Genomic DNA, 60,948 nt, shown 5'->3' with positions numbered 1-60,948 from the left:
TTTATAAATTTATTTATGTAAAAATTATTTGTGACGTAATATTTCACTTATTAATAAAATTGATAGGTTTATTTATTAAAAAATATTTTAATTACATAAAAATTTTATAAAAATAAGTTTATAAACAAATAATATGAAAAGTTGTAAAATTAATAAAGTTTAAAGAGTAATGTTAGAAAGAAATCATTATAATAATGTACACTTTACATTTACTGTGTGACTATTTCTAATTAATTATTTTTAACACTTATTTAGAGAGATATATAATTTAAATAATACTATATTATATATACAAAATAGATGCAACAGTAATTTCTATATATATTTATTCAAGTTTAAATTCCTACCTTCCGGTTTCCACCGCAAGTTTAAATTTTCGGCCGTATCAGCCTATCAGGATGTGTCTTCTTTCTGTCTGTAATATTTTTCACGTACGAGCACGCGAATCAAGTGTCGTGAAAGCAGAAGTGCAAAATCACCACGACCATGCATGAAGAGACTCGGGCAATCCATCAAAACCCTACTCACCAATGGTCTCTACTCACAAGCCCTAAAAGCCTCCACAGCTCCCATCCCCTACCTCATTGACCAAACCTACGCTCTCTTTATAAAGTCCGGCCATCCCCTGGATCCATACCTCTCCGCCACTCTCATCTCCCACTTCTCCAAACTCGGAGATTTCTCACGAGCTACTAATTTATTTTCCGACACCCAGAACCCCGACACAGTCTCCTTCAATGCTCTCATTTCCGGTTTCGCCAGGTTTCGCCTACCCAAATTAGTTTTCGAGCTATTTGGCACGTTGAGACATCTGGGTCTGAAACCTGACGTGTTTACTTTGAGCTCTTTGGTGAAAGCTTGTGAGAGGTTGGAGGAAAACGAAGCTGCCCATGGAGTTTGTTTGAGAATGGGGTTTGGCTCAGGCGCGTATTTGGTGAGTGGGTTTATTGAGAATTATGCAAGAGCTGGTGATGTTGAAAAGGCCGAGAAGTGTTTTGGGGAGTGTTTGGAAGTCGATAATGTGGTTTGGACGGCGATGGTCTGTGGGTATGTGTGGAATGGGGAGTTTGAAAAGGGTAAGGAGGTTTTTGTGGGGATGAGGGGTTTGGCTATGGAGCTGAATGAGTTTTGCTTGACTGGGGTGCTTGGCGCATTGTTTGATGTCAGAGAAGGGGAGCAAGTTCATGGGATTGCTGTTAAGATGGGTTTATTATTTGGCGCTTCGATACATTTGAACAACGCGATTATGAGCATGTATAGTAAACGTGGGAATAAGGTGGCTGCTGTTAGGGTGTTTGATGAAATTGCTGATCCAGATGTTGTATCTTGGACTGAGAGGATAGGAGCTGCTTGTGATGGTGTGGAAGCTTTGGAATTGTTTCAAGAATTGCACTCCGGAGATTTGGAGTTGAATGAGCATACAATGATCAATGTTTTGTCTGCCATTGCTGGCCCAAGGCTCTTAATTTTTGGTAGGCAAGTCCAAGCACTTTGCCACAAGGTGGGGTTTTTGCAGGTGATTTGTGTTAGCAACGCATTAGTATCCATGTATGGGAAGTGTGGTCAAACGAATGATGCTAGGCGCACTTTTGATGATATGCTTCTTCGGGATTCTGTATCTTGGAATTCTATTATTAATGTGTATTCTGAAAATGGATTCAGTGGTGAGGCTTTCGAGGTGCTTTCTCAGATGCGTGGTCTTTGGATACAACCAAATGAGTATACTCTGGCTAGCATTCTTGAAGTGGTTTCGAACTCAAATTCTGTAGAGGAGGCAATGCAAATCCATTCACATTTGATTAAATGTGGCTTCATGTCAGATGATTCCATGGTGTCTTGCTTGATAACAACATACGGTAAATGCAGTGGGATTTCTGAATCAAAAGAGGTGCTGTCTGAGATTGATGGTATTAATGTGGTACATCTCAAGGCAATGGCAGCTACCTATGTTTATGCTGGTTGTCATGCCGATGCTATAAAATTGTTCCACACCTCAAGAAGTTTGTACCTTAATGTGGACATCACAATCTTCAGTATTGTCCTTAAAGCTTGTGGTGCTATGACAGATTTGGTACAAGGAAAAGTGGTCCACTCTCTGTGTCTCAAATTTGGATTTGATCAGGACAGCTTCATTGAAAGCGCGGTTGTTGACATGTACTGTAAGTGTGGAAGCATAGGTGATGCAGAGAAGGCTTTTGGGATTACATATAAAGACAACTCGGCTGCTTGGAATGCCATGATGATGGGATATGCTCAACACGGCTGTTTTCATGAAGTTTCCAGGCTTTTTAATAAGATGTACGAATTTGGAATAGAACCGGATGAGATAACTTTTCTTGCAGTTCTTACTTCATGCTGTCATGCTGGGCTGGTGAGAGAAGCACATACGTACTTAAACTCTATGTTTCAACTTCATGGATTAATCCCACATTTAGAACACTATGCCTGTATGGTTGACCTGCTTGGTCGAGTTGGACTCCTGGAAGATGCAAAGAGGACAATCGATCAAATGCCCATTCACCCTGATGCTCAAATCTGGCAGATTCTTCTATCAGCTTGCAACATCCACGGCAATGTAGATCTAGGGAATGTTGCAGCCAGAAAACTTCTTGAGCTGCAGCCTGAGAATGAATCTGCCTATCTTCTTCTATCAAATCTATATGCTTCTGCTGGTATGTGGAATGCCGTTGGGCAGATGAGGAAAGAAATGAAAGAAAAACTAGTTCGCAAAGAACCTGGTTCTAGTTGGATTCAAGTTGGGGGATCTGTGCATTACCATTTTGCTGGTGACACGTCACATCCTGCGAGTAAAGAAATATATACGGTGCTAAGAAGGCTGTATCAGCACATACTAGCATTACCAAAACTAGAACAAAAAAATGCTTTTCTACTGGAAATATGAAGCATGCAATGAAGAATTCATATTTATTTTTGCAGCAAGAAACTACCTGGGGGGGGTTTGTGTGTTTCCCGAGCTCATCATGTTTGGTTTCAGTGTCATATCATCAGGTTCGTATATGAATATCTATTCAATCATATATATTATAGGGCTTCTTTAAGAAATGAATTTTTGCTGCGCTGCTTTGCATTCAAGTTAGCTGAAACAATCCTGATCTAGAATTCTCCATGAAAATTAAAACTAGCCAGAACTTATCGCTGTAAGCCGTGTGTTGCTTGCTAAAATCTTTAACCTACCATGGTACTCCATACTGGTTGCAGATGATAGGCTTAATCATTGGTTTCTTACTTTCATCCTGGATGCTGTTAACAAATATGAAGTTCATTTGACTGAAATCTACAAATGGGCCCATTATAAGAAAAAAGAGAGAGATTGAAATAGGAATACATCAGATTCTGTGCTACATTTGAAAAAACATTTCTATTACTTTTGTGACTTCTCAAGGTGAGATTTTACATTGGAATGTAAGTGCAAAAAAAAGTAGTAGAAAAGCGGAAATAGAAGATTGAGGTTGTATGCAGTTATCCTTGACTTTGTCTGCCCTCCTTTTGGCTATGGCATTCTGTCCCTGATATTTTTGCTGAATGCAGTATCAGGAACTTCACTGACCTCCCTTTTCATCTGTAAATCTTGGATAAAATCATCTTACTTTGAAGTTTCCTCAAACTTGTGGATATGGTAGATCACTTTGTTGTGTGAAGTTAAAAAAGAAAATTCATGCTTGACAGATAAGTTGGGAGTTGGGGTTCATGCAAGCCAATAGATAACTGTACTAGATTCCTTTCAGACCAACTTTGTGTAGAAACGTATCTCCATGAATTCTCCTCAAATAACTGCAGAGATCTCTCCCTCCGTGATTCACTCCCTGCATATTTTCAGCTTACTGTAAATAATAGATTTACGTTTGATTTCCTTTTATTTACTCTGTACAGACTGTATGACAACTGTCATGCTTCCCTGTAAAGTTATATAAGTCAATGCATCAGCCATACAAACACAAGCTGCTTTATTTTCTTACATGGTATCACAGCCACATGAGGTTCCTTCTTTCATGGCTTCTTCTTCAACCTCCTCGATCCCACTTGTGGCAGAATTTTCTTCCTTGGATCTATTCTCCACAAAAACCAACCTACCCGACATTTCCATTAAATTAGCCTCCACCAATTATCTTCTATGGAAAGCACAGGTTGTCCTTGTACTACGTGGTCATGGGTTGCTTGGGTACGTCAATGGTGAGCTTCCCTCTCCTCCAGCAATTATCCTAGGTGATAATGGCGATTCAACCTCCAACCCAGAAGCGCATAAGTGGCTGTGTATTGACCAACTGGTGCTTGGTTGGTTAAATAGTTCTCTGTCCGATGCTCCATTGTCTCAAGTAATCAATTGTGAAACCTCTCGGGATGCTTGGGAGGTTCTAGAGACTCTATATGGACGCCATACCCGTGATCGGGTTCAACAAGTGAAAGGAGAGCTTCAATCTCTCATCAAAGGTAACTCTTCAATGGACGATTATCTTCACAAAGCCAAGTCTTTGGCACTGGCGCTCAGAGGTGCGGGCAAACCTATGGATGAAGATGATTTTATCATATGTTTACTCAGGGGATTGGGTTTTGAGCTTGACATGATTGTGGCAGCCATAAACGCAAGGGATAGTTTTCCACCACTTGAAGCTGTCATCAGCAAACTAAGAGCATTGGTATTGGATTAGTCAAATGCCTTTTCATCTTTAAATTTAGCAAATATGATCCATATTTGCTCTACATTGAATTAGCTAAATTTTTTTCATCCAAAATATATGCTACAATAAATTCATTCTTCTTTTCAAATATGAAAAGAACTATAGCAAGTCTAAAAGTATTTTTTGAGATTATTATATTATAGATATGAGATTTTTATTTACATATAAGATTTTACTATCAATATACATATGAGATTATTATATTATAGATTGTTGGATTGTGAAAATGAAAATAAATATAATTGTTGGATATTATTGAAGATTATGAAAATAAAATAAACAAGTAATTAAAAAATAAAAATTAATTAAAAAAATATAAAAATATAAAATAAAAATATTTTATTATTATAGAGAGTGTGATGACTGATCTAATGTAGACTTCAAGTTTTGAATGATTAGCTAAAAGTAAAAAAACGACATATTAGTCAAAATTTGAAGAATATGATGGCCAATCTAATGCTAATGCTCTAAGGGACTATGAGATGCATATATCCCTTACATGTGACTCACTTGGCACGAGTTTTATACCAAATCACACACGGGGCAGTCCAAGAGCTGGACGTGGATGAGCCCCAATAACCAGCAGAGGTTCAAAGGCTCCCGTGATGGAGGTGGACGCTCTACAGGTCGCACACCAGCTGGATGTACACAGCAATCTTCTGCCCGTGGAGGTAGTAGGCCATATGTTCGTAATGGCCAACCGACCCGTATCACTTGTTTTAGATGTGGAGGTCCCAATCACAAAGCAGACACTTGTTGTGCCACAGATGAAGAGGCTGAACAATATCAAGCCTTCCTTGTTCAAACTGGAGATACCACAGACGAAACTTGGTTTCCCGACACAGGAGCAAATAATCACATGACTCCCACCACTACTGATGCTCAAGGTATTATTCCCCATACTGGACATGACTCCGTAATGGTTGGTAATGGATCTGGACTTCCAATTTCTGTTGTTGGTCAGTTTACAATCCCTCAAACTTCCCTCGTTCTTCACAAAACTCTGATTGTTCCTGATCTTAAAAAGAAACTTCTTTCCGTCTCTCAATTTACTGCTGACAATAATTGCTGTTTTTTGTTCTATCCATGGGGCTTTCTAATCAAGGACCTGAAGACGAAATATGTGTTGTTTAAAGGCCTTGTTGAAGATGGGCTATATCCATTACGTCTCAACTCCACTCATTTTCCTGTTACGTTTCCAGCAACTAAGGTCTCAGGCACTTTGTGGCATACTCACTTGGGTCATCCCAGCACAAGAATTCTAAAAATGTTATTTCCATCTTTACATGTTTTGAATAAAGATGTCACTTTTTGTGAGAGTTGCATTCTTGGAAAATCTACTAAATTGCTTTTCACATCTCGTACTCTTTATGCTCCATCTATTCTCCATACTCTTCATACTGATGTGTGGGGACCAGCTCCCATTTCTTCATTTGATGGTTTTCGTTTTTATTTAGTTATTGTTGATGAATATTCACGTTATATTTGGAAGTTTCCTTTGGCACAAAAATCTAATGCCCTTCGTATTTTCCCCAAATTTCTCACAATGATAGAGAATCAATTTCAAACTCACGTTAAAATTATTCAAAGTGACGGCGGCGGTGAGTTTGTAAATAATTCTCTCAAAAATTACTTTGCTTCCAAAGGAATTATTCACCACTTATCTTTCCCCGACACTCCTGAACAAAATGGTTTTATTGAACAACGTCATCGTCAAATTGTTGAAATTGGTCTCGCCTTAATGGCCCACTCTTCCATGTCCTCTCATTTTTGGTCTGCTGCTTTCACAACTATGGTTTTTCTCATAAACCGTCTACCTACTCCTGTTCTTCATGGCAAGTCTCCGTATGAACTCCTTTTTTACACCCCACCTTCATATTCTACTTTACGTGTGTTGGGTTGTGCTTGTTATCCATATCTCACCCCTTTTGGACGTTTAAAACTTGACTTCAAATCTACTCGATTTGTTTTTCTGGGATATTCTTCTCAACACAAGGGGTACCTCTTTTTGAACGTGATCACTGATTGTCTTTACATTTCAAGGCACGTTTTTTTTTTTTTTTTTTTTTTTTAAATATGAAACCCATTTTCCTTTCTCTACCACACATGCAGCCTCCTCTTCTAATTCTTTTCATTTATTTCATGTTCGACCCATCCCCACTCTTCTTCTTAAAAATTCTGCTCCAATTGCTCCCATTACCTCTAGACCCGTGTCTCAATTTACTTCACCTATATGTCCTGTCCAGTCCCAATTGGAGCCGCAGACAATTTCCTATACTGATTTTGTACAAAAGAAATCTACAAATTCCCAAGCTGTGTCAGTGTCTCCTAGTCCCGGCCTATCTCACACCCATCCAGTGGTTACCCGGTACCAAGATGGGACACGATGACCCAAGATATTTCTCTCCACCAGACATCCACTTCCAACTTGTTATCTTGCTGCACATGTTAACCAGCCCTCTAAGCCCAAAACATACAAACAAGCTCTCAAGGATCCTATTTGGAAAAAGGCCATGCAATATGAAATAGAGGCATTACATGCCAATAGAACTTGGACTCTAGTTCCTCCACCAACGGATGTCAACTTAGTCAGTAGTAAGTGGGTCTTTAAGATCAAGACACGAGCAGATGGTTCCATTGAAAGATACAAAGCTCGTCTTGTTGCACGAGGCTTTAATCTATATCGAAACCTTCAGTCCTATTGTTAAGCCTGCTACGATCCGATTGGTGCTCAACTTTGCTCTTTCTCAAAATTGGTTGTTACGTCAACTTGATGTTATTAATGCATTTTTGCATGGAGATTTACAAGAAAAAAGTCTATCTCACTCAACCACTCGGGTTTGAGGATTCAACTTATCCCCATTATGTTTGTCAGCTTCACAAGGCATTATATGGACTAAAGCAGGCTTCTCGTGCATGGTACATGAAGTTTAGTGCTTATATTCAACAAATGGGTTTCAACCGGTGTCCATATGATGCGTCCTTATTTTTTCGTCGTCAAGGCACGAAAATTATACTTTTTCTTATTTATGTGGACGATATCATCATTACCAGTTCTTCAGAGTCATCCATCAATGCTTTTCTTTCTCATATGTCAAAAGTATTTCATATGAAGGATCTTGAAGACTTGCATTATTCCTTGGGCTTCAAGTCTCACGTGACAATGATACTCTCACATTATGCCAGACCAAGTACTTACTCTCTCTTCTCAACAAATTTGGACTTGAAGGAGTCAAGCCCGTTCCAACACCTTTGACGTCTGGTAATTCACTTTCAGCCACTGATGGTCCTTTTCTGACGGAGCCAACTCTATTTCGGCAAATGATGGGGTCTCTAAAATACCTCACTTTAACACGATCGGACATAGCCTATGCCGTGCACTTTGTCTGCCAATTTATGCAAGCTCCCCATGCTTCACATCTAGTTGCAGTTAAAAGAATTTTTCGATATTTAAAGGGTACTGTAAATCTGGGCCTTCAGTTTATTAAAACACCCATGTCTCCTCTTGTTGGTTTCACTAATGCAGATTGGGCAAGGTCTAAGGATGACAGACGCTCAACTACAGGATTTGCTGTTTTTATGGGTCCAAATTTAGGCTTCGTTTGGTTACTAAACCCATCATAACTCATCATTAGAAATTTTTCAATTCCCAACACAAAATATAATAAACAATTCAATTTTTTCAAATCTCAAAATAATAATAATATTAAAAATAATATTCTAATAATATTTTATCATTTTAACTCAACTCTACTCAACTCAGTTCAGCATCCAAACGCAGCCTTACTGTTATGGGGTGCTAAGAAGCAAGCAATTGTATCTAGATCGACTGCCGAAGCTGAATACCGAGTTTGGCATCTACTACTGCAGAATTAATGTGGTTTATGAATTTACTTCACAGCTTGGGCTACGTACTTCCAGCTCCTATGTTACACTGTGATAATATAAGTGCCCTGAATATTGCTAAAAATCCAGTGTTCCACCACCGCATGAAACATATTGAAATTGATGTTCATTTTGTGCAAGAACGGGTAGCTCGTGGTGTGATTACTCTTGCTCACATTCCGGGCCATGCTCAGGTCGCAGATATATTTACAAAAGCTCTGTCCAGTTCCAAGTTCACTCCAAATCGCAGCAAGCTCTGCGTTCGACCAGTCCCACCTTGAGCTTGAGGGGGAATGTAGAAACGTATCTTCATGAATTATGCTTCTCCTCGAATAACTGCAGAGATCTCTCCCTCCGTGATTCACTCCCTGCATATTTTCAGCTTACTGTAAATAATAGATTAACGTTTTTCCTTTTATTTACTCTGTACAGACTGTATGACAATTGTAAGGCTCCTCTGTAAAGTTATATAAGTCAATGCATCAGCCATACAAAGTATTACAAACACAGGCTGCTTTATTTTCTTACACTTTGGTACTCATTGAATTAATAGAATGACTTATCATTCACTTGATAAATGATTCATAATTAAATATGCAATGGTTGTGAATCATTCTGATCCTTTACACGTCAAGTCATTCACTTGATAAATGATTCATAATTAAATATGCAATGATTGTGAATCATTCTGATCCTTTACACGTGTGGGTTGAGGTCCTGAGGATAATATTGAAGATCAAGTTAACATTATATGGGACAAGGGATCTCTGATTGATGAGAAAAAACAATATACAAGTTACAAAGAACAACGATTAGATTTAGTAATGCATATTCTTAGCTTTGTTTCATTACATGGTATGGAGTAAACGTAGATCATGGAGGCTGCTTGACCCTGAGTGGCCTTCAGTCCTGGTGAGAACAAGCATGGCTTGCGACACCTTGCTACACATATGACTCTTAAGCATTGAAATTTTGGTTGATAGGTCAGTGATGGGTGGCATTCATCCAATCTTACAGAACAGTCAAACTTGACGAAAAGCTGGATGTAATCTCTTGGCTTTTGTAAGGTAGAGGTAATATCAAGTGAACTGATGCCTAAATGCAGAAAACTACATGGCATATGAGTTTTATGACCCAGTCTTTCCTATAAATTCCATCTCCCGTTGTTTCTGGCCTATGTGTTTATGTTTCATGCTAGGCTTCAATTATATAGTCATGATCTGATGTGCTAAATTCTATGTTTCTCCTCTTTCATAATATCTGCCAATCACAAATCTTACATATCCATTTCCATGGATGGACATGCATGATTATCATGTCCATTTCAATGCTATGAACACCATGGATATTTTAATCATCTTTTTGGTAAAGTAGAATATATCAGACTAGAAACACTCCATTAGCGGGAGGAAAGGGTAACGAAAATGGAAAAAAAAAATGAAGTAGAATACGAAAATTTTGTTGGTACATGATGAAGATAATCTCATGGATCAAACAGTGTCCAACGTGGACAGTAGCTTTTCCTGTGTCAAGCCTCCCTTATTTAGCTTTTCCTGCAGGAGTGTTGCCGAGCTGACGATGCTCCAGAGAGCACAGAGACTATGGAATGGAAAGCATATACTGCTATCCTAGACTTTATCTGCCCCCTTTTTGGAAGAGGCCTGCTTCCCCTCAAACTTTTGGCGATTGCAGTAGTGGGAACATCACTGACCTTGTTACTCATTGTGCAAACAGAGTCAATTTCACCTTCTTTTTTCTAAATATTCTTGTTTGATAGATGTGATTATGTGACCCAATCGTGAGTTTATATAGCATTACATCTTCCCCTATAATACCAGTAATGAGGATGATTGATCTTGGTGAGTGAAGATAGAAACAACCTTTTGAGACTGGTGGGGGTTGGGGAGCATGCCAGCGCGATTGTCTAGCTGTACAAGATTCCTTTCAGCTCAACTTGAGACAATTGACTTCATAGGTTGATTTGATGACTGATTGATTAAACAAAATGATCCATAGTTTATTGTGCACTCTGTTTTTCAGCCTGTCTGATTATGAACACGTGTGGATTCAAGACATATCTAGGAGCTCTCTTGTAGACCTTGGCCCTGGTTTCTGGATTTCTTTAGTGGATAAGGAGTATGACAGGATTTGAATTCATATAATGGTGAGGGTTTAGTGATTTATTTACTTATTTATTGTCAGTTTGACAGATATAGTTTGTTAGTTTAAGTCCAAGTTGGGCGGGTTTCAGGGAGCAGAGCTTATATTTATAAAATTTTTAATGACTGGCCTTATTTTCAGGGAGATCTCCTTGGTAAATTCAAATGGCTTTGTTAATACCTACAGGTCATTCCACCTTGCTCAATTATGTGCATTCTTATGTTGGAGCACATGATGAACCAGTTTGTTTTCCAGGAGAGAGTAATGATGATGATGCTGATGGATGTAGCAACGGTTATGGTGCCCCATCTCTTTAATAACTTGAGGTTTTATTTATTTTAGTGTTTAGCAATAATCATCTTGATTAGTCAACCATTTGAGGAGATTATTTAAAATTCGTTGCCCTCATTATGATCTGTAGTCTTGAATAAGTCCTGAAGTATGTGGTTATTTTGGAATTGAAAGCTACTGGACAGTTTGTTTTAAAATGCTGTTGTTATTTGTGTCTCCCTTTGCAGATAAATTTCTCTGGTTTTTGTTTTTTGGTTCGTTTCAGCCATTCTTCTTATGGACACTGACACTTCTGCCCATCAGCGCCATGTGCTGCAGAGTCATATGCACAATAATTTATAATAATACAATTCTTTAATCCATAAGCCTCAATATAAACACCTGACAGTCTCAATTCGTGTTTACAAGAGCAGCAGCCAATCCCTATGATCATTCCCAAATGGAATGGGGACATGCTCCTTGTATTCACAAACGGTGACAAAATTTTCCTCTTTACAAATCTTGAAAACCCGGAAACCAGCCTCTTATCTAGTGTACAAGTTCCATTCACAGCCTCTTATCTCAGAGACTGTGCAAACATAACATGTCCTTTTACTCGGTTAAAATCTGGATCCATGTAATGAGTACACATCATACGAATCAGGTAAGTTATCGATTTCCACTGGTGAATGACAAAAATATCAGCAAGACAGTTTTTGGTCAGACTTAGAGAATGATGCACCTAAACTTTTGAGCTGCATATTGAACAAAACGTTGAGTAAGTGGGAATACATTATTACCAAATGATTCCCTAGACCTAAAACTATAGCCTCTTGAAGCTATATATTAATTAATATAGCCAGAGAATAACGCTGGCATGCCTCCCAACACCCACACACCGTTCTGGTGATCCTGTTTCGATTTTCTTACCGTCCATTGGTGCTCACAATTGTTGGGGGCTGTGACTTCCAAACGAAAGAACCTCTGATCTTGTGAACATTGGTCTCCTATTGTTAAGGGGAGGATAAGAAATTGTAGAAAATAGTCCTGAGCATTTTGATTGTGTGTCTAAAAAGAGCAAATACCTTTATGTGAACTAGAAGATGGCCATGCCCCCAAAGCAACACGCCAACACCTAAATTAACTCTTCTTAATTCATATGCAGTGTCACTGACTCACTAGAATTTGAACGTTTGCAACCTAGGTAAATTTCTCACTTCCTCGTTTTTCAAACTTTACGAATCCCTTGGGGTTGTGACATAAATTATGCCAAACTATGCCCAAACAAGTTCATTTAAATTAAAGAATGCCCCATTTTGTACCTGCCAAAACCGCGGCAAAAATGTTACTCTTATTGGCAGCACTCGTCCAAATTACTGTTACATGTCATTCCCAACCCACCTGGGCCTTCGGCAATGGCTTTTGGCCGGCCAATTTTCTTGTTGGTGAAGGTAAAATGTGTAACGGATAAAACTATGCGATCTTTCATATTTTGTTTTCTTTATGAATGGCTTCTGGTCAGCCATTTAATCCAAGAATCAGCATATCTATGTAAGAAAAGTTCGGTATCTAACTCCATACATCACATTTGAGTTTTGGATTCTCTCCATTTCATTAAAAACGAAGGGTGCCTATTTAATATAAAATATGGAGTCTTTTGATTGTTTCACGTGTAATTCTTTTGAAAATACGATGACCAATAATGCCAATGCTCTAGGGATGAGTGTTATTGATGATGCCATTAAGATGTCCCTATATGCAACTGAAGGACTCACCATTGATAAGCCAAACTGGCAATTCTTTTTTTGTTTTTGGGGGTGGGGGGGGGAATTATTAATTCATATTCTTAGATTTCATTGCAAGGCAAAACATTGGAAAGCAAAAGAAACCACAAAATCCTTCTAGCTAGAGATTCCTTTGTCAAGGCACAAGGCATTTCATTATTCTTTGCTCCATTCTGTCGAACTAACACCAGTATTAATCCTCCTTCCTTCCCAAACTTCATGTTTCAACCCTACGTATTAACCATCCCCACTCATCCTTCGATTTCAGAGGGCAATGGCTGCTGCTGTCAGTTTCTCCGGTCGAACCCCATGCCCACGTTTGAACTCCAAGGCAGAGGAATGGCTCGCCCACGGACCCAGCTTGCCCTACAAAGGAACTTGTCATTTTAACAACAGCAAGATAATACCTCAGCATGGCCTTTATGTAAGAAGGCAGGCAGAAAGCAGAATGTTCAGAGGCCGCATACCTGTTAGAGCTACTTTCTCAAATAGAAACTCAAGTTTTGGGTCAAGTTCAACGTCTTCATCAGATACAATCAACAGATTCTACACATGCATCAATGAGAAGAACTTGAAGCAACTACGTGAAATCATATCCGAAGACTGCTATATTGAGGACTGCTCCTTTCCCCAACCATTCCAGGGAAAAAAGGTCTCATCTTCTTATCCTATTCTTCTTGACAATTACTCTCATTACCATAACAGGGCTTCCAATGAACTATTGCAGGATTTTATGCAGTTTTTGGAACAACTTACCGCATGCATGGGCCAGAATGTTAAGTTCACAATTGGACCTGTTTGTGAAGCAGATGAGTTGGCCGCTGGAGTGAAATGGCACTTGGGTATTACCCCCCGTCTTCATCTTGTTTCATCTAGTTGTTGCGTGCCAAAAAAATAATTCATCACTGACAAGATCTTCTGTGATATGTTAGAATGGAAAAAGAAACAGATCCCCTTCACCAGAGGCTGCAGCTTCTTTGAGTGTTCAAAACAGGGAGAAAGAATAATTATTAAGTATAAACAAAACTAACTCAATTTTACGCCACTCAATTGCCCAAACAAACCACATTTTCTCACAAGATGGTAGTTATCTGCAGGAAAGCGCAAGTCGTGATTGAATCACCATTCAAGCCAGGAGGCTTTGCTCTGGTAATACTAAAAACCATTATTCTCAGAAAACAAAATCCAAAGTGTTTGACAATATTGTGAATACTGATGACTCTTATCTAGTTTTCGACCCTTGAATTTTGTTAATCGTGTGGGCTTTAATTCCATCATTAAATTCAGATTCTGTTGAAGACTGTGACGTCATTATTTGATGATTTCCCCAAGGCCACCGAATGTATGTTGTTTAAACTTGAACCTACATTCCAAAAAAACTTCAGTTTAGCAAAAGCATCACATCCTTCTCCAAACACCAGGAAACATAACTGATATATACTTTCTGTAGGGTTCCTGAGGAGTCCCCACGTAGTATTACAATGGGCACTAAGGATTTACGCCATTCTTGTGGCACCTTTTATCAATCCTCTACTGGAAGGCTACATAAAGTTTTGGAATGTTGTGGCTCGAGCTCTTCTCTTGGCATTTAACATCTTGCGCTACATTTCTAAATTCTTCTTCAACTAGACGAAGACGGCATGCAAGGCTAGCAGTACTAGAGCAATGGATTCACGTCAACTGTCAGTGATCAGGGAGTCATCAATGTTAATACAATTGGACCAGGTGTCTAACAATGAGAGAACCAATAATGGTCTAAGAACAGAAGCTGGGAGGGGCGGAGGCCAGCCTGCTAATTAAGGCAACAATGGAACCATTCTTCTCTCTTTTTATTTATTTATTTTTTTAAAAAACTGGGTTTCTCTTGTTACAGTCTTCTTCACTTCGTCTTCATATGCAGCAAGACTGCAAGTACAAGAGATCGACAACATTAGTATGAGTTTGATCACTTTTGTTATGTCAAACCATTCAAATCGTATTCTACCATCTTATATTTAGTAATTATTTGTTAGGTTTCACTTATAAGTCAATAATTTAAGACCACATAAAAAATATAAAAAAAATAATTTTAAAAAATAATGATAAATAAAGCAGATCACTCCAAAATCATTTGCTTTTTGTAGCACTTAATACCTACCTGTAGGAAGTTGATATGTGCACATTGGGTTTAATTGGTAGCAATTCCTTGCACGTCATCTCTTCCTCTGGGTGAAGTACTACTGCCTTGGACGTCAAAATATGCATGCCCCCAAACATATCATTAACTATCTAAAGGAAACTGCTCCTGTCTGTTTCCACTTTGGCCTATCATGACCTTTGGGTCCAGTAACTGATTACATTGATCTACTATTAAGCTTACTACCTTCCAAAAAAAGAAAAAAAAAAAAAAACAATATTTAGTTGGTCATGCTAGGTTTTTGTTTTAAAGAAGTTGGAAGAATTTGTAAGTTATTGAACTCTAATTATATGAATTATATATTTATATATATATAATAATTAGACAGTTTTATAATCCAAACAAATAGTACTTTCATTCTATTACACAATCTCATATCATTAAAAATTTATGATCATACAAGTAATTTTAATTATACGACATGGCGTTACGCTTTAACCTTGTTTGTATTCGTAATTCATCTTAACCCACCTCAACTTATCTTATCTCATCATTACAACTTTCTCAAATTTCCACACAAAATATAATAAACAATTCAACTTTTTCAAATTTCAAAACAATTTTTCTAAATTTTCACACAAAATATAATAAATAATTTAACTTTTATTCTACTATTCACAAACTATCTCAACTTATCTCTGAATCTAAACCACTCGTGCTTTGTGCATCAATTTTGGATTAACATCACACATTAGTTTAGTTTTGATAATCTACCAAACCCACTCCATTAATGTGAAGAGGTACACCTGAATGGAAGCTGGACCTTGCAAGTGCTTTGGATGCAAGACCTCGGTTTCCCCTAAGAATTATAAGACATCGATCTCCATGTACGTAGATGAATATCTATGAATATATGTTGGAAAAAATTACATATATAAGTGGAAGATAATACAGTACTGGTAGCTTTCTTTTCAAAAACATTCTGTAAAAACTTGAACCTTCCTTTCCCACCAACTCATTGCTTTCAATTTTAGTAGAGAATTGCGGATCTGGCAGCTTACCTACCTTGCTTAGTCCACACACACACATATATATGGAAGTAACCTTTCACACAACAAGTCGTACTTCATGCTTTAGGGTTATCTCGCTTGGAGATTTTGGACTGCACGGTTCTAGAAACAGTCGCTTTCAAACTAGGCGAGTTGAGTTGAATATAATAAGTGTGTCATTTACTAATCGAGCAAATATCAACTTTCATGGACGATATCTTTTTTTCTAGCAGATTGAATTTGATTCGAGTTTACCAGAATGGTATCGAGAGGATTATTAATAGACTAATTCTTTTACAATCCTTCAGCTAATTTAGAAATATATTTAGATTGTTTTTTTGGCCACGTGGGTTAATGATAATGTCATTAGATGTGTATCCATTTACGTTCTACATCGATGCAACAAAATCAAAGTGCTTATCATTGTCAGTAAAATGTCAATTGAGACTAATGCCTAGTTTGGATTCAGAGATAGATGAGATAGTTTTAGATAAAATGTAAAAGTTAAAAAAAATATTACTAGAATATTATTTTTTAATATTATTATTAATTTAGAATTTAAAAAAATAAAATTATTTATTATATTTTGTGTAAAAATTTGAGAAAGTTATAATGATGAGATGAGACGAGACATTTTCCGAATCGGGATTAAATGACTTGAACTAAGACACAGATAAATCGTTACCAATGAGTTTAATTTACAGATTTTGACAAAAGATAATTGAGTAGTAATCCCTCTCTATAGTTGACCATTCAAGAACCTTTGGATTGCCTAATCATTCGTTGGATTTCCTTCTCCAACTCTTCCATTCCTCCAACTTCTTCTAGTTCCTGCAAATAGCATTAGAGATAGATGCATAAATAAGTAATTGCAGAAAAACAAACTAAAGTCCTTGGAAAATGCTCTCACCTTTGAACCCAAAAACAACCCATATGGGACGCCACCAAATCTATCCGAGTGATGAAGCTATGCAAAAACAAGAAGGAGAATGAGCATGTGAGAGAACAGTAGGTAGAGAGGGAATCAATGCTCAAAATAGATGCATGGTGTTTACATGGTGGGCTGCAGCAACTCTTCGTAAATAAGGGATATTGGCAATGGGTCCTACTGGGAATCGACGGTGAACGAGCCCGTCGTGCACAAGCATGTAGGCCATCCCAAACACTGTGATTCCTAGACCCTGTTTTTTGTATAAAAAAATTAAAAAAATAAATAAGATTTATTTTAGCATGAAAATATTATTGATAATCAATGTGGTTTTTAAAACGTCCCAAACCAAGGACGGCAAGACGGCCATCGCACTTCTCAGATCACTTTTCGTAATTAACAATGCAAAGCAAGGTGGGGTCAATAAGTTCTCCCCACGTCACCGGTCTAAGATCCGGTGACCGGCGTATAACAGCTACGAAAAAGACGTCGTTGAACGGGAGAGAGCGAGAGAGACTCACGGCACCGAAACAGAGTCCTGGAATTAGTCCCTTGTGAGAGAGGCCGTAAAAAAGCAGAGCAATTGCTGGAACCGCATTGGTTATGGCGAAAACATCGTTGAGCTCAAAGGTACCGTCCCTCGCTCGGTGGTGAGACTGCAGATAAAAGCCAAACCACCTAAATCAAACCAAAATAATTACCAGCACTCTGCAGTTAAACACAAAAGAAACAGGCTGCTAATCCAAACTCTGTACAGGAAAAATGCACTGCACTGTACTGCAGTTCTATGACCGACCTCGTGCATATTCCACAATGAAGCGTGCCAAAACGCTCTGTGAGCCCACCTAGCCCAAAACTCCATCCCCACCTGAAACTCAACAATACCCAGAAAACAATATATCACGGGTGGATTAAATTTCAAGTTACGCTTATTGGAAACGGAAGAATTTGACTTACAGCAGCACCCACAGAAAGAGCAAACGTACCCAACATTTCGAAGAGTGGGAATTCTCCACCCTGTCCATCAAATGTAATCCGATACGTATTTAAAAGCAAAAACAAAATTAGCAGAAGAGGAAAGAAAATTAAATTAATTTGTAGAAGAAGATAGTACCTCCATTTGCCAAGAAGATTTGTAGAAAATAGCCACAGCTGCCGTGGAAGTGACTCCAAGGCTGGACATGATTGCAGCGGCCAGGTACGTGTATCTTTCGAATCTTTTTCTTGCTAACCTCTCTGTCACACGGGAGGCTGCGACTTGGTTCTTTATATTATCAGCCGATTCGACAGTGTTTTCCTTCTCGACTTGAATGACATCCTCTGTTTTCTTCTCCATGACCAAGCATAGTCTCAAGTTCTTGGCTTTCCAACTTCTTCTCTGCAAACGGGTAGGGAAAGTTAGTCTAAGCGCGTAGGGGATCGGTCTAGAATTGGGTCTGGGAATCCGGAAAGTCCTTTGCTTGAAGCGGTCCGCTATTGAGCTTGAAGTAACCGAAACACCGGTGGCCATGGAACCTCTGTTCAAAAACAGGGTACTCCAACGAGCTCCCCAAAACGAAGTAAAAAGACGATGGATTGGTGGGGGTACTTAACAAAGAAGTATTTATTCCCTTCAATCTCCGTAGTTTCAGTTATATACAAATTAAAACGCACACCCTTGTAGATATGGTCATCTGTGTAATAATACGTCCTTCTGGTTTTGGACCACCATGGATAGATCGAAGAGGATGACGTTCCTTTCTTATGTTTTTTCTTCATTTTATATATAAATTGGGCGATCAGGTGCTGCTGTTTGTGACGTTGATCTGTGAGAGAGAACAAAAATGAAATCCGTAACCAAACGTAAGGGAAAAGACGGCTGCAAAGATATTCACAAGTTGGATCTCCTCAAAAGTTTCGAGGCTTCTTGCAAATCCTCTTGCTTAATTCTAAAAATTTATTATTATAATACTACAATGAATTTAAACAAAAAATAACACATAAGAAGTAATAGGTTGATGGATTTTGCTACTATACTGTTGGGCGTGTCTCTGATGCAAATTACATTTTTTTTAAAAATATTTTAAAATATTTTTTAAAAATATACTAATTCATTAATAGACTATGAGCACTCTCAATGGCTTATGTATAATACAAAAAATATAAATTATTTAAAAAATTGTTTATAAAATGAGTTTCATCTGATCACGTAAAAGAATATGTAAAGTACAAATTGTGACAGCAAACACTACATGTAGCTGGTACTGTTCATCCTTCAAACAATTTTATTATTATTTATACTTTATTTACTCCCTCATTTCTTTTTATTTTTACATTTCAATACAAATTCTTTTTATTATTCATCATTTAAAACACCTCTATTTTATTTTTTTCTAACAAATATCTTGAAAATATTATTTATCTAATTTTTTCATATTTTAATTTTAATTTTAATTTTTATTTAACTTATATATTTTTGTTTTATGTATATAGGACTGAATTAATAGCTTATATGTCAGCTCGACAAATAACGTTTTCCATGATTTAAATTGAAGATATTTCTATTAAATGATATTATTTTTATAAGTTATTTTACCAAAATATATTTAATTTAAAATAAGGTTATGAAGAGGGCTGAACATGCATCATTTTCTATATTCTATTTGATTTTTTGTTTTTTTAGTTTTTAGTAAATATGTTTTTTTAAGGTAAAATCCCCAATAATAATTTTGTAATGTCAAATAAGACGGTTATTGATATGGGCCTTAAGTTCAAGGGATCCTACTGATGGCGTCTTTGAGTGGAGTCGTGTCGGTCCAAGGAACACATGAGACCCTACTGCGTTGGTGTCATACCATACCCAACCCAACAAGACAACAGTTTCCTAAAGAGAGATGTTCAGAGCCCAAGATGTATAATTTTGGGTTATACGACGGGCCGTTGCTCCGGAGATCCCACCTCACGGGCTTAATGAATCTCTACTCAAGTTAGCCACCTATATAATCTTCATGGGAATCACTCATCTTTTTTGCCTATTTGTCATCCTATTAAACAATTTATTTGGGTTAAGAATATAATACAAATAATTAAATTTATCTCTTCTTATTGGTTTAAGATTTTGGGATAAGTGATAATTTCACAATATGAAAGAAAAATTCTACTCATCTCTACACCACACAATTTTTTTTTTTTCCTTAACAAGTATGTGATATAGGGATGATGAATAGAAGAACTCAATTAGTTTAACAAGAATAACAATTTAAAATAAGTGTAGTGTGTGGTGTAGACAACTGGATAGCAAAACTCTATGCAAAAGATTCACGTGTGTTCAATATAATGAAAATTTTACTCGGGAACACTAGGCATTCACGCCAATTCTTCAACCGAAAGATAAATTCAGATCCGACCTTCAAACCTAAAATTGCAAAACATAAATAACAATCAATCAAGGCGATGGGGATAGCTCTGATGATTAAGTCAGTATTTAAGCAACAAATCAATTTCTTAATTAGTTGTATTTTTTTTTTTTTGTGAGAGAGAGTTTACCACTCCGTGAATCTTTTATATTTATGAGAAATGATATTTATAATATTGTTTCTTACCTCTTATATTTCTGTGTTGTTACTTTGTCCCGATTTTGTTGGGCATTCCTGTTAATTGGTCTTGGATCAGGAAGTTATTAAGCCTTAACAGACATTTTTATCTTAAGGGGCTGCTACAGCCACAGAGGATTCTCACACTCACTGAATAGATAATTTTTTTTAAACAATTTTTTAAATCCCTTAAATATTTAAAAAAAAATACAAATTCATTAAAAAATACTTCTTAGTCATTAAGAAAAAAAATGACAATCAGTGAGAATTTTTGGTAGCCACCGTTGGTGAGAGTGGCATTTTCCTTTTCTCAAACGCTCCAAGCAATGCTAATTTGATTGGTCCCGACTTATGGCCCAATAGTTAGTGTAATTTCCGTATAATATAAATATATATATTTAAATAGTAGTCGGTATAATATTATTGATATAATAGGTATTGATTCATTTAATAATTGTCGTATCAATGTCATTATATATGGGTATTAAATAGATACCATGTCTATAATATATACATATAACATGGGTACGTACATGTCAAGCCTTAGACATGTCAAGCTTAACCAAAACATGGCCCCCAATGGACTTTTTGTGAATAGAATGAACCATTTCCTGAGTTAAATTGATATTCTCAAAAATACTGCAGCCGGAGATAAAGACCACTTGTTCCTGCGAAATCATTTTAGGGAGCAAACTAGTTATGCGAGTTACAATAATTTTTGAGCAAATCTTATAGACCACGGAACAAAGGCTAATAGACCGAAATTTATCAAAACCAGAGGGCTTATCCACCTTAGGAATTAACACAATATAAGAAGCAGTGAAACTTTTAGGGAGCATATGGCTATGGAAAAAATCAACAATGGCTGAGAAGAGGTCATCTTTAACCAAGTTCCAACAAACTCTAAAGAAACCTGAACCAAAACCATCTGACCCTGGACTTCTATCGATGGGAATAATGAATATAGCATCCTTTACTTCTTCTATGGAAGGAGCTCTACCAATAGCCAAGTTATCCTCATTAGTAATAATGGGAGAGACCAGGTCACTAAAATTTGGGAGAGCACGGGAGCTACTCTGGCCCAGAAACTCCTAGAATTTTTTGGGAGACCAGGTCCTCATTGAAATTTTTTATTACATGTTTTGATCAACTTTGGGTTCTCCCCTAATGTTTGTGACCTGATTAACTCTTGTATATCTTCACTGTGGTATTTAGTCATGATGAATGGGACCCCTATGGGTTTCTTTAAAGGAGAGCGGGGTCTAAGGCAAGGTGACCCCTTATCGCCTTACCTATTTATTATAATGCAAGAGGTGTTCTCTCGTCTCCTTAAGCAATTATTTGAGGAAGGTAAAATTGGTCAATTTGTTCAAGCTAGAGGGACCCCTATTATCTCTCATCTGATGTATGCAGATGATATAGTTATCTTTGCTAATGGTGGGAAAAGAAACATGAGAGGTTTGATAGAAGTTTTGAACAAATATGAGGCTTGGACTGGTCAAGTGCTCAATAAAGAGAAGAGTGCCATTTTCTTCTCTAAGAGAATTCCGGTCTCTAGGAAACATTATCTTCTTTGCTTTACTTGGTTTATTGAGGGTTTGTTTCCTTTCAAGTACCTGGGGGTGCCTATTGTGGATGACAGGCTGAAGGCTTGCGATTTTGGTGATTTGTTGGGTAAAGTGAATATGAAGATTGTGGGATGAAAGATGAAGATACTCTCTGATGGTGGTAGAACTATTCTTTTGCGTCACGTCTTATCTAGTATGGTCACCCATCTTCTTGCTATTTTAGATGTCCCCAAAGCAGTGATACGTAGCTTGAATAAACTTCTGAGCTCCTTCTTTTGGGGCGAATCTGGAAGCAAGAGTCGTAGGAAATTGATATCCTGGAAGTATATATATACTCCCACGGATGAAGATGGTTTGGGTATTAAGGACTTTGGAGATGTTCAAAAAGTTTTACTCATGAAACTTGTCTGGAATCTTATTAATGGCAACTCTCTTTGGGCGGAGTTTTTTAGAAGTAAATATATTAAAGGAAACCACTTATCTCTCCTAGAGCCTACAAAAGGGACCCGCTTTTGGAGATCTATTGTCTGTAGTATCTCGGAGGTGATAAATAGTTCCAAATGAGTTGTGAAAGAGGACAATATCTCCTTTTGGTATGACAATTGGGATGAGGGAGGTATGCTCTATGGTCAATTTCTTGTATCTACGCACCCTTTGATTAAGATAAATGAGTGTTGCATTGAGAATGGGTGTGATATTTCTCTTCTGAACAGCTTAGTGGGCCATCAGAAAGCCAATGCTCTGTATGATTTTTTGGCTAGACGGAAGGAGGGCCAAAATGCAATTGTTTGGTTGAAGGATAAGGAAGGAGAATTTACTACTAAGAGCGCCTAGGATTGTATTAGGGTTCGGGCGCCTCCTTTACCTTGGGCTCAGTGGATATGGCATACTAATCTCTAAGAAGATTTCCATCATGATGTGGAAGGCTATTAATAATTACCTCAGTGTTGATTAGAATATTAGAATGGTGGGTGTCTCAATGGCTTCCAAATGTAATTGTTGTCAAAATGTCATATTGAGGACTTAAACCATGTGCTCTGCACAGGGGACTTTGCTAGACATATTTGGCGTCTAGCGGCCATACAGATAGAGGTTCCTATGGTCTCTTTCTACACTTGGAATGATCAAATTAATTTTTGGTTTCGCCATGCGAGTAAGTCTTCACAGGTTAGAATTATCTTTAGCCTTTTGCCCTCCATTATAACCTAAAAACTTTGGGAGAGGCGCTGTAAAGTCCGGTACGAAGATAGGGATCATATGGCAGAGTCGGTTTGGCACGCTATTAAATTTTGGCTTTGGCGCATCATGGACCAGATCATGAAAGTGCTTTCTATTTCCACCCAGGACATATATATTTTGAATAGACTGGATATTTCAGTCTTGTTCCCTAAGCCCAAGAGGGTTCGGGTGGTTAGATGGCACTGGCCTCTTCAGGGTTGGGTTAAGCTCAATATTGATGGTAGTAGTCTCGAGAACTCTGGCGCTTCTAGCACTGGGGGTGTTATTAGGGATGAGAATGGTAGGTTACTTCTAGCTTACTTTGTTCCATTGGGTCAAGGTACCAATAATTTTGCCGAAATCAGGAGCTTATTGGAAGGCGTTCGTAGATGTTATGCTCTTGGGTTTTATCGTGTTCAAATAGTCTGATTCTCAACTGGTGGTTAATTGGATTACTAAGAATAATTGTCCCATTTGGTATTTAAAAGATTTTTGGGATGAATTACATGAATAGTTTAATAGCCTGGAGTATATTGTGAATCACATTTTTCGTGAAGGTAATGCTGTAGTTGACTTTCTAGCTAAGTGTGGGGCTGAGGGTTTGAACTCTGACTGGTCTGAATTTCACACGCTGCCTAGCCTGTTGAGTGTACTTTTCTGCATGGATAAATTGGGTATGCCCTACCTGAGGATCTCGTAAGATTTGTGCTTGGTAAGTTTATTTGCTTTTCTCTTTTTTCTTGTGTGCTTGGTTTTTTGCAGGTTCCTTTCTTTGGATTGTTTGGATTTAGGTTAAGTGTCTTTCTTAAGGCCGTGTACTCTATATGAATCTAACGGTTTTAATGCCTGGTTTTTAAATTCTTAGCTTATATGTACCTTCCATGTGTCATGTCTGTAATCACGATTTTTTTCCGCTACAAGTGAGGGTAATCAATAAAATTGAGGTTCCGTAAAAAAAAAAAGATACGTACGTATGCATGTTAAAATACATGAATACAAACTCAAATAAAAAACCTAATTGGCTGTAGCTAGCCCCAAAAAACCATAGTTTTATACAAAACCATGTTCCTTTCTTACAATCATGGCTGAATGATTTGCTTCAATCCTTCTTTTCGCCATTCGATGTAAGTTGCAACTTAATTCTGTCCGTCTCTAATTATTTTCTTCTTTTTTTTCCCTTTTAATCTAAAATTATTGCATGGATATAAGGATTGTAGGAGGGAAGATTATATGTCAAAACCCATGTAGTTATATTTAAGGAGAAATGCTCCATTGATCTACCATGCATGCATATATATATATATATATATATATATATATTTACACACATATAGTATGATCGATATTATGGGTCCAATCTTCTATTTTTATGGGGAATCATGTACACCAAAGAGGGGGCATTAAACATCACACCAATCCATTTTGTTTCTCGATGCGATTCCTATCATCATCATCTCTACTTCCTTTTTCAGTTCTATATATCCCGCCTAGGTCAATGACTATATATATATATATATGTATATGTATGTACATGATCTCATTAATTTCTTACTCTTATATATAAATGATCATGAGTTCCAACTCCACGGAAGAGGATCGATCAAATATTATTGTAATTCACTTGATGGATTCATGAGATATTTTTTTCGGAGAAAAAAAGGTGTAGCATTATTATAATTAGACGTTGTAAGAGGGAATCATTATTGCCGGCCATCAAAATAATTAGATATATGGACATACCAACAACAACAACAACAACAACAACAACATGCTAGCACCTTTAATTAGTTGGCAAAATATATTCAAACAAAGACATGATAATGTTGGACCAATGGAAGACCCACTACTTGTGGTGCCGATCCAAGATTTAAGCTATCTTGTTGTGGAATGATGATCGAGATCATCGGGGGTCATCTCATATTGCCGCACTTGCCAAATCGGGTATGTCATGTTCATGTTCTAGATCTCATGTGATCATGATATTTTGCTCCTGGTCATTGCATGCATGAATGGTCTCTATATAGCTTGCTTTTCTTTTATATATATTTCCACCTATCTTTCTCGCCATTAATATATATATATATATATATATATATTTATATATGCAAATGAAACTACGTTTTAGATCATCATGTGCATTATAATCTTCAATTCTCGATCGGCCTCAATAATTGAAATCGAAGCATATGTGGTCATAATCAACTGATCATGTCAGGTGTTTTCTCGGGGTATCAGAAACGTACATTCCATTTTACAGAACGCATTGATCAGATATATATATATATATATATATATATATATATATATATATATATATATATATATATATATGGCCATATCTTTTGCTGTGGCATTATTGGTTTTCTGAAAAAGGTATAGAGAGCTTTGATTCCAGATTCTTATCTCAAAACCTTTTTCTTTTTCTTATCCAAAACTTGCAAAGCTGTCACCACAGTATATAAGTGTCATCTGTTTTGGGGTTGTGGTAGGAAGTAAAACTTTGCACAGGGGCGGAACCAGAAAATCTAGTTTGGGGGGCTAAGTTAAAAAAAATAAAATTTGGGGGGTCAAATACTAATTTTTATATAGTCTACTTAATAAAAACAATTTCTAAAACTTAATTTTTATCAAATTTTAAAAACTTTGGGGGGGCCAAAGCCCCCCAAGCCATAAGGTAGTTCCGCCCCTGACTTTGTATATTAGTGCTTTTAATTATATATAAAGTTTTACTAAAAAATTATATTAATATTAAAAAGTTATTTATTGTTGAGTAAATATGCACTTAAATTACTTTTAAATTAAGTTATTTACAATATATATTTTTAAAAAATGTAGCATTATATGGGGGAGTTTTTCAACAAAAGTTTCTATTTGGTACTCACTACAACAAATACCAATTTTTTTCAGGAGGGTTTGTGGTGGTAAAAGGAATGGCGTTCGCGGGAAAAGCTCTTTTCTCACCGAATCTAGTCATGGGAAGTCAGTGAAATAAAATTAGTGACATCAAGTAATTTTTTCCACCAAAAAGTAACTCGTGGGAAAAGCAGGATTATTTCGACAAAGACATCGGTGGGGAAAGACTCTGAGCTCGCAGCAAATAGATTTTAGGCTAAATTCGTGAGAAATAGTTCAAACTGCCACCAAAAGGATCCGTGGGTAATACGGATATATACGGGATCGAGTAGTATAAACTATAAACTATGACTGGTCATGTCAAAAGTACCGACAGTAATTATTTTGGGTGGAAAATTTTTTTAAAAATATATGTACATGACTTTAGGAGAGACTGGAGTGTTTACTGCCATCTAGGCCAGTCCGGTTTGACCTTTTCAGTGTCCTAACGCTGCTTAATAGTACTCACCATGTGTCTTTTGAGTTTTGAGGGCCATAGCCATCATATCTTCTCCATGATGGCAGCTTCAGACATACAGGCAGTACTGCTTACTGCAGCTTCAGACGTACAGGCCAGCACTAAATTCCTCATCAACCCTCGACATTTGATGAAAACTATATATAATCTCTGCCAACTTTGTGGGACATAGAGGTTCTACATTAAATTTTCCTACCTAGGCACAAAGGTTATTATATATATACATGATTTAACCATGAATATTTACATGTTAAGCTTGTCTGTCGTTCAACATAAAATTATGACCGTTTTCTCAAGCATGCATATATATTGTAATCCAAAGCTTACATGGTCAGTGTAAACAGAAAAAAAAAAACCTTAATTTTACTTACATGGTCAGATTAATAGTAATCTCTTTTACTTGCGTCAGAATGGACTCAGACTAGGTCTTATATATATATCATGTGTGTGTAGAATACCTTAATTTTGTCAGCTCTTAGTAATTAAGTTGTGCCTCTCGTTGTATATTGAACCATGACCTTTGTGATGCAGATTATAGACAAGCTCATGTCAGATTTATTACAAATTATATATTCTAAAATATTACTATTTTAAAGTTTCTACACTACATACCATATACATGTATAACATAATTTGATTTGTAAGATTTAAATTTTAAGATTTATTTTTCAAATTAAATTATACTACGTGGATAATATGTAATGTAGATATCTTAAAATAAAATTATTGTTAATTCATTACTTGACATTATACGTGATCAAGGAGCTAGCTAGGCGCCTGTAAGCATAATTCAATATTAATTGGAAATCAAATATCCATTCTCATTCTTGGTCACATTTTCTCATTCTTTTTAATTCTAATATTCAACCTTAATCAATAAGAGTAATGATATACATACACAATATATTTTATAATATATATTATAAAATAATATTAATTTTATAAATTATTTTATAAAAATATCACTTCTTTTAAAATATTATTATGTAAAATATTATAAAAAGTTACGTGTATTTATCAATTTTCAATCAATATTAATATTCCTTAATTAGTCCGATCGAGCAACCTCAGTACTACAGATACCATTCTGATTAGTTTCAAGGGATTCCTTCGGCCGACAAGATTCCTTGGGACCGATGCAGCTATATATATAAATATATATATATATAATATATATATATATATATATATATATATATATATATTATATCCTGCATGCGGTAGTTCCTTCCTTGATCTACAGTAGCACTTTGATAGAGGAATATACAAGTCATGAATGGATCCAATAACAACAGGACCAACCAAGTTATAACTTGCGCTTTTGTTTTAATTTCCTCTTAAAAAGTTACCCATTATCTTGATTTAACCCCATTTAAACACTGCTTTAGCTCTTAAAATAATGGGATTGAGGCCCAAGCCACATTAGCCTGTCGTGATCGATGACAGTCATATTAGGGCAGATTTGGAAAGTGAGATGAGTCACAAAATTCTCATCTCATCTCATCATTACACTTTTTTAAATTCTCATACAAAATATAATAAACAATTCAACTTTTTCAAATTCTAATTCAACTTTTTCAAATCTCAATATAATAATAATATTAAAATATAATATTTTAAATATCAAAACAAAACATAAAATTCTCATTTCACTCCAAATTTATCCTTGATCTAGATCACTTGTACAATATACCAAAACCAAGTGAATTTCTTGTACTTTTTTTTCGGTGAGATGTCATAATATCTGTACGATGAGTTCAAATCCTGTTGTCGATGTCAAAATGGCCAGGAAAATAGGCCCAACTTACGAATCATTTATAACATAATTAGTATTGAATTATGTAAATATAAACACAAAATTTGTATAATATAACATAATTTTATATTTAGTTATTTCATTCAAAATTTATTCTTATATTAGATTATTTATTTATTAGTTAAAATAATAATAAAAAATTATAAATTTAATAATATTTTAGGATTCTAATAAATACATTCTAAATATTTAATACAACACTATTAAAAAAAACATATATTACATTTTTACCTAAAACAAACACCCATTAATTTTCTTTTTGTTTCCAGCTCAAATCCCAGCTTGGGAGCACTAAAACAAAGCACAAATCCCCCCTCCCTTCAAAAAAAAAAAAAAATTAAATCTGAAAGATTGAACTCAATAATAACAGGCAAAAAAAAAAAAAAACTTTAAAATGAAATAAATGGTGCAGAAGAAAAGCAAATAAACAAAATAAGAAATGAAGAAATAGTGCAGAATAAAAGCAAAGAAAACAACAAGTAGTTGAAAATATTTTTTAATCAATTTGATCTAGCTACAATGACCACAAAATATAATTACCATCAATCTCAAATTATTGTAGTTAAAAGTTATATCTTTTTTAAGTTGCATAATCTAATGTAGACTATTTTTTAATTGGGTCTATTAGCCAAACTCCTCATTGAATTTGCATTTACATAATTCAACGAGGATGCTCTTAATTATAATCTTTTTAATGCAAAAAGAATAAGAAAAATGAAGAAAAGATGAACAAACAATATATATATATATATATATATATATACGGGCTAGGAAATCTTTATCCAACTAACTAGGGTTAATTAACGTTGACTGCTTGCAACATTATGGAATCAAACACCACTAATCCTAAATTATGGTTAATTGGTCAGTAAGGCTGAGGCCGGAGCCCACCTTGATTTTGACATTCGACCAACTCATGTTCTGTCCACTTTATAAGTTTGTTGTAGAGTCGTTCATGACATGTACACATCTGATTACATGCCACAGCTGGCCGCTAGTTAGCTAGAAGGTTGAAAATTAGTACTCATTAAACACTGCTAAATAGTTGTCAAATCCTCCACAATAGCTTTAGAAAGTGAAATTAATGAAGCAGTCTTTCTTGCTTTTGTTCTATATTTATGTAGAAGGAGCTGTGGAACTACAGCTAGCTGTGAAACCTTTCCTAGAGTTACATTTCTGGCCATGAGGGCCGCCGGGTGTTGCAAAAGATCACCGTAGCTTCAATGAAGCGTTAAAACTATCATAAAGTAATTATATATATCCAAGGTCGATACGTCTAATGATCAGATCAAAGAGATCACTGATGCAGTTTCATGGATCCTCGTGACAAAATTAGCATCATCGATCTCAAGATTTACCATTAATTAAATGGAATGGCATATATGACCGTAATATCAATGTACCTACAGTCATTGTTAGTCCAAGGCAAGGCAATTAATGAGGGATAGATAAATTTGTGCAGGCATCATCATCGTCATCCTCAAGTTTGGTCTCACTATTTCATGATGGGCATAAAGACCACTTGGAAAGCGCATCATCATGATCATCAGCAATGCATACACACAACATGATCACAACATACATACATGCATGTACAGAGACATACATACAATCTTCAAAATGAGTACGCTGTCTATATATATTAGGGTTCTCTTCCCAGCTTATTCCCCTTCTCCTAAATTCGTAATTAATTTACTTTGATTAACAGATCTTAGAGGAAGCCATGAGTAGAGGTGGAAGCTATGGTGGGGGGCAAAGTTCCTTGGGCTATCTGTTTGGCTCTGATGAGAAACCGAGCGCTTCTCCTCCCACACGGACAGTCGACCCACCTCCATATGGTATCGATACCAACACGGATCAGAAGCCTCCCAACGCTCGTACTTCTCCTACAGAGAAAGAAAAAGTGTCAAACAACTATCACCGAGCTCAAGGCCAAAACACAGGAAACTTCATAACTGTAAGTCGTTGCTTTCATATTTATGTTTGATGTATACGCATTTGCACCTTATGATCTGACATAGATCATCATCTTTTTCACATATATGCTGCAAAACACTATACTTGATCAGGATCGTCCGTCAACAAAAGTCAAATCCGTTCCAGGTGGGGATTCATCTCTCGGTTACTTGTTTGGAGATAAGTAATATTCCTCTCTCCGAACTGATCTAGCAGCTCTAATATGGGATATTCTGGAGTAGCTCTTATCTGGGTTTTGAATAATTTGTAAAATAAAGGATTCAGTTCCAAAGAAGGGTTGGATTTGCAAGGTTCCTAATTAATTTGTGTATGGTGTTTGATTTTCTTACAGACGTACGGTGTGTAATGATATGCAAATAGGTCAGCCAATATTATATGTGAAATTAGTAGTGTGCTTGATTTAATAAGAAGGAAGTTAGTATAAGTGTGTGAATCAATCCCATATATTTTAATGAAAATCTATATACTGAAGTTTGCTGATCATCATGTTCGTGTCCATATTTGGAAAACAATAAAGTACTGAGCTTTCCATTTTAGTTTCATGTTGATAGCTGATCTTTCCAGATACAGATTTATATTAATTAACCCTTTTTTCTGTTCCCATCTCTATTAATTGTTTATTTAAGAGTCTCTAAAGAGTACTTGATCAGATTTATAAAATAATCCCCCGGCCAAGAGATTAATCTATGGATTTGTCTCATGATGCATGCATGCCAACCAGCAGGTATTAATTAACATACGCAGAGTTTACTGTCTCTTCTCACTTAATTTATATAAGAGAAGGAAAAGTTACTATTTCTATACGATTTTTACTTGCATCCAGCTAGCCATATAGGGTCATAGAAACAATTTATAATTAACACTTCCATGGGAGCTAGCTAGACTACTTTAATATTCCTGCTTATTCTCGACCTTTTCCCTTGGCATACGTACAATAAGAACTTATGATATTAGAGCTGAGTTTGGAGGTTTCATCTGCTCCCTTTTCTCATTCTATATATCCTTTCTCTATTGTTTAGTAAAGAAATTCAAGACTTAATTGACATGGAAATAAGTCACACATATAGGCTTATTATAAGCGTTAGGAACCGATAATTAGCTAATCAATTATATATAATATATATACCGATGATTGAAATGCACTAATATACAATACACAGATTATGATAAGATGACAGATTACCTTAGGTACGGGAAAAACTGCTAGAGTCTTCCAACATTTTAGAGAGAAAAAGTTTGTTTGTATTGATCTCTATATCTTGTTATTGAGTTCACGATGATCACCAGCCTAGCTATATATATGATTGAAATTCATACTAGTTATGATTAATTGAGTACTGCAGGCGGTAACATATATATATGATTAATTTGTGTTTAAGAAAAAGAAAAGGAAATATATCTTTTCATGCATATAGAGATCATCGTGCTAGCTAGCTGCATGTTTGAAATGAAAATCCCGATGCCTCTTATTATATATAATTGATATGAAGTACCTAGTGATCATCTACTATATATCATTCATCATGTGTTTAATATAAAGGACCGATTAATTCTCTGCATCATGAGCTGCATGCTATTTGACTTAAAAGTTACAAAGAGCAACTGGCATAACAACAATCCTCATTGAAAACTCTTTCACGTCTTTGTGCTCATCACTGATCATATGTTGTAGGTTGTGCAATCATATTTCCAAAGATCGAATACTCATATATATTCTGCATATACATACATGATTGGATGGAAAGCAATGACGCCATGATACAGTTGAATTGATCAACTGTTCGTATGCATGATTTCTAATTATATACAAGTGTTAATTTCATATCTTTTTTTATCAGGAAAAAGTGCATGGTTTGAAAGAGTATTAATTTTAGTGAGGATTTGGATATCAGATTTTTGTAAATCAAAGAAACCCTTTGACATGAAATTTGGCCCCATGACTATACAAGGTTTCTGCTTAGAATTCGGCCTAGGGAACTTCCTCCAGGATATATACAACAAATTGCCTGAAATCTGTGGATACCATCAACTGAAGATAACTACGCAAAATAAATTTTGTTTTGGCTTGATAGGGGAAGAGAAGGAGAGAATTATTGTGAGGGATACTAGAGATACAAAGAGATCCCACATAATTGACGTTGTTAGTGTGCCCTCTCTCTCTCTCTCTCCCCTTGCCTCCCTTCATTTCCCTTTCCCTCTTTGATCTTTCTCCCCCCTTTCCCTCCTCGTCGGCGTTGTTTGTCCTTCTGGAATAGTTCCCAACCACCACAGACGGCCAAAGGACAAGTCGTCAGCTCAGATCTTGCCACACCAACCACCTAGCAGCGTGCGGTCAACCACACACACGGTGTACGAAATGTGGTCCCTGGCCACCAAAGTGTACAGTGAGTTGCCATGAGCTCCACGCCAACGGTGCTGTAGCTTGAACTGTCGGTGTCTTCTACCCACCCTGAGGTGGTCTCCGACCACCATGGTCAGTGCAAAGAGAGAGCACGGGGAGAGGGTAGGCGTGGTGGCAAGGGAGAAGGGGAGAAAGAAAGAGAAAAAAAAAAAACTGGAGACGTGGCATATTAGCAGTGTGCCACATTAATTTGTGAGATCTCTTTGCGAGTTTTTTTTTTTGTATCTACAGTGTTTTCCAACAAAGATTATCATAGATTCGATTGAACAGCCAGCTTTTCTATTTAATTTACTATGTATACACTTCATTAATGGATGTCAATTTCCCATCTGATTTGAAGGTTTCATATTTCTTTTTCAGAGGTTCCATCCTTAATTTGGAATTAGTGCACATGATTTCAAATCAATGATCAGCTAGTGGACTTACTATATCTTTTCCGAACGGTATACCCTTTTCCAATGCATGTACCATTTTCAACGGTTGTATTTTTTTTTTAATTGGTAATTGGAAAGGGTGTTTATTGCACATTTTCCAATTCATCAATATTTTCAAATTAAGGACATTTTTAAACTGATGAACCTTTTCTAAATGACGCATTTAAAAAAAAAATAAAATAAAATTATCATGCATCTTTTCCAAATGATACATGAGATTAATCTCCCTTTTAGATCATATCATTCCCAGTATTTAAGCCTGATATATTTATACTCTTATACATTACAATAATATTCCTTATATATAACACTTTCTGAAGCTAGTTTTTTGACATCTTTATAAATTTAAGGGGCCGGGTAATTAATTATATATTCAAGTCTTTATGTGTCATGGACATGAACAACAATCTTAATTCAACAGTAATCTAAATTTTTTGTTTTCACTGGATATGATTATTATATATACCTGCTTACATATATAATTAAATTGCATGCAGTTTGGGGAAAGAGTACTCTAATTTCCTCGAAGAATGTCGATTATAAATTACACTGTCCATGCATGTTTACACAATGCCTAGCTAGGCTAGCTGCAGCGTTCTTATAAGTTCATTTTATATATGCGTTCGTGATATGATCATCATGAGCTGTTTTCCTTATTTAATTTAATGATGCAAAACAAGCGAAAAATTAATTAGGTTAATTGGGGACACCTGCATGCATGCATGAAGGTACTTCCTCAATCAATTGGCGATGATCGAACAGGTAGGTTTGGGCTGTCATCATCATGTGGAGCCTAGATATATAGCTGGATAGCCTGTTCCAGATAGAACATGGCCAAAATATATATGTACTAGTTGATCTTAAATGGTTAATTGAAATGAAAAAGAATATATATATATATATATATATATATATATATATATATATATACACACACCTCTCTAGCTAACTGGCTTTGAAACATTAAAAAAACAACCCTAGTTTCTTGTTTATTTATTAACTTCTGCATGCCTTGGCATTCACTCACTGATCATGATGATGCTTAATTGCCAGCTCAATCAATTAAATTAAGATTTGAGTGGCAGTAATTTTCGCAATAAATGCTATATATAGAGCTAATTGGAAGCTATATTATTGCCAAAGAACAGAAGAGATTTTATTTTGTAATGCATGCTATCCTTTATTACGATCCTCGATCGATCTATTTCATGGCCATGCATGCAGTACTACTACTGCAGGCAGTACATATCGTTATTGATTTTTATTAAAATTTTAATATGTAGTTTTAATATAATGGCAACTATATCATTTGAGAAATGATAATTATAATCGTAATTGTGTAAGCGTCGCGTAATCATTTAAAAAAAAATTATGGAACTTATATTAAAAAAATTAATTTTTTAATAGTGAGTCATATTTTTTTTAAAATAATTATAAAATATTTATATACTCTACAACTATAAGTAGCATTACTTGTATCAATTTTTCTAGAAGAACTTAAATGAAGTGTCCCAGCTCAACGTACAAAGACCAGTTTTTTTAACTCGGCAAAACAGTAATCGCAACGACAATGAGGTGGCATATGTCTGACCTTCTCCAGCCTATGGAAAAGGACCAAAAGTGGGTTACAGAGCCCAAGGAATTTAAGGGAATGGGCTACAAGTTCGTTAATATGAATTGGGCTGAGCCTAAGTAAAGATATTGGGACCAAAACTTTGACCTTTCTTTCATCATGACTATAATGTCTTATCTAAAGTCACAAATCAAATAACAGTGTAATGTCTTAGCTCTCATGATTATAGTATGGATCTGCTAGACCCATCGATAAAGGCCATTTGATCGAGTGTGTAGTCTGAATTCTCCGGTCATTTAGTTTTTTTTTTTTTTTTTGATACATTTTTATATACCCTTAAATATATATATTTTTTAAAACATTCACAATATTATTAAATAAAACTTTCTTAATTATTAAATAAAAAAAATTAAATAGAGAAAATGTCTCAAGACCACCTATGGCCCAAGCATTTTCCTTATAGTATTTAGGTTTCCTCAACTCATGTTTTTTTAGTTTTCTTTGGTAGGGATAGTTAAAAAGTTCATAAGTTATTCTTGATGGGTAGAGTTATGTTGATATAACACTCTGTAAATGACTCTCTGTCACTCTCTACTCTCTCTTCCTTGTACAAAACTTGTGAGGCTTTTGGCTAGTTTATTTTTATAAATGAGATGATACGAGATGAGTTGAAATTAAAATTAAAAATTGAATAAAATATTATTAGAATATTTTTTTTAATATTATTTTATTTTAAAATTTAAAAAAGTAGAATTATTTATTTTATTTTATGTAAAAATTTAAAAAAATTGTAATGATTAGATGAGATGAGATGAGATGACATCGTTATCTTGGTTATATTTATTTATTACAAAATAGCTCACAAGGTATTCCAGCTTTCTTTAGAGAGAGAGGACAGCATGCATATATGCCTTCATTTAGGCACTTCAGCTACTAGTTCTACATATTGCGTAAGTTTGCGACTAATATATTTATGATAACGAAAATCTTACGTATGGAGACAAGAACAAAGGTAATGCTATTTATAGTTTTATTAAAATGTGTAGTCTTTATATTCCTTTTGAAAAAAAAGTGGTGGCTACTATTAAAAAAATAAATTTTTTATGTTGGTTTTAGATTTTTTCACTTTTTAAAATTTTTAAAAAGGAGTAGCGAAAATTACATACTTCAAAAATTGTAAATATTATTTTTCTATAAATAATATAAAAATTATACCTTATCGTTAATTTCCCGGTAAACGTATCTCTAGACTCATAAACTTATTTATGAAATAAATATGCATGACAAGCTAATTAGGTCTCTTTTATAATATATTTATATATATATATATTTTTTTTTTGAATCAAAACATACTTCTAAATTTCATTAATGAGAATCAGTTACAGTTTTGTCCTATAGAATCAAACTATATAGACTCTCAGGACTATTTTCCATCCATATTATCTCTTCATTTACATTTAATGAAAGCTTTGCTAAATAATCAGCTGCTTTGTTTGTCTCTCTAAATGTATGAGTAACATGTCATTGAGGTCTGTTATGTAATAAATCCCGAATATCTGCAATTGTCTGACCTCCCCACTCCCAATTTTCTTCTCTATTATTTACAGCTTTAACAATGCATAAGGCATCCCCTTCTAATTCAACTTAACCCATATGCAGCTCATCACACATCTTCATAACTTTCCATAAAGCAGTAGCTTCCGCTTGAGTTACTGTCATGACACTTGATTGTGGTATACATGCGGATAATAGAATATATTCTTCTTGATCTCGAAACACAATCCTAATTTCCATCCTCTTATAATAGATATTATATAAAATGATCAAATTAGATGCCTCTCACATGAGCTAATTTATAGATGATCATCATGAGCTAAAAAACTAGAAGTGGGATGTTTCGTGGAATGCACTACAGAGAGTGAACAGTATCCAATCCACGATGGATGCACTAGGCCGCCAGGTAGTGATCATCCTGATAATATATAAATATATTAATTAATGAATATACCTAAAATTTGTCCCCATTTATAAATGAGAAATGCTATGCTCGCCGTTGAGAGTTTCTGCTGGGAGCTTCTGCTGATGATTTTTTATTTTTTTTATAGTTTTTTTTTACTTCATGATTAAGTAACTGTTTTTTAATAATATTATGAATTTTTTTATTTTTTTAAAAATATTTAAAGATGTTAAAAAATTCATATAAAAATAATAATAATAAAGCATAAAATACATTAGCGGGAGCTCCCAGCGGTGGGCATAGACCCACCTTTTATAAATAGAGCGGGCTACTCTGCCGCATACTAACTTGTTGTTTTTTAATTTTTCTATTCATATTATTTGATAGATTTAAATATTTTTAAAAAATAAAAAAATATACTAATATATTTAAAATCACTTCCTTAAATACTAAATAAAAAAATATTTTTTTTTTCACCAAACGGTACATTTGAGCGGAACGTTGGGAGTGGCATAGTAGCCTTTTTCTTATAAATATATGCCATAGTACTACAAGTCCTTGGTTTATGACCCTATAATTATTTGAAAATATCGTTTCTATATATCTATCATATTGTTTCAGGTCTGTCGTATCTTGGCTTGAAAGCCACATGAAGTACTCGAATGTGAAACAGAGGGACAAGGAATAGTTGGGTGCGTGGTGACAGTATGTCATGCATCTTGTGATAACCTTGTCTGTGCTTTCTTTCACTCCACATCCCGTGAAGGGATTGGCTATTGATTTGGTGGTGTTCTTGGTGTGGGATAAAAGAATTTGGTCACGGGTTGCAAATGCCCACACATACTTACATGTTCTGACAAGCTACCCTGACGGTGTGGAGCCCCCACCAACCTCATTCCATTCATTCCCACGTCATTGCAGTTCATAAACTGAGAACCAAATGGGTATTGCCATTTATTTTAGAAAAATAATATTTGATTGGGCAAGAGTAAATATAGAATTTATATAAAAAAAATTAATTTTTTAATAATAGATTCTTTTTTCTTAATTGAACGTGTGACGTTAGTACAATTTATGATTATATCTAGTTAGTATTATTCTTTTTTTTAAAATGTATTTATTATTAAAAATTAATAATAAATACGATATGAATTCAGACAAAAGTTTAAAAGACGTTGATTTCATTGAAAAGACGACAGTTACGTTGATTAATGGTTTTCCAATTCACACAATTTACGGGGATCGTCGATTCAAAAAACAGGCGCGTAAGAAACGTACGGTTTGTGAATGAAGCAGAAGCAGGCATGCGTAGACGTTTTATGCCCAGTTTCTGCGCATGCCTCGCGTACAAGACCTGGAGTTTCTAGCACTCAGTCTCACAGCACTAATGGTACTCATGTGGTGTTGCGGGTAGGCTTACCCTTTCCATAGTGCGCACTTTCTCTTCTTGATGGTGAAAATACACGTACCTACGTACGTACCTTGCTTTCAAGCGCCATCTTGAGGTCACAATCCCACTTCTTTTTTTAATTTTTTTCGTATTAGAAATGAATGAAATTAAATAGACGACGTTGCTTCTGCTTGATCTTTATCCCACTTGAATATCCCATGATCTTTTTAATTATGTACAATTTGCGTGTAAACTTCATTATCAGTTCTTCAAACTTAGATGTATATCACTCGTTTTCAAACATGATGAGATGCATTTACCCAAAGCAATTTCATTCTTGTCTTCAAATAAATCTTTAAGTTTGCTTTGCATCTTTTCTGTGAAAACATCTTTACTTTATAATAAAAATAATTTTATAATCTAACGTATCACATCTAATTATGTCAATTTATGAATTTACTTTTATGAAATTTCTTTGTGGCTAAAAATTTTTTCTTTTCAAAACAATTTTTAGTTGCCTTTCTAAGGCAATAGGCATGATTTCACTGTTTTTTTTAAGCATAAGGAGGAATTACAGTATGTATAAATATGGCATCCTCACCAACCTCTTGGTTTTATATTTATAATTTTCCCTTCTTTTTCCATCCACGTTGAGATCGAACAATGGCATTAATAAGGTTAAAAAATTATAATGAATTCACCTACAAATGTAACATAAATTTGATCCTCTGCAACAAACCAGAAACCCACCTACATCTTGTACAATGGAGTTGTGGAACAGTTCCAGAACAACTCTGGTTCTAACTTGGTCGTTCCCTCTTTACGCTATAAATTCATGAATGTAGAAAATAAAAATAAAATAAAATATAGTAAATAGAAGGGTAAAGGAGGAGAGAGAAATTATTTCAACTCATACAATCTCATCTAATTTCAATTAATAATTTCGCTATTATTCACAAATCATCTCAACTTATTTCATCTCATCTCACTATCTAAACAGGCTCTTATAGGAATACATCTTTGTTATATTAAAATGTTTGAATACATAACATATATCTCTATTTATAAAGAAATGAGATTAAAAAAAATAATAGAAATATAATTAATCAATAATATTAAGTGATATTAATTAATTGTACAAAATAAACTAAATATGATTGATAATAAGTCATATTACCGTATATATTAGAATATGGTAATATTTGAAAATATTATCCCTATATTTAGAGGCATCTCTTTCCATGTTTGCTCCCATTTTACACGCTATTGGTTCTCTCTTTGTATTGTCAAGTAAATCCCATCAAGAACTCTCTCTTCTTCCTCTTCGATATTCTCACAGGGTAATGGAGGTTGTATTAGTACTGGCTCTTTTGGTTTTAGTTGGCACAAATGGGGTTGAAAGCCGAACAAGTCAGGTTTATGAATACTATGAGTACCCGGCAACGAGTTGCAGAACTCACTCTGCATCATTGACGGACTTTGGAGGAGTTGGTGACGGAACTACATCGAACACCAAGGCTTTTCAGGCTGCTATCGATCATCTTGGGCAGTATGCATCGGAAGGTGGTTCACAGCTCTTTGTTCCTCCAGGAAAATGGCTGACTGGGAGCTTCAATCTCACATCCAGCCATTTCACACTATACCTCCACAAATATGCTGTTCTTCTTGCTTCCCAGGTGAGTTCCTCCCAAGACTCTTTGTGGGTTATCACCACTAATGAATCTCTCTCTTTCTCTCTCTCTTTAGGGAGATGCTTGAAACTGAATTAATCCTAATTGTAAAATTTATGAGGTTATATACTTATATAGGATTGTTTTAGAAATGAGTTTGGCATGCGAATTTCATTTTTGCACAGAGTTCATACAAATTGGAATATACGAGCAATGAAATTTTCAGTAAACCAGAGCAAGTCTGCTAGAGTTCACATGCTCCAATGGCAGGGCAACCATGCGAAACATTAGGACATGGAGAAAGCTAGTGTCCTTATGCTCCAATGCCAGGGCCACATGGGTAAACCATACCAGTTTGTATAGTGGGATAAAATAAGATAATTTTAGATAAAAATTGAAAATAAAATAAAATATTATTAGAATATTATTTTAAAATTTAAAAAATTTAAATTATTTATTATATTTTATAGAAAAATTTAAATAATTTATAATAATAAAATAAAATATTTTTATAATAACCTTAGTCCTGAAATCGGATGGTTACGGTGACATCCAAGTCATTTTAGCCGTAGAAGGTTGTGGGCCAAACTTGGAAAAATTCATTTTGCGTGGTGTTAACAAAACTAGAGAGGCCTAGCCGGAAAACGACCTCAGTCACGGGCGTAACAGTTTCCCTGTACAGGCCGAACTAGAGCCTGCCCCACCAAAACTAATTACTTGAAAAATCAACCATAACGACAAATTCTCAAATAAGTTGTCGAGGAACAATTGAGATCATGAATGGTAAAGAGATTATCGGGCTTGCTTATACCCTCGTTGGCTTTTCTTTTTGTCCCTCAGTGGCTGACTGATTGAGATCATGAAAAGAAACAGAATTAATTATAAGAGCTTAATGTGTTTTGATGTTAAATTGAGTTGAATTGAATTAAGATGATAAAATATTGTTAGAATATTATTTTTTAATATTATTATTATTTTAAGATTTGAAAAAATTGAATTATTTATTATATTTTGTTTTTAAATTTAAAAAAGTTATAATGATGAGTTGAAATGAGTTGAAGTGAGTTTGGTAACCAAAGTATGCTTAGGTGAATTTATTTATTTCAAGAGGGCTGATTTTTTTTTTCTTTTTCATTTATGTTTTCACAACTGGATTAGGACGAGAGTGAATGGTCTGTGATTGAACCTCTGCCATCCTATGGTCGAGGAAGGGATACAACTGGTGGAAGGTTCATCAGTCTTATCCATGGAACCAACCTCACTGATGTTGTAGTAACAGGTATGTATCAAGGATAGTTTTTTGTAACAGAATGATAACTGCTTAGAAAAAAAAAAAAAAAGACTACTAAGAAATTAAAATTATGAAATCATGACTGTGAGCAAATGAGGTCCATTTTTGTACCAGGGGACAATGGCACCATTGATGGTCAAGGTGTTCTCTGGTGGGAGAAGTTTCGCAAAGGAGATCTGAAGTACACCCGTCCGTACCTTATTGAGATAATGTACTCTGATAATGTTCAAATATCCCATCTCACTTTGATAAATTCTCCATCATGGAACGTCCATCCTGTTTACAGCAGGTTCTCCTCCTTTTCTATCAGCTTAAAACTTGCATGGGTTTTGCTTCTTTTTTTTTCCTGTGTCTCTGGCTAGGTAGACCTGTATGTTATTATCATACTTCCTTATTCAGTATGTCTATGAAATTTCTTCGATGACACGATCTAGCACACAAAACTTCTTCCTTTTTGTTTTAAGATTGTTGATCAGTATAAGACAATGCAATGCAGCAATGTCCTTGTTCAAGGCCTGACCATTCTTGCACCAGTGACATCTCCAAACACTGACGGGATCAACCCAGGTAAGCATGTGAATGTACATACTGATTACTGGTTGAAGGAAGCATGCTAGATAATGTAGGTACAGTTTAGCAACAATACAGACTTAAAAAGTGCATGCAAGCACGCTCCAGAAAGTAATACAAGTACTTTCAAGTTTCTAACCAGATGATGCTAAAAGAGAGAGATTTTCACCAAATGATCTGAATAAACAAATTAGAGTGAGAATGCAGAATGTCATTGTGATGATCATGATAAGGACTTGATTTTTTATTTGTCTTGTCCAGATTCCTGTACAAATACCCGAATAGAGGACTGTTACATTGTATCTGGGGATGATTGTGTAGCTGTTAAGAGCGGTTGGGATGAGTATGGTATTGCTTATGGAATGCCCACCAAGCAGCTGGTAATTAGAAGGCTCACATGCATTTCTCCTTTCAGTGCAGTGATTGCACTAGGAAGCGAGATGTCTGGTGGGATCCAGGATGTAAGGGCTGAAGACATTGTAGCCATCAATTCAGAGTCAGGAGTGAGGATCAAAACTGGAGTAGGAAGAGGAGGCTTTGTAAAAGACATATACGTAAGGGGGATGACCATGAAAACCATGAAATGGGCCTTTTGGATTACAGGGGATTATGGGTCGCATCCAGATGATAACTATGATCCTAATGCACTTCCTGTGATCCGGAACATTAATTATCGTGATGTTGTCGCGGAGAATGTAACAATGGCAGCTAAATTAGAGGGAATTTCCGGTGATCCATTTACTGGAATTTGCATATCAAATGTTACAATTGAACTGGCAAAGAAGGCAAAGAAGGTACCATGGAACTGTACATATATTGCTGGGATCTCGAGTGGTGTGGTCCCACGACCTTGTGATTTGTTGCCAGACCAAGGCCAGGAGAAGATGACAGAATGTAATTTCCCAGAAGACAGCCTTCCAATCGATAATGTTCAAGCTCAAATTTGTACTTACAAGAGGAAGTATATGTGACACTGCATTAATTATTGCTTCTATACATAGGAACTTAAAGCTCCTGTGTGAAACTAAATATGCGATCCTTGTTCAAGGTTGGCACTTATTAAACCAATCCGGCCAATGAAATTACCTGTTTCGATGGTGAAAAATGCATACCGTTCTCATACATCCATGCCAAAAATACCAATCTAAAGCGTAGGTTTCTTTTTAATCCTGAAAATACATGTCAAATGTATCTTGCACCAAATTTGGTAAATTCATCGTCAGTTCTCTATGTATAAACTTTGTTCAGCAACAGTATAGAATCTTGAAGCAATAATAGCACTTAGTATTGTTAAGATATAAAATGATAAAATCTACCTCTTCCCATCAGCTTAAGCTTTTGGGACAAGTGGTGATTTCACATGGTATCAGAGCAAAGATCCTGAGTTCGAACCCCGACTCTACACTCTATCCCATTTAATTAAATATTCCACTTATTGGACCTACTCATTGAGAAGAAGTCTGGCCCACAAGTGAGGAGAAGTGTTAAGATATAAAATGATAAAATCTACATCTTCCCATCAGCTTAAGCTTTTGGGACAAGTGGTGATTTCACAAGTATTACGACTACAAAATATCATTTGCAAGATTTAGTTAAGCAACACAGACACACAGAAACATCTTCATATTATCCAAATCCATGCAATACAGCATCCATATTTTTTGTACCAAACCCTGTCCTAACATTCATGAGAAAAAGCTCCAACATTTTTTGTTTTTTCTATCAAACTGGCTTCAACTTCGCTTTCCAGATCCAACAGCTCATATAGGTATTAGGAATCAAATGCACAGTCCACTTGGGGTTTTTCCTGATTTCTGTGGAACCCCAGTTCCCATAAGCAAAATGTCTTACAGTTCTTGTATCTCTGATGCTATTGTATGCACTCCAGCAAATGAGATAAATTATACACTATTTTGAGGAAGCAATTTTTTTCCTTAATATATATCTCCACTGAATGTGCAAAGCATTCTCCTAATGGGTTGGGTCTGGGTTGAATTTGACTGATTCCCTCCAGATGAGCTCTTTGATGTGTTCTTCAGTACAAGATGGTTGCTCAAAATCAAAACTGAACGGCCTAGGGCAGACAGGCTCATCGTTGATATCATGAAGAGTTGACATGTACGGGTGACAAAGTGCCTCTTCAACTGCAAACAGATTCGGAAGCATAATAATAAACCTTTTGGAAAACTGAAAGATTTGAAACATAGTCAAAAGGTAGAGTTGCACTCTGTCAAAACTGAACTTGTTTATTGTACCTGTAATGCGTTTGTTGGGATCAAAGACGAGCATTTTTTCCAGCAGATCCAAAGCCCCAGGAGACATTCTAGGGAATCTAGAAGAAAGCTGTTGCTTTCGGCATTGTGGAAGCTGCCTAACATATCTTCGAGCATTATCACTTCGGAGAAATCCAAGGCTAGCATCGTCAGGTGATCCCAGTAACTTGAAGAAAGAGAAAAAAAACTCAGCATATGTACAATGTCAAATCTTACAATCATCAAAATATAGAGAAGTTTTTCTTTATAGGATGTCTTCTCCTCTATTCTTGTTAAAAGCTTTACTTACCCAAAAAGAATGTTCCAAAATATTTTATAATTTCTTAGAGTGAGGATGGGATTACTGGTTTGGTTTCGCAAATCTTTCAAACCATCTAATCTCATCTCAACATTCAAACACCATTCAAACATAAATATTTTTCAATTTCAAATTTTTAAATTTTTAAATTTTTCATCTAATCATTACAACTTTCCCAAACCTCTAAACAAAACACAAAAAATAATTCAACTTTTTCAAATCTTAAAATAAAAATAATATTAAAAAATAATATTTTAACCTTCTTTTAACTTTATAATATTTTTATTTAACTTTTTCTCTCCCTTTTTCCAAAATCCTATAAAAATCTTAACTCAAACTATTTCATTATTATTCACAAATTATCTCATTATTATTTACAGATTTCTCATCTCATTTCATCTATCTAACCAAACTTGGCCTAAGGGAATTCCAGGCAGTATGCAAGACAATATATATACACGTAGCCTTCAAAACCAGAGCCAGGCCCAATCAGATGCAAAAAATGCATAGATGTGGCACCCAAGCTCAAAGTGATTGCAATACATCAAAATATAAAGCATGTTCACAAGTCAAGCAATAGAGGGACTGCCTCTATCACCAGGTATTAATCATATTAGGGGTGATTTAAAAATAAAAAAGCAAAAAAGAGAAAAAGAGAGTTAAAGAATGAGCAGACTGATGGCCTCGGGTTCTAGTTTGGAGGAATCATAGTATTTGTGAGAACATTATAAATCAGGTATGACCAGGTGCCTCCACTTCAAGATGGTGATTTTCCCATCCAGCAAAATCAAGTCCATTGTGTGTTTATTGGAAAAAGAATATGGAAGTGATTAAACACTGCATGACCACAGTGAGAATCTCACAGAGAGAGAGAGGGGAGAGTGATATAAATCAGAATTAACTCATTAAAGAAAGGAAGGGGGTCTATACATCTGGACCAAATTGGTAAAACAAGTAAAACACCGGAATCAATTAATAATACTGGAGCTTTAGTGGATATCAACTCACACTGAAGACCAAAAAACCATACCTCTGTAATTAGCCTCAGCTGGTGAACATAGTCTTTCCCGGGGAACAAAGGTTCTCTAGTCACAATTTCACCGAGTATGCAACCAACTGACCATACATCAATAGCAGCAGTGTACTCTGAACAATTAAGAAGCAATTCTGGTGCTCGGTACCAACGGGTGACAACATACTCGGTCATAAAGTCCGTTTCAGAAGTTGTCCTTGCCAATCCAAAGTCTCCAATTTTAAGGTCACAATTAGCATTGAGAAGCAAATTACTTGGCTTGAGATCACGGTGCAGAACATTGGCTGAGTGTACATATTTCAGTCCTCGTAACAGCTGGTATAAGAAGTACTGCAAAATTTTCATGATGTATAAATTCCATGCACATTTTTCAAGGCCAAGCAAGGTACTGAAATGAAAGAGTTTGGATTGTGCAATGAAAACAACGAGGTATCAAGTCCCAAGCATTTTGTTGGTGCCAAACCTGACAATGATCATCTGTAAGTGGTTGGTTAGAACGAATAATCTGATGAAGGTCAATGTCCATTAGTTCATATACAATGTACACATCATTGAAGGCCTCCTTTTTTGGTGGTCGTATGACGTCCTTGATGGAAATAACCTGGGAAAGGGGGAAAAGCTGACGAATAATCCCAAATACAGCAAACTAAAATATACTTTCTTTTGTCTTATTGGTGAAGCCACCTGACAAGCAATATTTCTATAATATTGACTACCACAGTTGCTACCATGATTCTGCATAATTGATCCTGTAATATTTACTTTCCTTGTATAACTAATTGTATAGATGGTGGCACAGCTGTATGTACTCATAGTTGACATTTGTAAACTCCTCTATAAATCAATACAATAACCTCACGTGTGCTGTTTAATCAAGTATTACCAAACCTCCATGAGATCTTGGCAAGAATGAGCATGATAAAAAGGTAATTATCTTGCTTTAGCTAAGGCATCTGTGTAAAATGTATTTGCTAATTCATTGAAAGGACTTCCGACTTTGAAGATGGGATACTTAGTATAGCAATTTACAACACCTTCTATGCCATTTATCCCATAGGCATGGCCTTAGACGATGACAATAGATGGCTTAGGACTATTCCATGTCCTAAATGCATTTCCAGAATCATAAAGCTAAAGATTTTAATAATCGTGAAGGTAACCAGACTTACATTTTCATGGTTCATGTGGCTAAGAAGCTTGATTTCTCTCAATGTCCGCTTGGCATCTATTATGTTGTCAAATGCATTACCAATCTTCTTTATGGCAACCTCCTGATGTGTGTCTGAATTCACAGCAGCACTGAACATAGAGAAATTGTGTTATCGAGCGATGCCTTAATCAAACATGGAACTCGTCAAGTAAATGAACAATCCCTTTCTTTTGAAGCTTCTTAAGCTGAGCATTAGACTAGGATATTCTAGAAAACACATGGCAAGTGGGAGGAGGGCATGGAAGCCACATTTGCCAAAGTTCCTATTTCCAAGTAGCAAATAACAGAAAAGAGAACATATCTAAGGAATAAGCATAGAATCCAACAATATAGACTAGTAACTACCAATAAAATTAGATCAGCTAAGACACGCAAGATCGATCGGTACCGACAAAATACAAAATGTAAACCAAGAAATATTGGGTTACTGAGTTCGTAAAATCCATGCTTTTTCTGTCCTCTAATAGGAGATATACATCATACCAATACTTGACTTTAAGAGAATATATTAAATCATCTTCGCAACAACATAAGCTTGAATAATACATGAATGTCCACTAAAATCACTAGTGTCAGCTGAGAGAACTGTGAACAATAGCGAGAGCGAGACATTAGAACATATTTGCATCGTAATCACAATAAAAGTATACGGGCACAACAAGCGCTGTGTTTGCTATCTCGAACCAGGCAAAGTTCTACTCAATGATGCGCAGGCACGCAAGCATATTCATACATACATACATGTATGTATATATATATATATATATATATATATATATCATAAATTCCACTTAAACCTCCTTAAAATGAAAGCAAAAGTATTACATGAGCACGTCAATCCACATTACATCAACCTTGAACCTCACCCACCCCAGATAGAAAATAGAGGTAAACCCAGGAAAAAAAAAATGAAACGAAAACAAAAACTCGAATCAAGGTTCAGTCGAAAGTCTTACCAGACAATACCATAAGCGCCTCTACCGATTGGACGAATGGGAGGCACGTACTTTGCGGAGACCTCGAACAAGTTCCCGTAGACATTGTATTGAACGTATCGACCACCATGCGTGAGCACCCTTTTGATTGTACCGCCCGTTGAAGCACCAGCAGCGCCAGAGCTTGACTCCTTGGTAGCCATGCCAAAGTTGAAAGTTCGGCACCTACAAATGAAGCTGCTCCTCTGTAACTTCTTTTTACTTTTCTTCTTCAAACACCCAAAAGCGGTATTTGGTGGCTAAAATTTGGCAAAGTGTGAATGCAATGCATAAATGCAAAGTTCCTTTTTCCCAACGCTTTTCATCTGAAAATGGTTTGAAAATCCGTGAACTGAAGGAGATATTTTCAAATATAATTTTCCAATAAATATATCGTCCTCATCGCGATGAAGTATGGATGCCTACATCCGTTGACCGTAGATACTAGAGAGACCTATTCTAATCAGCGTTTCATCGGGAAGATTTTTAGCTATTCAATTATTTTTAAAAAATTCTACCACCTGTACCGTATATCATTTTTTTTACTTTTTTTAATTTTTTTTATTTATCAAATATATAATAAATATATAATATATAGATAATGAGCAGAATGACTTATATTTTTAATTTAATATAGTTGATATCTAAATAATTAAATAATGTTTTAATCAGTTATTATTATATTACAAATTATACAAAATAATTATGAATAAATGATTCAAAGATTATGAATATTATTTTCTTTTTCAAAATAAAGCAAAGACGGTACCAAAAATAACTTTTTTTGGGAAGAATGAATTAAGTACTGATCAGTTTTTAACATGAATTAAGTATTGATAGACTGATGTCATATGGTCTGATTCTCTGAACGAAAATCTCAGTTCAAAATCTCCACCCTATAAAAAATATATATATATATATATATATATATATATATTGTTTCTAAGAAAGAAATAAGTGCTGAATATCTATTTTCAGAGCAAGATCAGTTTTATTTAAAAATTATTAATACCCATATTGATCATATCATCAAACGCTTACATATTACAACGGTCAATTTTTCATAAATTACAATATGGTGTGCCAAAAATAAAACAATATGGAATGCGTAAAAACAAAACCTTTTATCATTAATCGAGATCTACCAACCAATTTTAATGAAGATTAAAAGGGGGAGCCAACCATTTTTTAGGCTTTTAAGATAACATGTCACGCATAATAAAATTAAATATCTTCGAGTTATATGTAATATGATAATAATAATAAATAGATTATATAAAAATAAATTTATAAAATAATATAATTTAATGCAATATATTGATAATAAAATTATTTTAATTATAAAATAAATCTGATAAATTATATCAAATCACATCAACTTACAAGTTTATTTTTATATAATTCTATTTATGACTGTACACTTTGATTATGCATTAATTTCAACCAATTAGTATGAACGGAAGTGGTCCACCATGTTTGAGGTCTTGAGTTTACTTACGTGGACATCAACCAAATCACAAAGCTCGTGTTTTGCAAGGTGTTAATAACAATTAATAATAATAATAATTATAATTAATTTGTTGAATACTATACCATTCCAATATGAGGAAGAGGAAGAAGAATGTAATCCATGATATGCATATTCACATTTATTTTTTTGACTCTCATTCAGTTCTTAGACCAAACTTTTACATATTCTTTATCATCCACAATTTATATAATATATTTCCAAGTCTCTCTCTCAATTAACTTTGACATAACTTGATAAAACCTATGATATTTTAATCCAAGCATATTTATATATAGAACTCTCCCCTCCAAGATCCCATTGACAACTGTATTTATCATCATCAATATTATGTTTTGAGATTTGAGTCACTATTTCCATCATTACATGCCCCTTTTTTCAAAGTTTCTTTGACATCTACTTCTGTTTGGAAGCGTGTCATCCTTCACGGCAGAGCAGGAAGAAGTCTCTGTTTTTCAAACAGAGCAGACAAAGAATGAAAATAAACCATGGCTCCTAAACTGCATGCAGTCATCAGTTTTACTTACATTTATATACATAGAAAGAGAGTTTCCAAACATCACTATACAGTGATCTAGAAGTAAACGAGCATCATTCATGGGATGGGAGCAAGCTGACCCTTTTTCTGGAGTTGGGGGTTGCAGTCACGGGATTTTTGGCTACTTTTTCTCGTGTTTTAGAGGGGCCTTTCGGTGCGAGGCTTCGTTTTTTATGGGTAGGTTGTGGCAAGGGATTGGTAGCTGGACAGTGGCTCATAACGTTGGTCGGGCTCGCATTTCTATGAGCTTGAAATTTGAGGAAAACATAGGTAAACATAACGAAGGTTTGTACACAATTTGTTACATAGAAGTGTTAAATCCGTGAGAGCTTATTATAAAAGTAAATTTTTAAGACGATATGACTTGATATGACATATTAAATATTTATTTTTATAATAAAAAAAAGGTTTACAACATAACATATTACATCAAGTTATATAAATTTATAAATTTATTTTTATAAAATCTTTTTATAACAAAACATTTCTTGTGACATAATATTATGAGTAATTATTAAATAGTCCAAGAATATGGACACATGGTACTTCTCACCAATTACATAATATCATGTCATTAAAAATTAATGCTCACATAAGCAATTTTAATATTATGGCATCTTACGATAGATTATGAATATCACGTCATCTGTATTCTAGTGCCACCACGACGGCGAATTTAGCGAATTTGATGCCAGGAACGTGTAAGATTCGGCCAAATGTGGTGAACTACAGCTTAGAATATCCGATCGGTTCTAGTTAACCTAGTGCCGAATCCAGATGGTTTTGCCAACCCTTGGTACCGAAGGTGGCTACAGACCACCAGCAACCAGCCACCATTTTTTTAAAAAAAGTTTATATTATATTACTTTAAATCAAGAGGATCTTATTGGCCTGTGTTGGTATTCTCCGCCATGTGGGACCTTAAAACTGAATGTTGATGGGGCTATGTTTAATTCCACACATTCTTCTGGGTGGGTGCAGTGTTGTGAGATGAAAAATGGTGTATGGTCATGGCATTGTCTAGAAGAGAGTTGGTTATGAGATGGAATATATTAAAGCCATTGCTGCTTTAAGGGGCTTACAATTAGTTTCTCATATGGGCATATCTCATTTGATTCTTGAAGGGGATTCACTTGCTATGGTGGAGGCTATTTGCTTAAGGGGGATGACTTGAACAGTTGTAGTGATCTGATTCAAGAAATTAAAATAATGTTGTCTATTTTCTTCTCTTTTAAGGTTTTCCATGTTGGTAGGCATGAAAATGAGGTAACCCATCTTTCAGCTCAACATGCACGTTTTGTGGATGATACTCTTCAATAGTGGCATGAACATCCGGATTTTATTGTGGGCATTTTCACAATGGAAGTAGTTGGTATATTCAGATATGTCGATTATCTATTGGTTTATTGTATTCATGCTCGATATTATGTATGGGATCAGTTTATTTGAATGAATATATAGTTTCTTCTAAAAAAAAGGAAGATCTTAATGGCTGTATTTTACCACCCACATGTCAACTACAACACTACAACTCTATTCCATATTTTAGGCTTAAAATTGAAAATGAAAATATATACTAAAACATATAATATTGTCTAAAAATTTACAATTTAATATATAAGTTGAAGGATTACACGATATATGATACTTCAAATCTATTAAGACAACTTCTAATAAGATTCATGTGTGATTTCACATAATTTGATAAGATTCACTATCTTTTAAACTCGACCAACATCACGAAATATATCCATTAGGAAAATGATAGGGTTATTATCCTCTTACTATCCATTTACTACTCTTTTTGTATTTGATTTTTTTTTTAATTTTTAATTTTATTTAATAGTTGGAAGTGACTATTAGTAAAATTATGTATATATTTAATTTTTTTCTTAATGATTAAGGATGTTAAAAAAATACTTAAAAGAAAATGATAAAAAAATTTCAAATATACTATAAATAGAAAATGGATAGTAAGAGGGTACTAACACTATCACTGCCCTATCCATTATCTTGTTAAACAAAATTGTTAAAGGGTAAAAGAGTAAATATGAAAGAAGCATCAAGAGCCCACGAAATTCGATTCGATTATTGCATTACTTTGCCGAGGGTAAGGAAGAAGACACCAGAAACCTCCTCTAATTCCTCCCAGTGATCCCCTTGCATACAATAAATAGCTTCACCCTTCTCTTGCTGATTCAACGTCCAGGAAAAAAAGAACCTCCCTAATCAAAGAAAAATTCCTAAGATCACGGATTCATCGGCTAAATTCCTCCCTCGCTCTCTGTGTTTGGTCGTTAATTCTCATTTAACTGCAACTCTGCAATGGTTGACGTTCGGATGGGAGAGACCAAGACCTTCGCTTTCCAACCAGAAATCAACCAGCTTCTAAGCCTCATCATCAACACCTTCTATAGCAACAAGGAGATCTTCCTTCGTGAGCTCATCAGCAATGCCTCTAATGTACATACTTGCACTCGCACTCGTGTAGTTCTATCTATGATCATCCTAATATGTAGAGATACTTATTTCTTCTCATAAAAGACCTTATAGGAGGAGTGTGGTAACTCCTTATAAAGACTAGGATAAGTTTATTCCTAAGCCGTGTGGGACTTCTCAACATGCTCCCTCGCGTGTGGGCCGATATTTTTGATACCATCATCGTGAGTAGGTCACAGGAGTCCATCATTAAAAATAAAGTGAATATTTTGAACAAGAACAATAAGATAATTACCTGGATAATCTGGAGTACGTATCTCATTTTTTTAATTCTTCATCTTAACTTTTCACAAGTACATGACCTTGTTATTTATACTAGTCTCTTAAGACTATTTTTAGATAGTACAAATTACTAAGCACTTTCTTGGTATGTACACATACATGGTATATAGCCTCCTTGATACTCACCCATACATGGTATCTGGCCTCTTGATACTCATTCATACATGTATTTAGTAAAGAACACATAATAATCCTAGGAAAATACATTAATTTTAATACTCCTCCTTAATGTGTTTTCTAGTAACTCCAAGCATATCTTTGAGAAATTGAAAGCTGTCCCTTGGAAGGGCTTTTGTAAAAATGTCTGCCAACTGCTCTTCTGTGTTGCAAAACTTGAGTTGAATTTCACCACTTGCTTCTAATTCACGCAAATAGTGAAATTTGATGACAATATGGTTAGTTCAATTGTGGTACACTGGATTTTTTGTGATTGCTATAGCTGACTTGTTATCACGTACAATTTAATTCAACTAAACCTTGCTTCTTTTCTCCCATATCACCCAAAATTCTTTTCAGCCAAATTGATTGATTTGCAGCCCCTGCTGCTGCCACATACTCAGCTTCTGCAGTAGACTGTGCCACACTGTTTTGCTTCTTTGAACTCCAAGAAAGTACTCATGAGCCAAGGCTAAAATAATATCCTGAGGTGCTCCTCATATTATCTAAAGATCCTACCCATTCACTATCAGTATAGCCAACTAACTTTGCATTAGAACTAGTCTTGTACCAAATGCCAAAGTCAGTTGTTCCCTGCAAGTATATGAGGACTCTCTTTGCAGTTCCAAAGTGGACTTGACTTGGATTTTGCATAAATCTAGACAGCAAACTTGTAGCAAACATAATGTCAGGTCTAGTGGCAGTTAAATAAAGCAAACTACCAACTAAACTCCTGTAAATTTCAGCATATGCTTTCTAGACTCCGTCTTCCTTCTTTAACTTCTCACTTGGAACCAATGGAGTTGCACATATCTTGCATCCAAGTATATTGAACTTTGACATCATATCTTTTGTGTACTTTTTATGTGAAATGAAGATGCCTTCTTTTTCTTGACAAACCTCAATTCCAAGAAAGTAATGTATGAACCTCAAATCACTCATCTCAAAGGAACTCATCATGTCATTCTTGAATCTTCTGATCATGGCTAAGTTGTTTCTTGTAAAAATAAGATCATCCACATACAAGGAAACAATAAGAATGTCAACTTCTCCTTAGGTTTTCGTGTAGAGTGTAGGCTCACTCTTGCTCTTGACAAACCTTTATTGTACAAAGTAGCCATCAATTTTTCCATACCAAGCTCTAGGAGCTTTTTTGAGTCCATACAAGACTTTTCTCAGCCTAAATACCTTCCCTTCTTCCTCCATGAAACCTTCAGGCTGATCAACATTAACTTCCTCTTCAAGTTCTCCATTGAGGAATGTTGAATTGACATCAAACTAGTATATTTTCCAGCTTTTCTGAGCTACAAGTGTCACAAGGGTTCGAATGGTGTCTAACCAAGCAACTGGAGCAAAAATTTCATTGTAATCCACTCCATACTGCTGAGCACAACCCTTGGCTACGACCTTTACCTTGTGTTTTTGCATGGACTTGTCTGGATTTAGCTTAGTTTTGTAAATCCATTTCACCCCAATTACTTCTTTGTCAATAGGGCGATTCACCAACTCCCAAGTATTATTCTTCTTGATCATCTCCATCTCCTCTTCCATAGCTTTAATCCACACAACTTCCTTAAAAGTCTCTGCAAAATTTTTAGGCTCAATAGAAGAGAAATTACAGCTTTCATAAATCTCACTCAGAGGTCTCATCCACCTAGATGTTGTTTCTGGTGAGGAAAGCTCTTCTTTCTCAGTCACTTATGGAGTTTCTCCTGCTTCTTCTACAACATTTTGGTCTTCAACAAAATTTTTCTTTGGAATCGTGATGCTCAACCTTGTTACCTGCTCTCCCTCCCAATTTCAGACTGCATGCTCATCAAAGACAACATCCCTGCTTGTAATGAGCTTCTTTGTTTCAAGATTATAAATTATGTACCCTTTTGAAAGAGTGTTATAGCCCAGAAAAATTCTCTTCTCTGCTTTCTCCTCCAGCTTGGTTTTTTTTTTAGATGGTACATGAATGTAGCACACACAACCAAAGACTTTCAGATATCCTGCTGAAGGTTGTTTACCACTCCAAGCTTCAATTGGAGTTTGATTAGGCACAACTTTGGTAGGACACCTGTTCAGCAAGTACACTACAGTGTTAACTGCTTCTGCCCAGAACACCTTTGGCAAGTTCTTCTCATGAAGCATGGATCTTGCCATCTCCATGACAGTTCTGTTCACCCTTTCAGAAACTCCATTCTGCTATGGAGTATAAGCCACTGTCAACTGATGTTTGACTCCTTCTTCTTCACAGAATTTATCAAAGTGATGGGAGCTGTACTCAGTCCCTCTATCACTTCGAAGAGTTTTCAGCTTATGACCACTTTGAGTTTCTACAAATTGCTTGAACTTCTTAAAGAAACAAAAAACTTCAAATTTTTCTTTCAAGAAATACACCCATATCATTTTGGTATAACCATCTATAAATAGCATGAAATACCTATTTCCATTTTGAGAGGATGTCCTCATAGGACCACACATATCAGTATGCACAAGCTCAAGAGCTTTTGTGGCTCTCCATGCACTGCCAGATGGAAAAGATTGTTTATGTTGTTTTCCTAGCATACATCATTCACAAACAATATTCTTACTTCTACTAGAGGTAAGTTACTGATTATACATTTCTAATGAAGAAGACTCAAGGCTAATGCCCAAATCTTTGATGCCAAAATGTTGAATCATCAACTGTAGCCATCATAGCTTTAGGACAGTGCCAAACAATGGGAAAGTTTATGCTTCCTCCCATGTTTACTTCAGCAATCTCCACATCATGTTTCTCATCAAAGATTCTACACAAAATTCCCTCAAAGTACAAAGAATACCCATGTTGCATCATCTGACCAACACTTAATACATTTTGGTCTAAAGAAGGAACTAGAAGAACATCTTTAATGAATCTAGTATCTATCTTTGTTTGAACAATCATTGTGTCTTTGCCTTTGAACTTCACCAGATCACCATTCCCCATCTTAACATTAGTCTTGACAGAAAGATCTAGGTCAATGAAGATGCTCTCCTTAACTACCATATGATTGCTACAACCATTATCAATGAACCATGTATCATTGACTTCTTCTATTGTAGCTTGGCAAGTAAAGAACAAATGATCATAATCTTCTTCAGAATAGTTAGCCTAATGCTCTTTTTCTTTATGACCAAACTTCTTACAGTTTGTACATAAGGGCTTCCCCTTGTGAAAACAATTTTTCTCCAAATGATTGGTCTTTTTGTAGATATTGCAAGGTGGATATTCATCATTTTTAGCCTTCCTTTTGTCTTTCTTTTGAGAAGTCTCACCCTTGAACTGGCCTTTATTCTTCTTTTTGTAATCACCTGATTTTGGATTTTTCAAGTTGACTTTGGATTGTGAGGCATTCTCCAAAGACTCTCCACTCCTTATGCTCAATCTCTGCTCATGTGCTGCAAAGATCCCATAAGTTCTGTAATGGTTAAAATAGACAAATCCTTAGATTCTTCAATGGCTGCTACTATGTGGTCATATTTTTCAGTGAGGCTAATCAAGAATTTCTGAACAATCCTTTGCTCTGTAATATCTTCTCCATATGCTCTCATCTAATTCACAAGCTCAATCACTCTGGTGCTATACTCCATAGCCTTCTCAGAGTCCTTCATCTTGAAATTCTTCATTTCTCTTCTCAAGTTTTGAAATTTGATGGTCTTGATCTTTGAATTCCCTTGGAATTCCTACTGCAAAATCTGCCACGCCTGCTTGGAAGATGTGGCTCTTATCAACCTAGGAAAAATGGCATCACTCAGTACTTGTTGAAGCACAAACAACGCCTTCGCATCCTTTTGTTTCTCATTTTTCTCAACAACTGCATTAGAACTTCCTTCTATAGAAGCTGACACCCCTCTTTCTATCACATCCCAAAGGTCTTGTGATAGAAAAAAAGTTTTCATTTTGATACTCCAGTAATCATAGTTTTCACCACCAAAGATAGGAATAGGTTGAGAAGTTCCAAGACCCGTCATGGTGTTTACTAGCTACTACTCGCTTGAGTGCTAACGCCCTGTTATGATCGAACCTGCTCTGGTACCATTTGGAGACACCCATTTCTCTTCATAAAAAGTCTTATAGGAGGAGTGTGGTAACTCCTTATAAAGACCAGGATGAATTTGTTCCTAAGCCGTGTGAGACTTCTCAACAGTATGCGATTGCTTCTGGGTTTTGTGTGGTTGAAACAATAGTGTTTTGAATTTGGGTTTTTGTTTTATTTTTTTATTTTTGTAGGCATTGGATAAGATTAGATTTGAGAGCTTGAAGAACAAGAGTAAGCTTGATGCTCAACCCGAGCTTTTCATCAAGATTATTCCAAACAAAGCTAACAAGACCCTTTCAATCATCAATAGTAGTATCGGCATGACCAAAGCAGGTACATAAACAAAGAAGCAATTTTCCTTTACTTTGTTTGTTTTGTTTTTATCATTTTCTTTTTAGATAATGGGTTCTGATTGATCCAACCAATGACCATTTTGTTTGGGTAGATTTGGTGAACAACTTGGGGACGATTGCGAGATTAGGAACTAAGGAGTTCATGGAAGCGTTGCAAGCCGGGACTGACTTGAGTATGATTGGGCAGTTTGGTGTTGGGTTCTACTCATATTACCATGTGGCTGAAAAGGTCATTGTGACAACCAAGCACAATGACGATGAGCAGTACATATGGGAGTCTCAGGCTGGTGGGTCTTTCACTGTCACCAAGGATGTTAATGGCGAGCCCTTGGGTAGAGGAACCAAGATCACTCTCTTGCTCAAGGAAGACCCGGTGAGATTGAGAAACCCCAGTTATTGAATTCTTTTTCTCTTAGTCTTTTTTCTTACTATTACTTGCAGGACATGGTCCAGTTGATCCAGTGATATTATATTAGTCTTCGATGTTAATCTTATACCGATTAGTCTCTTGTGGTTAATACCATGTCAGATTTGGAAACCTAATTATGAAGATTTTAGAGAGGTTTTTCGAGTACAAATTTTCATTTCTTTTCCCACTGATAGTTTTGTGAATGGTCCCGTCGCCTGGAAATATGAAGTTAAGATTTTGCTATACTTATGAGCATAAGTAGAAATTTTAGATATTGTGTCCTACATGGTATTAAGTTGGATGTGCTCGTAATTGACGTTGCAGTTGGAGTTCTTGGAGGAGAGAAAATTGAAGGACCTTGTGAAGAAGCACTTTGAGTTTATCAGATACCCCATCTACCTCTAGACGGAGAAGATAGCCGAGAAAGAGGTCAGCGATGATGAAGATGAGGAAACCAAGAAGGAAGAGGATGGCGATGCTGAAGAGGTTGACGAAGAGAAAGAAAAGAAGTCTAAGAAAAAGAAGGTCAAGGAGGTAAGAAACGAGTGGCAACTCATCAATAAGCAGAAACCAATTTGGCTTCGAAAGCCTAAGGAAATCACTAAGGAGGAAATCACCTTGCTATGAAACACTTCTCTATGGAAGGGTAGCTCGAGTTCAAGGCCATCCTTTTCGTGCTGAGGAGAGCTCCATTCAATCTGTTTGACACGAAGAAGAAGCTGAACAACATCAAGCTCTATGTCCGAAGGGTGTTTATAATGGACAATTGTGAGGAACTCATTCCTGAGTGTCTTAGCTTTATGAAAGGTGTGCTTTATGAAAGGTGTGGTGGACTCCGATGATCTTCCACTCAACATTTCTCTTGAAACACTACAACAGAACAAGATTCTCAAAGTGATCAAGAAAAACCTGGTGAAGAAATGCATTGAGATGTTCAACGAGATCGTTGAGAATAAGGACTATGCCAAGTTTTATGACGCTTTCTCTATGAATATGAAGTTGGGTATCCACGAGGACAGCCTGAACAGGCTAAGCTGGCTAAGTTGTTGAGATACCACTCCACCAAAAGTGGTGATGAAATGACCAGCTTAAAGAACTATGTGATGAGGATGAAGGAGGGGCATAAAGAGATCTTTTACTTAACTGGTGAGAGCAAGACGATTGTGGTGAATTCACTCTTCCTGGAGAGGTTGAAGAAGAAGGGTTATGAGGTCATCTTCATGGTTGATGCCATTGAAGAGTACGATGTTGGGCAATTGAAAGAGTATGAAGGGAAGAAACTTGTGTTGGTCACAAATGAAGGACTCGAGTTGGAGGATGACTAGGAGGAAGAGAAGAAGAAAAGGGAGGAAAAGAAGTCGTCATTTGAGAATCTGTGCAAGATAATCAAAGACATTCTTGGGAAAAAGGTGAGAGCACAGGCTCTAAGAGACAACATCAAGAGTTCATACATGTCTAGCAAGAAGACAATGGAGATTAATCCAGATAATGGCATTATGGAGGAGTTGAGGAAGAGGGTGGAAGTTGATAAGAATGATAAAACGGTAAGGGATTTGGTGCTATTGCTCTATGACACAGCGCTTTTGACTTTCGGGTTTAGTCTTGATAACCCTAACACATTTTCTGCAAGAATTCACACAATGCTAAAGCTGGGTTTGTGAATTGATGTGGAAGAGACCAGTGGAGATGATGTTGATATGCCATCTTTGGAGGAGGTCGATAATGAGAGAAAGATGGAGGATGTTGATTGAGGATATGGATGCAAAGTTTTGAATAAAGTTTCAGTGGTCATTTTCGTTGATGCACTAAAATGAAATATTTCGATATCGATATCATTTCGGGATAGTTTATATATGAATAAATAAATTATATATATATATAATATATTCTAAAATTAATTATTAAACTATTAAATTATTATTATATATATTATTAAAATTAAAAAGAAAGTCTCTGAAGAGTTCAGCCCTTGTGTTTCACGGATCCCTATAAGATCTTGCAGGTGTGTGTGGATGGTATCAATACTATCTACTTATTAAAATTTATTTAAATTTTGTTCAATTAATTTTAAAAAATAATGATATATGTATAAAATATTTTGTGCTTTAGTGTGAAAAGACTCAACACATGCTTTTTATCAAGTTTGACTTGAGGTTATGAAAAAAGTAGAAATTGAAAAAGCCATTCATTTTGAGTTATTGTCAACAACTTTTACAAAATCGCCATGCCACTAGGTTCTACATACCAGATTGAAATTTACATAGCAGGTGAAATATTGGAAAACGGCTGGTATTGATCGAAACACATCAAAATGGCCTTTATTTGACCTGGTACAAAATGTAGACCTCCCCTATGCTGGTTACTATTTTAGCACGCTAAATGCCAACAATTCTGGTTAGGGTGTAATCGGTCCGGTTTGGTCCCGTTTTGGACAAATTTTGGGACCGAGCTAGTATACACCAGTTTTGTATTTTCAAGAATCGATACTACGTCGGTTACCCTCCTAAATCTGTACTTTCGGTTTTACCGATTCCGGTCCGGTTTTCCAGTTTTTAATATATATTAAATCTCTAATCTCCTAAACTTATATATATTAATATATATAAATATTAGTAATACACTAATACTATTAGTATATAGTAATACTATTGGTATAGTACTATTACTATATGTTAGTGATAATATAGTAATTAATATACTAATGTATATTAGTATTACTAATATATTTATCAAATGGAAAACGTTGAAAATTTATTAAGTCATAAAATGTAATTAATATATATTTTATATTTAAAATATATGATCAAATAAATGTTCATGTTTAAGATTAAAATTTTATGTTATAAATTATAATATAACATTATTTCATATATAATTACAATTTATAAAAATTATATATAATATTTTAATATTATATATACAATATTTAAAATTAATTTTTTTTTTTTTTGATCAATAAAAACAATTTTTGTTTTTAGGTAAATGTGTTTGTAGTGTTTTGAACTCAAGAACTCACACACAAGGAAACCATTGGGCTAGAGGTTGTTAGTGTCTTAAAAAAAATTATTTTTAAAATTAATTAAAAATATATAAATATGCGAACTAGTCTGGTCCAGTCCAGTCCTAGAAAACATAAAGCGAAGATCGGACCCGTTATGACCAGTTTTTAAAATGGAGGAATAGGTCCCAAACCGAATTGGTCTAAAACTGAACTAAACCAACCGGTCCTGGCCGGTTTTTCGATTCTCCAATTTATTTTTACAGCCATAATTTCATTTTGTACAGTACGATATTTAAAACTTTAGATGGATATCATTTGATAGTTGAAGACATGAAGGTTGCTGCAAAAGAACACGTATGCCATTAAAGGGTCACGAAATTTGTTGTTTTGGACTCTGATCTTCATTTTCAACTTTAGGCTTCTATCTTTATGGATATATTATTATAAGATGACTGCTATAGTCATAAAGAGATTACACAAAAGTAATTACATAAATTGACGTAGTTTTATGTGATTCGTTATATTTATTTTATAATAAAAGTAACTTTACAATTTGATGAATCATATGAAATCACTTCAATTTGTGGGATTATTTTTGTGTATTCCATTTGTAGTTAAAGTTTTTCTCTTGTTATAATGGTCAACAAGT

The 60,948-nt window shown here is 35.4% G+C and overlaps 7 protein-coding genes and 1 pseudogene across 11 annotated transcripts; 6 read left to right on the top strand and 2 right to left on the bottom strand.

Annotated features, from left to right (window-relative positions):
- The first annotated feature begins 352 nt into the window (after positions 1–352).
- On the top strand, positions 353–11,249 carry LOC109014501 (pentatricopeptide repeat-containing protein At2g13600-like). Of its 4 annotated transcripts, none has more exons than XM_018996997.2 (2): positions 353–3,009; positions 10,929–11,249. In XM_018996997.2, exon 1 carries the CDS (start codon positions 491–493, stop codon positions 2,900–2,902), a length of 2,412 nt encoding a protein of 803 aa, XP_018852542.2. In that variant the 5' UTR covers positions 353–490; the 3' UTR covers positions 2,903–3,009; positions 10,929–11,249. The 4 variants fall into 4 exon arrangements, with proteins under 4 accessions (XP_018852542.2, XP_018852540.2, XP_035543752.1 ...); XM_018996995.2 differs by having other exon boundaries at positions 406–3,009; positions 10,884–11,199; XM_035687859.1 differs by lacking the exon at positions 10,929–11,249 and adding an exon at positions 10,142–10,502 and having other exon boundaries at positions 406–3,009.
- LOC109014505 lies at positions 5,181–5,931 on the top strand. Its single transcript, XM_018997003.2, has 2 exons — positions 5,181–5,584; positions 5,803–5,931. Exons 1-2 carry the CDS (start codon positions 5,263–5,265, stop codon positions 5,829–5,831), a joined length of 351 nt encoding a protein of 116 aa, XP_018852548.2. The 5' UTR covers positions 5,181–5,262; the 3' UTR covers positions 5,832–5,931.
- A 1,754-nt stretch (positions 11,250–13,003) lies between the features above and the next one.
- On the top strand, positions 13,004–14,674 carry LOC109014504. Its single transcript, XM_018997002.2, has 6 exons — positions 13,004–13,448; positions 13,524–13,638; positions 13,729–13,810; positions 13,894–13,945; positions 14,084–14,138; positions 14,247–14,674. The coding sequence occupies exons 1-6, from the start codon at positions 13,071–13,073 to the stop codon at positions 14,423–14,425; spliced, it is 861 nt and encodes a 286-aa protein (XP_018852547.1). The 5' UTR covers positions 13,004–13,070; the 3' UTR covers positions 14,426–14,674.
- Positions 14,675–16,609: 1,935 nt separating this feature from the next.
- On the bottom strand, positions 16,610–18,607 carry LOC109014502 (beta-carotene hydroxylase 2, chloroplastic-like). The gene is made up of 7 exons (XM_018997000.2): positions 18,004–18,607; positions 17,847–17,906; positions 17,686–17,757; positions 17,411–17,545; positions 17,017–17,142; positions 16,872–16,928; positions 16,610–16,792 (listed from the first exon to the last, which is right to left on the bottom strand). The coding sequence occupies exons 1-7, from the start codon at positions 18,397–18,399 to the stop codon at positions 16,715–16,717; spliced, it is 924 nt and encodes a 307-aa protein (XP_018852545.2). The 5' UTR covers positions 18,400–18,607; the 3' UTR covers positions 16,610–16,714.
- An 11,443-nt stretch (positions 18,608–30,050) lies between these two features.
- Positions 30,051–30,894, top strand: LOC109004182 (protein SPIRAL1-like 5). Its single transcript, XM_018982646.2, has 2 exons — positions 30,051–30,390; positions 30,503–30,894. Exons 1-2 carry the CDS (start codon positions 30,157–30,159, stop codon positions 30,575–30,577), a joined length of 309 nt encoding a protein of 102 aa, XP_018838191.1. The 5' UTR covers positions 30,051–30,156; the 3' UTR covers positions 30,578–30,894.
- Positions 30,895–38,099: 7,205 nt separating this feature from the next.
- Positions 38,100–42,863, top strand: LOC109004183 (probable polygalacturonase). 2 transcript variants are annotated; one of them, XM_035687009.1, is made up of 7 exons: positions 38,153–38,280; positions 39,046–39,050; positions 39,441–39,841; positions 40,994–41,114; positions 41,241–41,415; positions 41,623–41,693; positions 41,958–42,863. In XM_035687009.1, exons 3-7 carry the CDS (start codon positions 39,509–39,511, stop codon positions 42,665–42,667), a joined length of 1,410 nt encoding a protein of 469 aa, XP_035542902.1. In that variant the 5' UTR covers positions 38,153–38,280; positions 39,046–39,050; positions 39,441–39,508; the 3' UTR covers positions 42,668–42,863. The 2 variants fall into 2 exon arrangements, with proteins under 2 accessions (XP_035542904.1, XP_035542902.1); XM_035687011.1 differs by lacking the exon at positions 39,046–39,050 and having other exon boundaries at positions 38,100–38,280; positions 39,505–39,841.
- Positions 42,864–43,283: 420 nt separating this feature from the next.
- On the bottom strand, positions 43,284–47,949 carry LOC109004185 (mitogen-activated protein kinase homolog MMK2-like). Its single transcript, XM_018982649.2, has 6 exons — positions 47,467–47,949; positions 46,470–46,599; positions 45,764–45,901; positions 45,298–45,630; positions 43,952–44,135; positions 43,284–43,840 (listed from the first exon to the last, which is right to left on the bottom strand). The coding sequence occupies exons 1-6, from the start codon at positions 47,646–47,648 to the stop codon at positions 43,668–43,670; spliced, it is 1,140 nt and encodes a 379-aa protein (XP_018838194.1). The 5' UTR covers positions 47,649–47,949; the 3' UTR covers positions 43,284–43,667.
- Positions 47,950–51,875: 3,926 nt separating this feature from the next.
- On the top strand, positions 51,876–59,049 carry LOC109004186 (annotated as a pseudogene).
- The last annotated feature ends 1,899 nt before the right edge of the window (positions 59,050–60,948 follow it).

The sequence above is a fragment of the Juglans regia genome, chromosome 2 (assembly GCF_001411555.2).
Source record: "Juglans regia cultivar Chandler chromosome 2, Walnut 2.0, whole genome shotgun sequence".
Taxonomy (NCBI): Eukaryota; Viridiplantae; Streptophyta; class Magnoliopsida; order Fagales; family Juglandaceae; genus Juglans; species Juglans regia.
The sequence above is the reverse complement of the archived record's forward strand: the minus strand, read 5'-3'. Positions and strand labels throughout refer to the sequence as shown.

What these genes read in the sequence shown, in the direction of transcription:
- LOC109014501 (XM_018996997.2), top strand. Translation starts at nt 491, where the DNA reads ATGAAGAGACTCGGGCAATCCATCAAAACCCTACTCACCAATGGTCTC.
- LOC109014505 (XM_018997003.2), top strand. Translation starts at nt 5,263, where the DNA reads ATGAGCCCCAATAACCAGCAGAGGTTCAAAGGCTCCCGTGATGGAGGT. An exon ending in CACCACTACTGATGCTCAAG is followed by an intron (nt 5,585 to 5,802) that starts GTATTATTCCCC and finishes TTTCTAATCAAG; the next exon opens with GACCTGAAGACGAAATATGT.
- LOC109014504 (XM_018997002.2), top strand. Translation starts at nt 13,071, where the DNA reads ATGGCTGCTGCTGTCAGTTTCTCCGGTCGAACCCCATGCCCACGTTTG. An exon ending in AGCCAGGAGGCTTTGCTCTG is followed by an intron (nt 13,946 to 14,083) that starts GTAATACTAAAA and finishes CATTAAATTCAG; the next exon opens with ATTCTGTTGAAGACTGTGAC. An exon ending in TTTCCCCAAGGCCACCGAAT is followed by an intron (nt 14,139 to 14,246) that starts GTATGTTGTTTA and finishes TACTTTCTGTAG; the next exon opens with GGTTCCTGAGGAGTCCCCAC.
- LOC109014502 (XM_018997000.2), bottom strand. Translation starts at nt 18,399, where the DNA reads ATGGCCACCGGTGTTTCGGTTACTTCAAGCTCAATAGCGGACCGCTTC. An exon ending in CTCTTTCTGTGGGTGCTGCT is followed by an intron (nt 17,758 to 17,846) that starts GTAAGTCAAATT and finishes GTTGAGTTTCAG; the next exon opens with GTGGGGATGGAGTTTTGGGC. An exon ending in GAGTTGCTGCAGCCCACCAT is followed by an intron (nt 16,929 to 17,016) that starts GTAAACACCATG and finishes GTTTTTGCATAG; the next exon opens with CTTCATCACTCGGATAGATT.
- LOC109004182 (XM_018982646.2), top strand. Translation starts at nt 30,157, where the DNA reads ATGAGTAGAGGTGGAAGCTATGGTGGGGGGCAAAGTTCCTTGGGCTAT. An exon ending in ACACAGGAAACTTCATAACT is followed by an intron (nt 30,391 to 30,502) that starts GTAAGTCGTTGC and finishes ATACTTGATCAG; the next exon opens with GATCGTCCGTCAACAAAAGT.
- LOC109004183 (XM_035687011.1), top strand. Translation starts at nt 39,509, where the DNA reads ATGGAGGTTGTATTAGTACTGGCTCTTTTGGTTTTAGTTGGCACAAAT. An exon ending in CTGTTCTTCTTGCTTCCCAG is followed by an intron (nt 39,842 to 40,993) that starts GTGAGTTCCTCC and finishes CAACTGGATTAG; the next exon opens with GACGAGAGTGAATGGTCTGT. An exon ending in CACTGATGTTGTAGTAACAG is followed by an intron (nt 41,115 to 41,240) that starts GTATGTATCAAG and finishes TTTTTGTACCAG; the next exon opens with GGGACAATGGCACCATTGAT.
- LOC109004185 (XM_018982649.2), bottom strand. Translation starts at nt 47,648, where the DNA reads ATGGCTACCAAGGAGTCAAGCTCTGGCGCTGCTGGTGCTTCAACGGGC. An exon ending in GGCGCTTATGGTATTGTCTG is followed by an intron (nt 46,600 to 47,466) that starts GTAAGACTTTCG and finishes CTCTATGTTCAG; the next exon opens with TGCTGCTGTGAATTCAGACA. An exon ending in AGCTGAGGCTAATTACAGAG is followed by an intron (nt 44,136 to 45,297) that starts GTATGGTTTTTT and finishes TCTTTCTTCAAG; the next exon opens with TTACTGGGATCACCTGACGA.